The following is a 72089-nucleotide window of genomic DNA, read 5'->3' as shown; positions in this document are numbered from 1 at the left end:
TTTGGTATGTAAGGTTCATTGAAAAGAAAGGGATAAGATTGCTGGAGGTTTCTGTTGCAGGGCCATATTATCTTAGGACCTTCCCTCTTTTACAAACAATAATCTTTGATCAATCCTATATCCTAACACCTTTTAACACACACGACACGAACAAGCTCACACAATACAGATGCCAAATTAGGATAGTTTGCACCAATCTTGGACAGCATAAGTGCCCTCAGACCTTCAAACTAGTTTCTGTGGTACATGGACAAACTTTTGGGCAAGTCATGTCAGATGCCATCTTGGCAAGGGCATTGGGGTGTATACATTGAATGACCACCAAAAGTATGCAGAGCAGGTAGATCATGACGTCAGTCAGCATTCAAATGCTGATTTGACACCAGTGGTGTCATTTTGGAGCTCATTACTCCAGCTATTTAGTCAAAAAGAAAAGGGAAGCATTCGTAAGGGCTAGAAGGCTGGGAACAGATGAAGCCCATGGAGAATATAAAGAAAGTAGGAAGAAACTTAAGGAAGGAGTCAGGAGGGCTAAAAGGGGTCATGAAAAGTCACTGGCAATCAGGATTAAGGAAAATCCCAAGGCCTTTTATACATATGTAAAAAGCAAGAGGGTAGCCAGGGAAAGAGTAGGCCCACTCAGGGACAGAGGTGGGAATCTGTGTGTGGAGCCAGAAGAAATGGGAGAGATATTAAATGAATACTTCTCATCAGTATTCACCAAAGAGAGGGACTTAGCGGTCGATTTGTCTAGGGAAGAGTGTGTAGATAGCCTGGATCATGTTGAGATCAAAAAAAAGGAGGTGTTAGTCGTCGTGAAGAATATTAAGGTGGATAAGTCCCCAGGGCCAGATGGTATCTACCCCAGTATACTGAGGGAGGCAAGGGAGGAGATTGCTGAGGCCTTAACAGAAATCTTTCACTGGCTACGGGTGAGGTTCCAGAGAATGGCCAATGTTGTTCCATTGTTTAAGAAGGGTAGCAGGGATAATCCAGGAAATTACAGGCCGGTAAGCCTTACGTCAGTGGTAGGGAAATTATTGGAGAAGATTCTTCGTGACAGGATTTACTACCATTTGGAAGCAAATGGGCATATTAGTGAGAGGCAGCATGATTTTGTGAAGGGGAGGTCGTGTCTCACTAACTTGATCGAGTTTTTCGAGGAAGTGACTAAGATGATCGACGATGGAAGGGCAGCGGATGTTATATACATGGATTTCATTAAGGCATTTGATAAGGTCCCTCATGGCAGACTGGTACAGAAGGTAAAATCGCATGGGATCATAGGTGAGCTGGCAAGATGGATACAGAATTGGCTTGGTCATAGAAGACAGAGGGTAGCAGTGGAAGGGTGCTTTTCTGAATGGAGAGCTGTGACTAGTGGAGTTCCGCAGGGATCAGTGCTGGGACCTTTGCTGTTTGTAGTATACATAAATGATTTGGAGGAAAATATAACTGGGCTAATTAGTAAGTTTGCAGACGACACTAAGGTTGGAGGAGTTGCAGATAGTGAAGAGGATTGTCAAAGGATACAATGGGATATAGATCGGTTGAAGACTTGGGTGGAGAAATGGCAGATGGAGTTTAATCCGGACAAATGCGAGGTAATGCACTTTGGATGGTCTAATACAGGCAGGAATTATACAGTAAATGGCAGAACCCTTAAGTGCATTGAAGGGCAGAGGGATATGGGTGTACAGGTCCACAGGTCACTGAAAGTGGCAACGCAGGTGGATAAGGTAGTCAGGAATGCATATAGCATGCTTGCTTTCATTGGCAGGCGTATTGAGTATAAAAACTGGGAAGTCATGCTGCAGCTGTATAGAACCTTGGTTAGGCCACACTTGGAATATTGCGTGCACTTCTGGTCGCCGCATTACCAGAAGGATATGGAGGCGTTGGAGAGGGTGCAGAGGAGGTTTACCAGGATGCTGCCTGGTCTGGAGGTTATTAGCTATGAGGAGAGGTTGGAGAAACTCGGATTGTTCTCACTAGAGCGACGGAGATTGAGGGGTGACTTGATAGAAGTTTACAAAATTATGAGTGGCATGGACAGAGTAGATAGTCAGAAGCTTTTTCCCAGGGTGGAAGAGTCAATTACTAGGGGACATAGATTTAAGGTGAAAGGAGAAAACTATAGAGGAGATGTGCGGGGCAAGTTTTTTACGTAGAGCGTAGTGAGTGTCTGGAATTCGCTGCCAGAGGAAGTGGTGGAAGCAGGTACGATAGTGGTGTTTAAGAGGCAGCTTGGCAAGTACATGAATAGGATGGGAAAAGAGGGATACAGACCCCGGAAGTGCAAAATGTTTTAGTTGACGGGCAATATGATCGGCGCAGGCTTGGAGGGCCGAAGGGCCTGTTCCTGTGCTGTATTTTTCTTTGTTCTTTGTTCTATTGGCCTCTCTTAGTCTTGCACAGCAGCAGAAAGGACCACCCATCAGCACTTTTTAAAGGGCTCACCAACTACTTACAGATTAATTGCTGATTGATTTTTTTTCTGGCTGTTGCTATGACTCTATAAGTGTCTCGTATTGTTCTATAGTTGTTTCAAGTCACAAAAGACTATAGGGAATGCTATGATAGGTGCTCAAAGGGTTCTTGCCAGCATTCAGGCTTCTACACGAGCCAGTTGCTCCCAGTCATGGGTGCTCTAGTAACAATTCCTCTGGGAATACAGCATGACTTTGGGAATGAACAGAGATCATACTGAGCAGAACAGGCTACTGGAAGAGGGAGGACAAAGAGATGGATAAGAGCTCTCAACAGAGGACCATATATACCCAGGCCAGGATTTTATGGCCCCGGCACGCCGTGTCTCTCACCGTGGGGGTGAGCCATTTAAACCTCTATTCAGTTTGGCGGGACCGTAATATCCTGTCGGGCAGAAGGGCCTGTAAAGTCCTGGCCCCAGTGTTTTCAGGGAACAATTCGCCTATCTGAACCTCAGTGAGGAACAATGTTTTTGACATCTGTGCTTTAGTTAGGATGTTCGTATTGAAACCTGCCACCTGCTGCAGCCACAACTGCAACCTCAGAGCAGAGCACGAACAGCATTTCCAGTGCCTATGAAGATGACCATGACAATGAACATTTATGAACTCTGGCACCTTCCAGACTGGAGCTGGTGATATGTGCATGATCTCACAGTTTGCCATCCTCTGTTATGTAAGGAAAGTCATTGAGGTTTTATACTCAATGAGAGTGAATTATGTTTCATTCTCTCTTGCAAGGTGGTGCATTTTGGCAGAATGGATAGCAATGGAGAATATAGACATAGTGGTACAGTTCTAAAGTGTGTGCAGGAACAGAGGGGCCTGAGGGTTCATGTGCAGAGATTTTTGAAGATGGCATTATATATTGAGAGAGTAACTAGTGCAGCATATGGGAATTTGGGCTTCATAAATAGAGGTATTGAGTACAAAAGCAGGGAAATTATGCTGAACGTGTATAATGCCCTGGTCAGGCTACAATTAGAGCATTGCATCCAGCTCTGGTCACCACACTATTTGAAGGATGCAGAGAAGACTTACCAGAATGGTTCCAGGGATGAGGGATTTTAGCTACAAAGCTACATTGGAGAAGTTGGAGTTGTTCACCCTGAATCAAAGGAGGTTGAGGGAGGTGTAGAAGATTATGCCTGGTTTGGATAAGATAGACAAAGAAAAGCTGTTCCAAATAGTTGGTCTACAAGGACTATAGAACACAGATTTAAGGCTTTGGGCAAGAGGTGCAGGGGGAATCTGAGGAAGAACTTTTTTTATGCAGTCAGTGGTAATGACCTAGAACTCGCTGCTTACAATGGTGATGGAAATGAAGACAATCAATGATTTCTAAAGGAAACTGGATGGGCACTTGAGGGAAATGAACTTGCAGGGCTATAGAAATATAGCAGGAGAACAGGACTGACTGAATTGCTCTACAGAGAGCTGGCATAGACTTGATGGGCTGAATGATTTCCTTCTATGCCATAACGATGCACAGAGAGGAGCTGGCAAAACGAGGATGCAACTTTGATTGCAGTCTTCCCCATTGCACAGTGTGCCATTGCCAACTCTTTCCTATAGTCGAATCAAAGGGATTCAAAACCTTCAACACTCAATTGATGTGTGACCATTGGCAGAGGGAAAATCAGCCAGGGTTCATGAACCTGATCATTATTGGGTGATCCCTGCTAGAATGTATGTATGTTCAGTGGGAATAGGATCGGATTCAGCTTTAATTACCTCCACAGCTGAATAGCCTGTTAACACTTACAGTTTGAGCTCATCCGTAAAATATAATCACCTAGAAAAGTTACTGGATGGTGGAATGTTAATAGAAACTCTGACAATACACATCTGATCAGTCAGCATCTGTAAAGAGAAAAGACGGGTTAACCAGCTTATATTTCACCCCTTTCCTATTTTTACTTAGTTCTGTTGAAGGGTCATGAGGAATTGAAACGTCAACTGTGCTCTTCTCCACCGATGCCGCCAGACCAGCTGAGTTTTTCCAGGTATTTCTGTTTTTGTTTTTGTTGTAGACAGGTTAACAAATCAGGCATATATCATTCTTCAAAACTGAAAACAAAAAGCCAGAAATACCCAAAGAGGCATTTTGGGGTGAATCTGGGATGAGGCAGAACAACTACTCACTCAATGGATGCGCCCCAACCTGGTGCTAAATCCCAGGGTTAGGGAAAACAGTCATCCTTGGCATCACTGAGATACCTGTGTTATTAGGAGGGAGGCATATTGCTGCAACAGAAGGAGATTTTAAAATAATAATTTAAAAACTCACATTTTAAATTTATCACTTTCTCAGTAGGCACAGGGAAACTAAAGAAAAGAGCTATTGCCTTTCATGACATGAGGTGGTCCCAGAGAACTTGTAGGGACTGAAGTACTTTTGAAATTAGGTCACTCTATGAACATAGGAAGCACAGCAGTCAGTTTTGAGTACAGCAAGGTCCTACAAATAGCAATAGGATACATGTTCAGATAATGTCTTTTTTATATAATGGTAGTGAGGGATAAATATTGGTCAGGACACTGGGAAGAAATCCCCTCCTTCTTCAAAAAGTGCCATAGAATCATTTATGTCCACCTGAGGGAGCAGACAGGGCTTTGGTGATCCTGACAGTACAACTCTCTCTCAGTCCTACTGCACTGAGGTGTCAGCCTAGATTATGTGCTCAAGTTTAAAGTGTAGGAGTTGAACCCACCACATCCTGACTCAGGGAGAGCCAAGGCTTCGTTCAGGACCATAACCTTGCAAGCATGAGCATTTTCTTGATGCAGCTGCACGTTACATTGGAGGAAATAAGGGCAGAACTGGCAGGAATTCCAGTGTATGGCATCATCTTCCAGTCCCAAGTCTATTAATAGAGTCTATTGATATCTGCGTGGAAGGCAGAGAATGCAAAAAGCAATTACCCCCCATTTCTGGCAAAATTTCAAAATTGACAAAAAGAGAGTCCACCATAACCACATTCCACTTCAATTTCCCACTTTAGATGGGAACATATAACTTAGGCGCATGAGTAAGCCATTCGGCCCTTCGAGCCTGCTCTGACATTTGACAAGATTATGGCCGAACCAGTTGTGGTCTCAACTCCACTTTCCTGTCTGCCCCCATAACCCTTGATTCCCTTGTCTAACAAAAGTCTATCTAACTCAGCCTTGAATAAATTCAATGACCCAGCCTCCACTGCTTTCTGGGGAAGAGAATTCCATAGACTAACCACCCCCTGAGAGAAACAATTTCTCTATATCTCTATATCTTAAAAGGGATTTTTGTCTTAAACTGTGCCCCCAAATTCGATTCTCCCCCCCCCCAATAGGAAACCTCCTCTTGGTATCCACTCTATCAAGTCCCCTCAGGATCTTATATGTTTCAATAAGGTCATCTCTCATTCTTCTAAACTCCAATGGGTATATGCCCAACCTGTTCAACCTTTCTTCATAAGATAAGTCTTTCATCCCAGGAATGAGTTCAGTGAACATTCTCTGAACTGCCTCTAACACAATTATATCATTTTTCAAATAAGGAGACCAAAACTGTACACAAAACTCCAGATGTCATCTCACCAAGGCCCTGTACAGCTACAATAAAACTTCCATACTTATATCTTCCATTCTTTTGCAATAAATGCCAACATTTCATTTGCCTTCCTACTCACTTATTGTACCTGCAAACTAACTTTTGTGATTGCAGGACACTATCCCAAATCTTCACCACCCTTTCCTACTCAGATAACAGTGCTATCTGCTCTTCCAGGATTCCGGCACTTGTAGTTTCAGAAATTTCAGATGTTCTTTCAGATTTTCACAATATGTGGTTTTGTTTCTTTTTATATTGCCTGGCAAGACTGGAATTGCACCCCAGAAAGATATCAATATCCAGAGTGAAGAGAACAGAAGAGAAATTGGCATGCAGAAAAACTTCAATAAAAATGAAATAAATCATCTTCAAGATTATCCAGAAGTTCTAGTTCTGTTCACTATCCAGCACGATATCCCTGTTGAAAAGTTCATGAGAAAGACCTGGGCTTCAATGGAAATCGGGAGAGATAGAGAACGGGCTGCTGATTCTCTATCATGTTTTACATTATCACACAAAGTCAAGATCTACCCTTATAAGGGTGTCAGATCCAGACAAGTTTAGGTTATGATATAATGTCTTCTGCAGTTGAATAACTTGCCAACGCCAACTTCCAGGCTAAAAAGAGTGAGGTGATAGGTGTCAGCACCTGTCAAAATTATGTTATAGCTTGTGGTTGATGGCCGCAGGAGAGGACGATGGAAGAAAAGTGGAGGAAAACATCCTTGAAAAAATGGTAAGAAATGTTCCCATCGATTGAAAAAAAGAAACTTTAAGGACAAGAAAGGACTCTGGCAAATGAGTATACTTGTCTAACAGCACTGAGATTAGTGACCTCCTGTAAGATTCAATGGGGTATATAATTTCTTGTGTCATACCACCTGGAATATCCTATATTAATTTCAGTCAAATTGATATCTGCTCCAAGCATAATTATAAGCCAACCATACTATTCTAGGGCAGTAAACCACTTCCCATTCATCCCCAATGTGCAGAAATCCCCATCCAAGTATAATATTTAAGTAATTCCTCATCCAACCACAAAATGTTCCATGGCTTTTAAGGTTTGTATCACTGACTGTAATCGTTCTGCTGCTGTCACCTGGAAAATGTAGCATTTTTAAAGCTGTTTTCTCTGAACACTGTGTCCTGTTATAGTGTGTTCTGTTCTTGTTTAGACTTTTGGAACAAAAATCAGCAAATTATTTATTTCGGGCAGAGTTTACAGAAATCATGATCTGAGAAAAACATTTCTTTACAAACTACTCTTGTGCTTAAAAGGATTAAACTGGAATACCAATGAAAATCCTATCCTACGTAGATTAGAGAGTGAAACTGTGGATGAAGCTTTGACTTAATTATTGGATTTATGTTGGTGTGAGGTAAACTTTTGTCTGTTTCAATTCTTTTGTCATGGATTTGGGAACGTGATGAACTTTGTTCTGAGAAAATGTTAATCTTTCATTCTCATCCAGATGAAGTCGACCAACTGAATGTTTCCAGAATTTTCAAATGTCTGCTATGTTTTGTTATTAATCTTTATCCACAAATAAGCATAATGCTTGATACTTACTTGATTTTCTGCACTGAAATAGATTGGTTTCTATGGCAATCCCATGGAGATGCAGAATCCTCACTAAAATAACAAAGAGACTCATTAATAAAAGGATGGTGTGATAGGTTACACACTGACCCTTTACCTTTTGGAATTGAATTGCCTATTTTAAATAAACTAACAGGTTTCCCTAGTGTCACTAACAAAAAGACAACTGCATAAGAGCCTCCTCAATGGAACTGAGGTGAAATGCCACCCAGACTGGTAAGTAAGATGAAAGTGTCTTCTGTCTGCTAGCTGTAGTCATTCCATATAAAATGAGATTAAAGTCTGACTTGCAGCTATAATTTTGACGCTTTCTTTAATTATAAGCAATCTTCATTCACTGTAAATAAATGTGCATTCAATGGGTTCAAAGGCTTGGTCTGATTACAAAACAATAAATGCACCCCACCACTTTATGTTGTAGATATTACTTTTTTGATGATAACTACATATCATGTATACAGTAACTACAAACTGTATGATGTGCATTATCTATCTCAATGTGTACATATGAACATAACAGTTTGACTGACTAGTGAAACAAGGCTGTCCTACATAATGATGACCAGAACATCATGGTTAAATGCTTCCTTACTTCCACCCCACACCTCATCCCATGCTGCAGCCATATAATGCTCCAGGAGAGGTAATGAAACACTGGAGTAACCGAGGGCTAACAAGGGATAAAATAATTCAGCAAATTTTCCTCTAACCCCTGCAGGTGATCTAAAAGTCCAGGAGATTACATAGACCAAGTATTAGCTCTAAAGATACTTTTGTGATCTCTGATCCACTCAAGTACTGCTTCAGCTCCCTCTCGAAGGGAGCCGGAACCCACAACACCAGCTGGAAATATATTCCGGTGCCTCACTACCCTCAGGGAAAAGACAAACTGTCTAACATCCCTACATACATACTACTTTGGTGGAGTTAGGTGTGAATTCCTCCTGGGTGCATTTCAGGTTGGAGGTACTATCCATTCAAATAGCCTCAAAACCTGATCTGCGTTTATTCGAATCCTTTGAAGAGATTGTGAGGACAACAACAAATTGTATGTATGTCGTGCCTCTACCCTGGGTGCTTCACAGGAGCATTATCAAACAAAATTTGTCTCTGAGCCACGAAGGGGATATTAGGTCAGATGGCCAAAAGGAAGGTTTTAAGGAGCGTTTTAAATGAGGAAAGAGAGATAGAGACGCACAAAGGTATAAGGTGGAAATTTCAGAGCCACAGGGCCTTGGCAGCTGAGAGAACAGACATCAATGCTGGAGCAATTAAAATTAGGGATGTGCAAGAGGCCAGAATTGAAGGAGATTACAGAGGTAGGAAACAGCAAGGCCAGGGAGGAGTTTGAAAACAAAGATGAAAATTTTAAAATCAAGGCATTGCTTAACCACAAGACACTGTAGGTCAGCGAGCACATGGGTGATGGGTTAAGTGGACTTAGTGTCAGTTAGGACACAGGCAGCAGAGCTTTAGATTACCTCAAGTTTACAGACGGTAGAATGTGGGAGGTTGACCAGGACTGCTTCTGAATAGTCAAGTCTAGAAGTAATAAAAATATGGATGAGGGTTTCAGCAGCAGATTAGTTGAGGCAGGGCAAAACTGGTTGATGTTACGGACGTGGAAATAGGTTTATTTAGGGATGGCATGGATATGCTGTCGGAATTTCATCTTGGGGCCAACTATGATACCAAGGTTGCAAACAATATGTTTGAGCTTCAGACAGTTTCCAGGAAGATGGATGGAGTCAGTGATTAGGGAATGCAGTTTGTGGCAGGAAACAAAGATAATGACTTTCCAATATCATTTGGGGGAAGTTACTGCTTATCGGCTACTAGATGTGAGACAAACAACTTGGAGAGGTCGAGAGAGGTAGTGGCGAAGTAGAGCTGGCTATCACCGGGGTACATCTGGAAACCTACACTACATTTTCAGATATTGCTGCCAATGGGCAACATGTAGGTGAGAAATAGAAGGAGAGCAGGGATAGATCCAAGGGGAACAACAGACCATACTGGTGTGGGAGAGCAAAGAGAAGCTATTTGAGTTGTTTCTCTGGCTATGACTGGATGGATAAGCATGGTGAGCATGGCAGCATTAAATCATGATGCACATGCAGCAATTAGTACATTCTGAGGGATTAATTATTTTAATTTTATCTCAGAAGGGACAACAACAGAGTAAAGATTTCAAGGAGCAGTAAAGATTCCCTCCCAGCCCCATTCGACATTGCTCTTTGTGAGCTGTACTGTTGAGGACCATCATTGTAACACAATAATTCCTCAAAATTCCTAGTTGCGTTCTTTAAAATAGCAACTTTGGGAAGAATTTTCCTCCCGTCAGGGGGGCTGCGCAGGGGCAGGCGGGAGTGAGCGCATGCGTGCAAAAGAGCACAGAAATCTCCCTGAGGCACTCTCAGGGAGATTAGTTTAACTTCTTGAAAATTTAATAAAGGCGAAAAAAGTTTTAAGGACATGTCCCATCATGTGAAACTGCCACATGAGCTGGGGCATGTCCATTAATTTTTTCAAAATTTTTATTAAATTAATAAACCCTTCATGAAACCTCATCCCGCCAGTGGATGAGGTTTCATGAAAAATGTGAAGGCCGCCTGGGCTCTTCGCCTGCCCACCAACCTGAAGGTTAGACTGGCAGCATTCTTAACAACTTTAATTACTTTGTTAATGGCCTTAATGGGCCTTTGACAGTTCGGCGGACTGACAATCTAAATGGCGCAGAGTGACGTCAGGACGTATGCCCGACATCACCGCACGTCATTTTACACGTCGGTGAGCGGGCTCTGCCCCCACTCGCTGACGGGAAAATTCTTTCCTTTAAGTAAATCAACTTTAAGTGAATCAGAGGTTCCCATAGCAATCAACATATAAGCTGGACATTTCTCTTGAATGGTGCCTCAATGCTGGGCATGTTGGCTTGGGAGAGGACATTGCTGTTGGACCTCCTTTTTTCCCATTGCATTTGGAGAATCTTGTGAAGGCAAGGCTAGTGGTACTTCTCCAGCACCTTGAGGTTGTCCAAGTCTCAAAAGCATGGTTAGGGGTGCAGGGATCACTGCTGCCTGGTAAACCATGACCTAAGTCTCGGGTTTGAGATCCTAGTACTTAAATGCTCTTATTCACAGTCGGCTGAAGACTGAGCTAGCACATTGGGGGTGATGATTCATTTCATCATCTATGCCTGCCTTTGTCAAGAAGAGGCTTGCAAGCTATGGACGATAGTCCACATTTTCCAGGACCTTGGCATTGATTGTAATCGATGGTTGGAAGAGGACCTTTGTTTTTTGGGTTTTTAGTGAAAGGCCCATTTTGTCATATGCTTTCTGAGTGAGTGGACACACAAGCATCTTCTGCATACAGAAGATCAATGCCTGAAGTTGGGGTGATTTTGCTTTTGGATTGAAGGCATAGGTCTGGTGGAGTTAATGGGATGAAGGGCAGGATCGTCAACTACTCTAAAAAGATTATCCAAAGACTTTTGAACAATTTTTTTTCTTCCATTTATAAATCTCCTTGTAGCAATTAATGTCATCATTCAATGCCCTATTCACTTTGGGGCTGCTTCTCTGGATCGTTCTCGGCGAAGATTTTCATTGCTTCTTCAATGAGTTGGAAAGTTCTTGACAGTTGTCTTGTTAACACTCAAGGGGGTGGTGTTTCAACCATGTGTTTTTCTTCTTCAGCTCTTTGTTTTTCTAGTTTAATTAAATCCTCATTTGACAATTCTTCTCCGCCGGACTCAAGCAATTCCACCACGTCAGCCTCCTCCACCTCTTCAAAGCCAACCTCCTTTGCTAAGGTCGTGATCTCCTGCTGAACTTTAGGGACAAGGCTGTCAAATCTGCTGAGGTTGTTGACATACTTGGGCCATGCTTTTTGCCATATACCATTCCCTACACGATGATGTAACTGCATCCCATGAATCAGAGATATTGTTGATACCCTTGAGGATATTATAGGCATGAAAAAGTCCCTGATTGTTGGCTTATGCTCATAAGCTGTTTCCCTGGTGAGTTGGGAGAAGGTGCGATGTAAATAATAAGCCTTGAACATCACTGTTGCCCCGATCCATGGACTGTAGCAATGAAGTCCTGTCGGGTGGCAGGAAAACTACCCTAACATTTCCTGATACGTCATCAAGGTTGACAGGATGGCCTGCAGCTTTACCTGAGAGGAGTAATATCTTGAAGTCAATATATTGTCTGGCACAACACTCCTTCCAAGCAGAAATGGAAAATAACATTCTTGAAAGAGTACCCCAATCATCCAGGCTTTCTTATCTGAATGCCAAATGACATGCAGGTATTCTTTTGAATAGCCTTCAAACCTCTTGGTGTCTCTGACCAGTACATCAGTAAGGATTTAAACTTGAAATCTCCTTCAGCGTTTCCACCAAGCAGAAGAGTTAAACGATCTTTGCGGTGTTCAAATCATGGCGCAATCTTCTCCTCTTTGGAAATGTGTGTTCATTGTGGCATACTCTTCCAATAAACCTCGTCTCATCAATGTTAAACACTTATTTTATCTTTGACAATTTTCTTCAAATAGACAGGGAATTCATCAGCCGCTTTGGTACTGGCACTAGCCACTTTGATGTTATGCAAAGAGCAACATCCCTTAAAACACTTGAATCAACCACAGCTAGCACTAAAATGTTCCAGTTGTGAACTCTCACCCTGCTTATTCTTTTAAGTCATCAGACAAGCTTTTAGCTTTCACTTGAATGGTCATCATACTAAGAGGCACATTGCATTGATTTTGGTCTTCAATCCATGTTTTCCATGATGCTGCTTCTATACACCTTATCTTGGTAACACTTAAAGCATTTTACGTACAATTTTGTCAGCATTATGACAAATTGTTCTTAACTTTGTTGAAGGTAGCCTAAGGGTTCTTCAGGTAGCAACAGCTCATTCTCCAGCCTCAAAATGCTTTAATACCTCTAATTTAATTTCTAAAGTGTTTGTTTTTCTTTTTCTCCTTGGTCGCACCAGACTCAATGCCATCACTTATTTGACATTTTGATTCAGGTTTAATAGGGATTCTGAGGGATTGAAACAGTACATTACCCATATGTTAAAATCACAAACTTCAAATGATCTCATAATGGCAACTCTGCCTCGACCCAGCAAAGTCTCAGACAGGCCACACCTGGTGCTCCAAAATCAACAGAAGCTTGCAGACTCACTACAACAGTGGCTAGTCAAGGTTGAGTATTACAATTCACCTGCAAGCAATTAGATCCTGTACTATGCAGTATTTTTCTCCCCAACAAGCTGCTGAAGAAACAACAGCAAACGACAGTGATCTTACCTCAAAACTCCTCTCTCAGCCAAAGTGAAATGATGTCACTGAGACCATATGACAGTGGCCCACGCCACATGCAAGTGAAGTTATGACAAAAGTCGCAACATTCAGTGCGTTCATTCGCCCTTGCAGACCCGACATTATATCAGAATGCCATTTAATGAAGCAACAGTAAGCAGGGGTTTATTGTACTGTACCCCCAGATTCACATGTTCAGACCTGAAATCCCCAGATGCTGGCGTTAGACAGTCTGATCTGGAGATCATTTTGATCCACCATTGATTCCTTTACACTCCATCTTTCATGTGGCTGTCAAGTGGAACAGCTCTATGATGGTATGTGAATAAGTTCTTAGCTACAGTATCAGGATACCACCCAAAATATTTTTGAGTATAAAGGGGGACTCATGAGGCCCAGGCAATAACGGGGACACAGAAACCTGCTTAACTGTGCAACTGCCAATCAAAAATGATGACCTGGAAAAAGCTGGTGCTTTTCAGGGTCAGATGTTTGAGAACAAATAAAGCCTTTCAACAATGGATGTATGGTTGGAAGATAAGAAATGAGAAAAACTTTGGTTGTAAAACTTTAGAAGCCAAAGAAGTACTAAATAGAAAAGGACCCAGAATTGCTAGATGAATAAAGGCCAATAACGTCCAGTTAGTCCACTTCCTACCACCCTGGTAAAGAAAGATGGACTTGCACTTACGTCATTCCTCCCGTGACCTCAGGTCATCCCGAAGTGCTTTACAAATGATAAAGTTTTATGAAGTGAAGTCACTGTTGTAATGTAGGCAACATAGCAGCTAGTTTGGCACAGTTGGCAGCTCCCACAAAATGATCAGCTAACCTGTTTGGTGTTGATTGAGGGATAAATATTGACCAGGATCACCAGGGATAACTCCCCAGTTCTTTTTCAATATAACGACTTGGGCCTTGGTTTATGTCTCATTTGAAAGACAGAACCTCTGAAAGTGCAGCCTGATACTATGGCCAGGGTTTTACATTAGTTGGGCGGGCTTGGCAGGAGCAGGCGGGGGCAGTCGCAGAGCCGGTCGTTGCCCGCGATCAGCTCGGCACCGTGATTTTATGCGGGCGGGCCAATTGAGGCCTGCCCAGCATGGATTGTGAGCGGTAGCGTTGACGCTACCTGTGCGGGCGGTTGGAGGAGGGAGAGTCGGGTCCAGCGCTCTTTCGCGCATGCACACAAAAAAGCGCTTCAATCTCCCTGACGCACATAGCTGCCTCCGGGAGACTGAAGCGCTTTTTACGGAAATTATTAAAAGCATTAAAAATTTAATGAAGCATGTCCCCTCATGTGACTGTGTCACATGAGATGGAACAGGCTTTTATTTTCAAAATAATGTTCTTATATCATCAGTATTAGCTTTAGGAAACTCATCCCGCTCGTGGATGAGGTTTCTTAAAAAACGTAAAGGCAGCTCGTTCTTTTCACCTGCCTGCCAACCATTAGGTTCGACTGGCAGCATAAAATTGGAATTAATTAGAACGTTAATGGCCTTAATAGGCCTTTAAATTATCGGCGGGCGTTCAGCCAACTCCGACGCATGCCCGACGTCATCGTGCATCATTTTACGTTCTGGTGTGTCGGACCCATCCCTGCACGCCGAATGTAAAATTCTGCCCCATGATACTGAAGTTGTGGACTAAACATAGTAATCAATTAGTTCACAACAAATGGGGACATGACATGAGGAAAATCCCAGTGGTGTAAAGCTTTGGGAGTCATAGGTCCAAAGTCACCTGTTGTTCCTAAGCATGTTACACTTACCACATGTCCCAAATTACACATATACTGGGCTGGATTTTACCGTTGGCAAGTGGGGGGCGGGGTCCACTCGTCGACGCACAAAATGATGAGCGGTGACGTCGGGCGGAACTCCTGACGTCACCGCACCCCATTTAAATTATCAGGAAGGCGGGGGCGCAGCAAAGTCAGCTGCACGCCCGTCCACCTGTCAATGGCCAATTGAGGCCATTGACAGAGCAATTAAAGTAATTAAGTAGACCTGCCCGTCCAATCTTAAGGTTAGTGGGCAGGCCAGGAGCCCCGGCGCGAACTAGAAAAAGCATGAAACCTCATCCACAGGCGGGATGAAGTTTCATGTAGGGTTTAAAAAATTTTAATAACGTTTTTTTGGAAATTATGAACATGTCCCAGCTCATGTGACATTGTCACATGAGGGAGCATGTTAAGGAAATTTTATTTTTCTATTTTGAGCTTTTTCACATTTAGAGCCGATCTCCCTGAGGCTGCACTTGGCCTCAGGGAGATGAGTGCGCTCTTTCGTGCGCATGCGCGAAAGAGCGCACTCGCGATTTTAGGAATCCCCCCTGCCTGCATAGGGAGCGCATAGTACTTCCCGCCGGACGTCACGCTGGGAGGGCCTTAATTGGCCAGCCCACGTAAAATGGCGCCATGCCTCCAATCGGGGGCGTTGATCAGAAGCACGCCCATACGTGCCCGCCCATCAACTTCCCCCCCCAACGAGGGGAAAATTCAGCCCACTGTTTTTCTTCTGAAAGAAGTCTATCTAATATGCACTTGAATAAATTAATGCAGACTGCTTCTTCTTTGGAGAAACAGGGTGCAAGAATAAGGAGAATCCCAGGAAGCTAAGCCTAATATTTTCCTCAGTGCGTTGTTTCAATTAATCCACAAATAGAGTATTTGTACATGAGTTTGCAGATTAATTGTTTAAACCTAATACGCAGAGGAAAATATCAGTGGTACACTAAAGAGGTGAGGGAACATAGGAATAGGGGTAGGCCATTCAAACCTTTGAGCTTGTGCCACCATTTGAAAAGATCATGGATGGTATGATTGTACCCTCAGATCTACTTTCTTTTCTGCCCTCCCCCCCCAAAACCCCATGACTCTTGAGTCCCTTGCCTATCAAAAATATATCTAACTCAATTTTGAATAAACCCAATGACCCAGCCTCCACTGCTTTCTGAGGAAAAGAATTCCACAGACTAATGACACTCAGTGAAAAAAATTCTCCTCATCTCCATCTTAAAGTACCCATTTATCCCTAATCTCTGCTTCCTGTTAGCTAACCATTCCTTTATCCATGCTAATATGTCACCTCCTACACCATGTCCTCCTATCTTGTGTAGTAACCTTTAGTGTGGCACCTTATCAAATGCCTTTTGGAAATCCAAGTACACCACATCTACATTCACCTTGTTATTTTCGCAAAAGTTTTTAATAAATTGGTTAAACATGATTTCCCTTTCACAAAACCACATAGACTCTGCCTGATTGTTTTATGATTTTCTAAGTTTCCTGCTATAATCTCCGTAATAATGGATTCTGGCAATTTCCCTATGACATGCTAGGCTTACTGGCCTGTAGTTTCCTGCTTTCTATCTACTTCCTTTCTTGAATAAAGGTGTTGCATTTGCTATTTTCCAATCCACTGGGACTCTTCCAAAATCTATTCAGCAGATTATATCTAATGCCTTTCTTCAGCCACTTCTTTTAAGACCCTAGGATGCAGGCCATCTGGCCCTGGGGACTTGTCAGTTTTTACGTTTAATAGTTTCCCCAGGAGCTTTTCCCTGGTAATGGTGATTATTTAAATTTCCTCTCTCCCTTTCACCTCTTGATTTTCAAGTTTTCTAAGTCTTCTACAGTGAAGACAGACACTAATTACCTATTCAATGTCTCCACTATTTCTTTGTTTTCTGTTACTAATTGCCCAGACTCAACTGTCTGGAGGACCAACATTAGCTCTGGTTACTCTGTTCCAATTTAAATACTTGTAGAAATTCTTACTATCTGCTTTTATATTTCTAGCTAGCTTGCTTTCACACTCTACTTTCTCCCTCTATTATATTTTAGTCATTCCTTGCTGGTTCATAAAGTCTGTTTAATCTCCTGACCTGCTACTAATCTTTGCAGATTTGTACAGTGTTTCTTTCAATTTGATACTTTCCATAACTTTCTTATTTAGCCACAGATGATGCAGGGGTGAGCTACAATCATTGTGAGCCTTGACATTAGGCAAAGGAAGACACACAAAATAACCTGAGCTGTTACTGCTGAAGTTTATCCTTTGAATGTGAACTTTTTTTTATCTGGGTGTAAATTAGACTAAGGGGACACAAATACCAATTTGCTTTGAATAGTTCTTAGTTTAGTGGCCCAGTAGGTGCTATATCTAAACTGCCCACAAATTACATTGAGATGGAGAAGAGGAAATATTCATCCTGTCCATAAGACCATAAGACTGAGCTGGGTGAGGTGAGAGTGACTGCCCTTAAGATCAAGGCAGCCGTTGACAGAGTGTGGCATCAAGGAGCCTGAGCAAATGTGGAGTCAATGAGAATCGGGGGGAAAACTCTCCACTGGTTGGAGCCATACCTAGCACAAAGGAAGATGGCTGTGGTTGTTGGAGCTCTGTCATCTCAGCTGCAGGACATAATTGCAGGAGTTCCTCAGGGTAGTGTCCTCGGCTCAACCGTCTTCAGCTGCTTCATCAATGACCTTCCTTCCATCATAACGTCGGAAGTGGGGATGTTCGTTGATGATTGCACAATGTTCAGCAACATTCGCAACTCCTCAGATACTGAAACAGTCTATGTCCAAATGCAGCAAGACCTGGACAACATCCAGGCTTAGGCTGACAAGTGGCAAGTAACATTCGTGCCACACAAGTGCCAGGGAATGACCATCTCCAACAAGAAAGAATCTAACCATTCCCCCATGGCATTCAATGGCATTACCATCACTGAATCCCCCACTATCAACATCCTGGGGGATACCATTGACCAGAAAATGAACTGAGCTAGCCGTACAAATACTGTGGCTACAAGAGCAGGTCGGGGGCTAGGAATCCTGTGATGAGTATCCCACCTATTGACTCCCGAAAGCCTGTTCACCATCTACAAGCACAAATCAGGAGTGATGGAATACTCTCCACTTGCCTGGATGAGTACAGCTCCAACAACACTCAAGAAACTTGACACCATCCAGGACAAAGCAGTCCACTTGATTGTCATCCCTCTCACAAACATTCACTCCCTCCACCACAGATGAACAGTGCAGCAGTATGGACCATCTACAAGACGCACTGTAGAAACTCAACAAGGTTCCTTAGATAGCACCTTCCAAACCCATGACTACTACTATCTAGAAGGACAAGGGCAGCAGACGCATGGGAACACCACCACTTGGATGTTTCCCTCCAAGTCATTCACCATGCTGACTTGGAAATATATTACCGTTCTTTCACAGTCACTGGGTCAAAATCCTGGAACTCCCTTCCTAACAGCACTGTGGATGTACCTACACCACATGGACTGCAGCGGTTCAAGAAGGCAGCTCACCACCACCTCCTCAAGGGCAATTATGGATGGGCAATAAGTGCTGCCCTAGCCAGCAACTCCCACATCCCGTGTATGAATTTTAAAAATCTAATGTCCTAGAAGTCAAAGAATAATATGCAACTATACTGTCATCCAGGCCTTTTGTCTACTCATTATTAATTTGGCATAGTGAGCAGAACATTTGACAATAATTAAAAGAAAAGCTTTAACACTGAGATTTAAGGTAAGAATGAGGGGAAGGAATTTGGGGAAATGGTAAAAATGAGGAAAAGCAGAGAGTAGATTTGTAAGTGGGGTACATGGTAAGTTACCATATGGTAAAATGCTTTTCAGTATAAACTTAAAGACTACTCCTTCTACAGATATCCTACCTTGACCTAACTAGTACATGTTCCAGAGTGTCTACATTGGCTAAACTAAGATGGTATCAAATACGTATGTAGTAATTAAATGTTAAAAGGAAGCATTGTATGAAATTGGTTATATGTGTTGAACACGTTCCAGTTTTACCACCACCACAGTCTCTAAAATAACCTGGAACTAATCTGTAGTTCTGAAATCTGTAGTGTCATAAATTTTATAATTAATAAATGTGCCAACACGCTGTGTGTTTTATGAACTGCTGTTCCTCAGGCATATTAATTGCAGGCATATTTCTACATTTATAATCCAGGTCTGACCTTCACACTCTTCCTCAATGTGATAGACAATTTATACAGCATTGAAGAGGAATTCATTAATGCTGAAAGTCATACTTGCCAAGACAAGCAATGAAGCTATACAGTATTCTAATTCAAGATAAACTAGGTTTTATTAACTTGGGATTCTGTACCAGTGAAGGCTACTGTCATTCCCAACTATGTCTGGCCCTCATTGTGTCAGTGAAGGGATTAACCTGGACAAAGGTATCCTGGAACCCTGTGTCATGGTATGGGATAGGAGCATTGGTGTACCTTTTCCAAGGCTTTTAAAAAAAGGCACTTATATTGTGCCTTTCATGCCCTCAGAATGCCCCAAACCACTCCTCAACCAATCAATTACTTACTTCAATTACTTGTGAAGTATAGTTGCTGTTGTTAAGTAGGCAAATTTATGCATAGTAGGGTCCCACAAACAGCAAATGTAATAAATGACCAAATACTCTGTTTTTGGTAGTGTTGTTTCCAGGCTAGGATACCAGGAGAAATGCCTGCTTTTCTTCGAAGATTGCCATGGGATCTTCCTGAAATGAGCGTCAACATAATATTTTATCCAAAAGACAGCACCTCTGACAATGCAGCATTCCCTCAATAAAGAGAAAGACAGGGAGACTTTCACAACCTCAAAATGTTCCAAAACACTTTTCTGAGGTATTTCTGAAGTGCAGTGTAGGAAAGGTGGGAGCCAAATATGCACAGCAAGGTCCCACGAACAACAATGTGACAATCATCAGGTAATTCTTTTTTAAATAATGTTGGTTAAGCAATAAATATTGGCCAAGCCACCAGAGACAACTCTCCTTCCCCGAATACTGACAGGGGATCTTTTATGTCCACTGGAGTGAGCAGACAGGGCCTCTGTTAGTGCCTCATCCAAAAGATAGCAGCTTTGACAGTGCATCGCTCCCTCAGTACTTCATGTCAGCCTAAGCATTGTGCTCAAGTCTCTGGGGTGGGCTGGGGGCATGCATGAACTCACAATATTTTGATTGAGAGTCCACCAACTATGTCAAACATTATTTTTCAATGAAATAGTCTTACTTATTTTGCAGTGTGGTGCAAGTGAATAACAATTTTGCATTTATTTCACACTCCACATGCGGGAAAGGCTAATGAATTGTATATAGCTTTAGTTATCCTGAGAAAAAACAGAAAATGTGCAAATACTCAGAAAGTCAGGCAGCATCTGTGGACAGAGGAAGAGTTAACATTTCAGGCCTATGACCTTTCATCAGAACAGTGACATATTATTAGCAGTTCAGCTATCCCAGAGTGTAATATTAAGAGATTTGACTTTCAAGATCTCCGTATAAGATTCAACAAGCACTTGCCAAGCTACCATTATTGCTTTAAATGGAAAATTACACCACACTGAACTTGGACAGCACGGATTGCTTTAACCTCAGGCTCCATTGCAGGTGCATCATTTACACCTGCAAAAGATTGCTGGCTTACACAGGAGATCAGCCGGAGGTGGAACCTCTTGTAGAGTCTGTGATGTTAGTGCACTGATAATTATAAACTTTCCCAATGTGTTAAAATTGCTGAGCTTCACCTTCCAATATGAAAAGCCGGATAATAACCATGTTTATTTTCTACTGTCTGGACTCAAGTTGACACACAACAAAGCACCTTCTAAAGACTTATGGAAGGTGTTCTATTCAAAAGGGTTAAAGCCCGGTAAATCACCGTGTGCTGAAGGTCACTCCGCATGTACAATTTCTGCAAGTTCTGATTCTGTGTACAATTCTCGTTAGTGTAGAAGAGTATGTTAGGATCACAAAGGATGCCAGACCCATACAGAATGCCAGGATCATCAAAAATGCCAGAACTGTAAAGACTAATGCAACCATAAAAAGTACAAAGCCAATTCTACAGAATGCATTGTCCCTTTGTTTTAAAGTGAATCAAGAGGCTCAATTATAGATTTGTATTTACTCAAATCTAAACACAGGTTTGGCCCTGTAAGGTGAAATTGTGAAGACAATGACTTCACGAGGGAGTCAAATTAGTGATTGTCTTTGGAGCAAAACTCAGCTTAAACCACAAGGTCTTACTGTAAGATGGGCTGCAAGGCAGGAAGCCAGATCCTAAACTTGACCAAATATGCTTTCTCTGATGGATACTGTTATGACTGCAGCTGATGTTATTCACTGACCAAGCCAAATCCTAGAGAGAAACTTGTCTTACTGATCATAACTTTTTTCTTGGATTTTGAAAATGAGGGGAAACTATTGATCCCAGAAGCATAGAATCTCAGTAACACTTTTCGGATTTTAAAATTAAAAGATTTATTAACAAGAGAAACAAATTAAACACACATGATTAAAATTACACAGTTGAAACAATCTCATAAAACATTCCCCAAAAAGCCCACTTGGTCAGAACATACAAGTAAACTACTTGACAACAACTCCCTTATAGATTTTAACTCATAAAAATCCAGTAGTATTACCCAAGCCAAAACTGCTGTCATTTTAGTAAAAAGTACATCACATGACTTCTCACTCTCTTCCACTGTGCTGTGGAAATCTGAGAAAGAAAGGTTTAGAAACAGACTACTTTCTGAAAATAAAGACTTCTCTGACTTGAAACTGGATGGCTGCTTCAAATTCATAACTTTTCTCAGCGCAGAGCTGGTCTCAGGACATCTCCCCCACACAGCCAACACAACTCAACTAAACATCCTTTTCCCTTTTGATCTTAGATTCCATTGTCTTAAGTACCTCTGAATTCAATTTTTCCAAAATATAAAAATCCTTCTTTCCAGTTTTCGGTAAAATAAAATTTAATAACCTTCCCTTGGTTACCTATTAAATCTTTGTAAGTTGTAAAAGCCCCTTGTCACTTCTAAACTCCCTTTGAAATTTAACAGCTGAAAAGTCAAGTCCTTACCTATCACCTAAAGCAAATTTTAAAACCCAACCTATTTACTCATACATTCAACTTCACCATAGCCTCTCATTACAAATACAAGCATCTAGAATCTTTACCTTCCGTCTCTCTGCTCCCACAGACAAGCTGTCTTTACTAATATTCTTCTAGTTTAATTACACACACACACACACACACACATATGCACTCACAACCTTCTTTACAGAATACCACCATATTGCTAAAAATATTTTAAAAATAACAGCCATCTTCACAAACCAGAAAGAATATTGGTCATACCATCTGATTTCCTTTACTGTGGTACCTGGGAAATCCATCGCACAATGAAAAAGGAGCACCACTAATACCAACCTATGATAGAAGGGCACTGATGGTAAGAATGGGGACATTTATAGCACCGGCTGTTGCACCTTATATAAAAAAGGCAACAAAGGTGAGAATTATAAATATATTGTAATATGTGATGCAATGCTGTAAAATGAAATAGAATAGTGGGTGTTTCATGTTCCATAAATAATAATCAGGCTATATAATCAATGTATTTATAAACATTTGAAAAAGATTAGGAAGGAAGCAATCTTCCACCATGCTTGTTTAAATCTTGTCATTGTATTTTTAAATAGGTCAAACAAGGCAGCACAAAAAGAAAATTACATTATTCACTCGGGAGATGACTATCTTTCAACATCTGAGCACCTAAACCGTCTGATTCAGTTGAAGTTAAGTTTCTTGAAAGCTGTTAACCTCTACTTCTATCATCATTCTTACTGCATTATCTTATTAATATGCATGTGGCTCCTTAGGAGAACCACAGTTCAGAATGGATAACAAATCATTGTTAAGCCATATCCAGAACCAACTAAATGAACCAGTAGTGTTCAACACATGGGGCCAGATTTTCATGTCGGAGGTGGGAATCGGGAGGGGGATTAATCCAGCTGTCGCAATCCCGCCTCTATCTCATGAATGCTGGGATGAGGGATCTGGAATGGGAGCAGAGACAGGATGAGACCAAAGTGGGCAGATTAAAAGGCCCACCTCTCTTCCCATAAAAACTCAGCCCAGTGATTTTGAGGCAATCAGCAACTAACCTATATAAAGTTGAACCTTCTGACCACTTTAAAGCCCCCCTCAGCCTCAGCCCCTCAACGTCCCACCCTCAAGTCTGCATCATCATACCCCTCACCCTCTCACCATCACCCCCTCATCCCCTCATCTCACACTCTCAGCGCTTTACCCTCACCTCCTCAACCTCACTCCTTCACCCCTTCACTCATTATTCACTTTATGAAAATAATTCACAAGCCATAGTATAGCAGTTAGAAGCCATTGAATAGCCCATTAAACTCTCTGGGTGAAAGAACAGAATCTTCAAAGCAGTTGTATAAACAATCTGAAGCACTTGTAAAAGGATTAGAAAGTTGGATTGTGGCCAAGAGCCCATAAAACTCCCTGGGCAGAATTTTGCCCTTGATGGACGGGCGGGCACAACCAACTCAGCGCCACCGAAACGGGCTCCGCTGCCATTTTAAGTGGGAGGGCCAATTAAGGCCTGCCCAGTGGGCCACCCGACGGGAAGCACTATGCGCTTCCTGTGCAGGCAGGGGGGGGGGATTCCCCAACTGCCAGAGTGTGCTCTTTCGCGCACGAAAGAGCGCACATCTACCTGAGGCAAAGTGCTGCCTCAGGGAGATCGCTGAAACTCTGTGAAACTGTAAAAATAGAAAAATTTAAAAATCATTAACATGTCCTCCTCATGTGAAAAAGTCACATGAGATGGGACATGTTAGTGAAGAAACAAACACTTTATTAAAAGTTTTTAAACCTGATATCAAACCTCATCCCGCATCTGGATGAGGTTTGTAAAAAAATCACTTACTCGCCTGCCCGTTGGGCCCGTGCACCGACCCAAAGTTCACACGGGCCCCTCAAATTCCTGGTCGATTGGAGAGTTAATGGCCTTAACAAGGCCCTTAATTAATGGCGGGCGCGCGTCCTGCTGCATAGCGCACCCGCCGACCGAAATATCACGATGCCGTGCGCTGATGTCGGGACGCTCGCGCGACGTCAGCGCACGACATTTTAAGCGCTGATGTGTGGTCTCTGTCACCCGCACAGCAGCCAGAAGATTCTGCCCCCTGAGTAAATGCACAGACTTCAAAGCTGCTATCTTAGCAGGTGTCTAGACTGAATACATAAAAGCAATGGGAAAAGATGAAACATTTACACTCGGTTACCATACTTGCCTACTCTGTCAATAGTGTGAATTGTACTCTACCTTTTTCTCCATTAGATTATTATTTTTAAGCTCATCTGAAAGCTTTTCCACATTTACAATGTTGACCTTTTGCTTGATAGCCTGCCAGTTGGCAGGAGTACAATCTGGCAAACACATTGTTTAATGGATAGCGACATCTTTCAATCACAGCACTGTCATAACTCACCTTACTGAACACAGATAAAACTCATGCTGTAGCATTTCATGATAAACTGTAAAAAAGGCAGAACTATTTTACTTACCTTCCACGCCAAATCCATTGTTCATGCTTTCGTGCAGCTGGTATAAAATCTGACAGCTGCAAAAACCTGGCTGATTTCATGAAAATTAAAAAAACTTACCTGGCACGGGCTCTCAATAAGCCCACAATCTTGTCACTTGTCTCCTTAATAGGAGCAGGCAGTTTCCAGGACCCACTCCCTCCCCTGCCCTTGTGAAAATGGCCATGGATGGGAACAGAGGTGGGACCCCTGGCTGCCTACTTGGCGGCCTGTTTTTGGTCCTGCTTTCATTTGCTCCTGATCAGGACCATGAAAATCTTTATTCTAATAGTTTTTTCCTAACTGGTTCATTCTTTGGATTTTCTCTTCCTTGATGAAAAGGCACTACTGGATAACTGCAGCACATTTACGGTTGTCAGGCAGGCCACAGATGCATATGATATAGGTCATATGTAAAAAGCAAATCAGTAGCCTGATATTCTTTGACTCAAACTCATTTGTACTCAGTAACATTATCACTATGGTTTGTCAAGAAGTACAAATTGCAGTTTCTAATTATCAATTAAAAGAAAGGCTTTGTGCATTTACAGCACTCGCATCCAAACTAGAAGGTTGAGTTCTACATTGAACTGAGGAGGATGTACTTAGCTCTCGTGGATTCCCAGAGGACAATATAATCGAGGCTGTGAGGAATTCCCAATAAAAGGTGGACTTGTTAGTGTTGTCTTGAATTCTTGACAAGGAGAGGGTACACTGTGTTAGTCTTTACTTCCTAGCAAAAGAAGAAGATACTGCAATGATCCTTCACTTCTGATTGTAGGAAGCCATCCATATGGAGACTGAATACGAACATGGATTGATTAATTTTAAGCTGAAGGCAGTGTACCGCTCATTGGAGGATAATGTTTTGAGTTTTGTAAGCTCCAATTTGAAAGGGGCTATGCACTGAAGGACCTGCATTGTCATCTGGCTGAGGGTACTCTGTGGTGACTTTGACCTGAAGGAGATGTGCAGTGATGCTAACAGTGCTGGCAAGAGAAAGATGCAGAGGGCTAGCATAGGGTTAGCAACAAGATCTCAAATAAAGGAACTTCTGAGGAATGGCTCTGAGCTACCAGCCAATGGGATACATTGAGTAATAATTTGTTGGAGTAGTCCTAAGCTTCTGTGTAGTTGGATTTGTGCTGGTGTGGTTCTCAGGCCCATACAGGCATGGTATATATGGAAGTGGTTTTCAGACAGAGGGAACTGTGCTGATGACTATGATCTCCTGAGGGTGAAAATGCATTTGGGTATTCCACAGTCAAGACTGGGGGGAGGTGTGCTAGATGATTCCATCTCTCTACTGAGGAAAGTGCATTAAAGTAAATGATTTGTTGGTGGCATCTTTTCTTTAAAGGTCTCTGTCCTGGAGGCCTAGTTTAATAGATCAGCTGGCTAAGCACTATTGTGATTGGTTTTAAGATTTCTGCAGTTTGGAATTTTCTGTGCAAAATAGGTAAAGTGCCATTTGTGTGTGCACCCCAAAAAAATCCACTAGACAGGGAAAGAACAAAGAAAGTGGAAAGAGAAAGAGATGGATGAAGTAACAGTCAGACACAAAAGAAAAAAAGTACTTTTCAGAAAAACATAAAGTTTGACTTATGTGACTCTTTTAACTGTGAAGGAACCATACAAATGTTTCTCGGTCAGTTATTACAGTTCTTACCTTGTTATGTTGATCCCTCTACATTGTGACCATTAATTATCACACCTGGAGGGCACTCTACCCTATCATTTTCAGAGTAAATTAGAGGATATTACTGACAGGTAGTGGTGAGTCTCGTATTATCCCCAAGGAATGGACACTCATAATATGTTAAAATTAACTGCTTCCTTCAGTAACTTTCATAAATTACTGTATGCTGCATATTTTTAAATAGCTGTCAAATTTGTGAAGACAGCTGTAATGAAGCATTGCAGTTTGAAATGAAACAAAGGCCTGTGTTTCCAAATGAGAATAAAAGTCAATATAAAATTTACTAATGTCAGCAATTCTGTTGCCCTCCCATGGATGCCGGGTCTTAAGGAGTTGAGTTACAGGGAAAGATTAAACAGGTTAGGACTTTATTCCTTGGAGCGTAGAAGAATGAGGGGAGATTTGATAGAAGTTTACAAAATTGTGAGGGGATAGACAGAGTAAATGCGAGTAGGCTCTTTCCACTTAGATTAAGAGAAATAAACACGAGAGGACATGGCTTTAGGGTGAAAGGGGAAAGGTTTAGGGGGAACATTAGGGGGAACTTCTTCACTCAGAGAGTGGTGAGTGTGTGGAACGAGCTACCATCTGATGTGGTAAATGTGGGCTCACTCCTAAGCTTTAAGAATAAATTAGATAGATACATGGATGGGAGAGGTCTGGAGGGTTATGGACGAGGTGCAGGTCAATGGGACTAGCGGAATAATATTTCGGCACAGGCTAGAAGGGCCGAATGGCCTGTTTTCTGTGCTGTAATGTTCTATGGTTCCATGGTTCTATGGATGGACTATACATGTTTCAAGCATTATACCAATTTGCTTTACATTGTGTTCCATGCTGCTGAATGGATTATATGATATATGAAATACCAAATGCTCATTAAAAGTTATTCCATCCATCCCTTGCTCATCTCAATGGCAATGACTTTGTGTTCCCTCAAATTCCTCCTTAAAAGTATTTTCCATCAACCAGCAGAGTGAAGTAAGCAAATGTTCTCCTCACCATTGCTTGATATGTGCTGTTTGATAACAAGATGTGAATCCGTAGACTAGACAGATACCAATGTTCTATTTCACCTGTGCCTTGGCCAAAAATAGGAATCCGCTTGAGCCATAAAATATTAGCAGAGTTGAAAGAACTGAAAGTGAAGGTAATCCTTCACTTAGAAGATCCCCTAAGACTTGACCAGAAATCTTTCACACAGGTTTCAATTTCTCTTTTCCTCTCCCTCTCCTCTCCTGACTCATGTTCGGATACAATCCCACATTCTCATCAGCAGTTTCCAGGCATCATGACCAAACTATCATCCTTCATGTGACATTGAGGGGCATACCCATCAAATGTGATCCTTTTCTCAGCCAATATTATAGATACATTGCAGGAAATGCCACTAGGTACCAGCCTGGAGTGGCAACTTTGGATGACATTTCCTCACTCAGGGAGCTATGAGGCCAATTGCTGGATCCTAACCATTGTCCCAGTGGAGATCAATCATCTCAGCAGAGAATAGGAATTTTTGGTCTATATGCCTTAACATTACACTGTGGGATGCTTTTCCTAATATTGAAGCAGCACAGGCATTCAGTTGCTTGTGTTATCAACACACAAAATGCAGGATTTGCTAGTTACTCTTACCAGTTCATTGAGCTAGGATATGTTTCATCTTAAACCAATGTCTTCCATGAAATAATAAAAAGAGGTTGCTTGTGTGTTCTATAGGATTGTCTCACTCACACAACATGGTGACAACAGTTGTTCAAATATTTACTCAATGAGATACCGACACTAGAATGCTAGTAACCATGCCTTAGCTTTGCTTTCATGAACACGTCTCGTAAACCTGATTGAAACATTTGTCTCAAACCATTACCTCCAATGAGCCATGAAATTTAACTGAGTCAGGCGCTATTTCTTTGTCAGTTTTGAATCTGATACTGCTTACCAGGCATTTCTATTTTTTCTTCGATAAATTTCTCTCAAGTAATCCAGATACATTTATCCTTTCACATTAGGTACATTTATACATTCCAAAGTGCACAGAGGTACAGACAGAAAACACAAAACGGAACATAAGCATATATAGAAAAGAATTCCGACAGCATGCAAAGAATGACAAAGAAAGCAATGAACACATCAACACAGAAAGCTACAAAGAGGTAGTCAGAGATATAAGCAAAGTGCTGTAGGATGACAATATGGAATCGCAGATCTGTTCAATTATGCCTTCTCCCTATCTTAATATAAGGACAGTGCTGTGAAAGACGTTAATGAATAATGCTTGTTGTTATAATATGAGATAGAATTTGTTGTAGCATTGTGAGAGAGGTTATGGCAGTCACTCTTGACAACTAGACATGGACCTCCAAATGAATTTCAAAATTTGGGATAGCAGTGGAGAAGGGCATCTTACACAAATGTATCATCAAATGAATATATTTCATAGGATACAAAGAATTGCAACAACATTTATAAAAAGATATAATGAATCATAGATGTAGTATATGATAGAGATAGAGGTTGTAGGTCAAGGACCAGAGGGCAGTTCATGGGATGTCAGAGCAGAGAGATGATCAAGTTGAATCTGAGGATGGAAAGTAATTTTAGACCTTTGACAAGGTCCCACATGGGAGGTTAGTTCAGAAGGTTCAGACACTTGGTATCCATGGAGAGGTTGTAAACTGGATTCGAAATTGGCTGTGTGGGAGAAGACAGAGAGTGGTAGTGGATGATTGCTTCTCAGACTGGAGGTCTGTGACTAGTGGTGTGCCTCAGGGATCTGTACTGGGACCATTGTTGTTTGTTGTCTATATCAATGATTTGGATGATAATGTGGTGAATTGGATCAGCAAGTTTGCTGATGACACTAAGATTGGAGGCGTTGTGGACAGCGAGGAAGGCTTTCAAAGCTTGCAGAGAGATCTGGACCAACTGGAAAAATGGGCCAGAAAATGGCAGATGGAATTTAATGCGGAAAAGTGTGAGGTGTTACATTTTGGAAGGTCAAACCAAGGTAGGACATACACAGTAAATGGTAGGGCACTGAGGAGTGCGGAGGAACAAAGGGATCTGGGAGTTCAGATACATAATTCCCTGAAAGTGGCGTCACAGGTAGACAAAGTTGTAAAGAATGCTTTTGGCATACTGGCCTTCATAAATCAAAGTATTGAGTATAGGAGTTGGGATGTTATGGTGAGGTTGTATAAGACATTGGTGAGGCCAACTTTGGAGTATTGTGTGCAGTTCTGGTCACCTAACTACAGGAAGGATATCAGTAAGATTGAGAGAGTGCAGAGAAGATTTACTAGGATGTTGCCGGGTCTTAAGGAGTTGAGTTACAGGGAAAGATTAAACAGGTTAGGACTTTATTCCTTGGAGCGTAGAAGAACGAGGGGAGATTTGATAGAAGTTTACAAAATTGTGAGGGGTATAGACAGAGTAAATGCGAGTAGGCTCTTTCCACTTAGATTAGGAGAAATAAACACGAGAGGACATAGCTTTAGGGTGAAAGGGGAAAGGTTTAGGGGGAACATTAGGGGGAACTTCTTCACTCAGAGAGTGGTGAGAGTGTGGAAAGAGTTACCATTTGATGTGGTAAATGCGGGCTCACTCTTAAGTTTTAAGAATAAATTAGATAGATACATGGATGGGAGAGGTCTGGAGGGTTATGGACGAGGTGCAGGTCAATGGGACTAGCGGAATAATATTTCGGCACAGGCTAGAAGGGCCGAATGGCTTGTTTTCTGTGCTGTAGTGTTCTATGGTTCTATGGTTCTAGAGATTGTAAGGGAGCTCTTATATGAGCTCAGAAATGGTGTGGTACATCAGCCAGAACAGTATTGTATTTGGAGCACACAGACGATTCTGGTATGCCACAGGGAGTGAGAGTGATTATGGCATATTAAAGTACTGGAAGGCGTGCAATATAAAGAGAAGATTCAGTGAATGTACTGTACTTTTAGCAATGAAAGCAAGAAACACTTCTTCACATAAATGGTAGTGAAAATCTGGATGTGGGTGCTGCATCAATCGAAAATTTCAAACTATCGATAAGGTTTTGTTAGGTATGCATATCCAGGGTTATGGAGCAAAGCAAATTAACCAATTTAAGGTACATATCAGCCATGATAAAATTGAATGGTGGAACTGACTCAAACAGCTGAATGTCCTACTTACTGTTCCTTTGGATAGGATAGCAATGAGCAATTATTGCATTTTTGCAAAGGTATAAACTTGAAAATGAACATGTATAGAAATATCTCAATGGATATAAGTAGGCGTTGAATGGGAACAGGCTCAGAGCATTGGACATAAGCAGCCAGCGGGAACTGAATATAAGCAAACTTCTAACGTTGGACATGAAGTGACACTGGCCACCACATCGGTCCTGAATGAATGAAATGGGAGATGTAAAGAAAAGTTTACATTTATATAGCACCTTATCTTTTAAAGCCAATTAAATATTTTTTTTAAGTATAGTCACTGTTTCAATGTAGGAAACATTGGAAGCTGGTGGTGGTTGTTGATGGGCAATCATCTCAGCAGATCAGTGCAGGAGTTCCTGAGGGTAGTGTCCTAGGCCCAATCCTTTTCAGCCGATTCATTAATAACCTCCCTAAATCATAAGGTCAGAAGTGGGGATGTTCACTGATGATTGGACAATATTCATCATCATTTGCGACTCAGGTACTGAAGCAGCCTGTGTTCATATGCAGCAAGGCCCAGACAACATTGAGGCTTGGGCTGTTAAGTGAAAAGTAACATTCACACCACACAAGTGCCAGGGAACAACTACCCCTGACAAGAGAGAATCTTACCATCTGCCCTTGATAGTCAATGGCATTACCATCACTGAATCCCCACTACCAACATCCTGGAGGTTACCTTTAATCAGAAACTGAACTGGGCCAGCCATATAAATACTGTAGCTACAAGAGCAAGTCAGAGGCTAGGAATTCTCTGGTGAGCAGCCCACTTGATTGGCACCCCATCCACCATCTTAAACATTCACCCCCTCCACCAATGACACACAGTGGCAGCAGTGCATACCATCTGCAAGATGCACTGCAGCAACTCACCAAAGTATTTTCCAAACCCACGACCTCTACCATCTAAATGTACAAGTACAGCAGATGCATGGGAACATCACCACCTGCAAATTCCCCTCAAAGCCATACAGCATCCTGACTTGGAACTATATATTTGTTCCTTCACTGTCACTGGGTCAAAACCTGGAACTCCCTTCCTAACTGTGGGTGTACCTTCGCGACATGTGAAGAGGACACAAGTATGCTACAAATGGATATAGATAGATTAAGTGAGTGGTCAAAGACCTGGCAAATGGAGTATAATGAGGGAAAGTGTGAAATTGTCCCTTTTGGCAGGAAAAATAAAAAAGAAGCATATTATCTAAATGGTGAAAGGTTGCAGAGCTCTGAGATGCAGAGGTGTCCAGGTGTCCTAATGTATGAATCACAAAAGGCTAGTATGCAGGTACAGCAAGTAATTAGGAAAGCTAATAGAATGTTAACATTTATTGTAAGGGGAATTGAATACAAAAGTATGGAGGTTATGCTTCAGTTATGCGGGGCATTGGTGAGACCACTTCTGGAGTACTTTGTGCAGTGTTGATCTTATTTAAGGAAGGATGTAAGTGCATTGGAAGCAGTTCAGAGAAGGTTTACTAAACTAATACCTGGAATGGAAAGGTTGTCTTATGAGGAATGGTTGGAAGGCTAGGCTTGTATCTGCTGGAGTTTGGAAGAGTAAGAGGCGACTTGACTGAAACATATAAGATCTGGAGGAGTCTTCACTGGGCCATAGTGGAGAGGATGTTTCCTCATGTGGGAGAATCTAGTACTGGGGCCACTATTTAAAATGAACAGAGATGAGAATTTTTTTCTCTCAGAGCATTGTGAGTCTTTGGAACTCTCTTCCTCAAAAGGCGGTGGAAGCAGAGTCTATGAATGTTTTTAAGGCAGAGGTAGATAGATTCTTGATAAGCATGGGGGTGGAAGGTTATCGGAGGTAGGCGGAAATGTGGAGTTGAGGTTGCAATCAGATCAGTCATGATTTTGTAGGATGGCGGAGCAGACTTGAAGGGTCAAGTGGCTTACTCCTGCTTCTAATTTGGATGTTCATATGTAGATGGACTGCAGCGGTTCAAGAACACGGCTCACCACCACCTTCTCAAGGGCAATTAGGGATGGGCAATAAATGTTGGCCTAGCCAGTGTTGCCCACATCCTGAGAATGAATTAAAAAAACACACAGCACACAAAATTGTGCACAGCAAGCACCCACAAACAATAATGGGACGTTCAGATAATTTGATTTTTTATGTTGGTCGAGGGATAAGTATTGGCCGGGACACAGAGGAGAGAGCTCCCTTAACCTTTTAGTTTTAACATGATGTGGATAATAAGTATACTCTATTGATGTAGTTAGAATTACTGACACGGTCTCAGCAAATGCAAAGGAAGAAGTACACAGCAAGGATCCTGGAAAGATTCAGGTTACAGTTTGAACAATTAGATTTGGTACATCTTCCAAAATTAGATTTTCAAACTAAAAGCCATATTTTTGTAAAGAAAATCCTATATCTTTATTTCAGAAATGCACAAAACAAATGGCACTGCAGTACATTCTTGAGGAGCTAATCTGTGAATTCCATTGCCAGAGCTATGCTGGAGCATGTTTATGGAGGGTGCAGCTGTGAGCCACGTCTACTAAGATGGGCTATGGTAATTATGTGCACTTCTTTCATCATTGGGTTTCTTTAAATTTAAAATTTGGACCACGTAGATATGCAGTTGCCACGTTGACAGTTTTTTTTTCCCCATATAAAACAAATCCAGATGTTTTTTTTTGTTCTTCAGATACTGCCAGATAATCAGCTGAGACACAAAACACCGATTACTGAAGCAACGGATGAGTTGTTAATAAATCCATAGACGCTGATATAATTCACAAACACAAGCCCGAGTGGGAATAATTAAACACAACCGTGTTGTTTCATTTTAACATGCAGAGTTTGGGAACTGGAGAGATAAATCTGCCCAAAGGACGTTGTGGATAGATTGTTCTGGTCTGCGGCAAAGGGTGCATTCCAATAGCAAACTATGCATTTGATTTTCTACCCAGAACAATTTGAAGGGGGAGGGAGGGACTGAGAGAGAGCCAGCCCACCAGGGATATCATTGCTTCATTTCCTGCGAGCTTGCTCTAAAGAGTGAGTTTCTTCCATTGCCTCAGTTAGCCTGGTGCTCTCTCACTGCCGTTCAGTCTTCTTTCTGAGGTACGACTACACATTTTGTTTTCTATCCAAAGCTATTCCATTTAGCATTTCTGCCAATATGTTTGATCCGTGATAAATTACTAAAAGCAAATTGCCTATTTTGAGATTGTATTCTTTTATCCATTGCTTAGCTTTTCCTGGCAATCTGTTCTTTTGTTGGTGCTTAACTATATCTTACTGTCACTTCTGTACACTTCCATTGACTTACGAAGCAATGCTGTTTAGTAATGTCGGCACGTTTCTAACTGTTAAGAGATTTTATTACTGTTATTGGTCCATGAGTTATTTCTGAAGGATTTCCTTTGTTGTTTGTAGGGAGAGTGCAAAATTCTTTATCGTTTAGCGTGTCCTTGGCTTCAGTGTATTCTTAGTGAACTAGATCTGGAGGCTGAGAAGTTGAAAGATCTTTTTCCTGAATACATTTCTAAACGTGTTTCACGCTTAGTGAATCCCGTTACAAAACAGGTGGTTTGATCCATTTTGATCCTATTTGGCGATCTTTTGTTTCAGGAAAGAGAACTTAACTCCCAGAACCGGGTTCTCTTGCATTTTGTTACGGTTCAGGCATAGACAACCCCCGGAGCAAGGAAAGTGATCCTTTATATTTCAGGGCGGGGTCCAAGTGATAAAGGTCTGGTACAGGAACTGAGATGAAGTTTCGTATGTGACTGATTGGACAAAGGATCAGATGTAAACTGTTGCCACATAGGCAAACAAAAGAGGAGGCGGAGGAGCTGAACCCTCATTCCCTCTCCCCGACAACAAAGAGACCACTCCCTTGGTCCTTTTTAATGGAAACTGTCTATTGTAATTAAAACTTCTTTTGAAGTGTTGAGAGTCGTTCAATCCACAGTAGCAACCGTGATCCAGTAACCGTCCATGACCGGTTAGTCTCGCTCTTAACACAAATGTCTGTGTTAAAAAAAAAATCCAATGTTAACTAGCCTCTTTTTGTTTGTAAGTTTAACATTCAGATTTCTGTAAATGAGTGAGTTTTATTTAATTCGATGAATGTATTTAAAAACCCTCACTTCTATCATCTTCACCAAACGGAGAAACATCTCATCTGCAGTTTTGCCCGTTTTCAATGTGGAATAATTATTTTATGTAAATCTGGAACTTTTCAAGATAAAGATTTTTCAACCGGAGATAACCACTGAAGTGTATTTTTCCATAAACCAGCAGTTTTATCTACACTTTTTACGAAGAACACGAACAGGGGCGATTTCAAATAAATTGATACCGTTTTCAATTTTCACTTCGGGTGGAATCGTTGTGTTGCCACCCCCAACCCCCCCCCCCCACTCTCCCCCACCCAACCCCCCCTCTCTCCCCCCCTCACTCACCCCCCTCTCTCCCCCCCGCCCCCACCAACCCCCACCCTCCCCCCAACCCCCCCCCTCTCCCCCTCCCCCAACCCCCCCCTCTCTCCCCCTCCCCCAACCCCCCCCTCTCTCCCCCACCCAACCCCCCCTCTCTCCCCCCCTCACTCACCCCCCTCTCTCCCCCCACCCCCACCAACCCCCACCCTCCCCCCAACCCCCCCTCTCTCCCCCTCCCCCAACCCCCCCTCTCTCCCCCACCCAACCCCCCCTCTCTCCCCCCTCACTCACCCCCCACCAACCCCCCCTCCCCCCAACCCCCCTCTCTCCCCCCCAACACCCCCTCTCTCCCCCACCCAACCCCCCCTTTCTCCCCCCCTCACTCACCCCCCTCTCTCCCCCCCACCAACCCCCCCTCTCCCCCCCAACCCCCCCTCTCCCCCCCAACCCCCCCTCTCCCCCCCAACTCCCCCTCTCTCCCCCACCCAACCCCCCCTTTCTACCCCCCACCCAACCCCCCCTTTCTCCCCCACCTCACTCACCCCCCTCTCTCCACCCCCCACCAACCTCCCCCCCTCTCTCCCCCGCCCCCCCAACACACACACACATTTTGACAAACTTGGGTTGAGGAGGGGGTGGGGGATGGGTAGCGGGGTTGGGGGGAGGGGGTGCGGTGTGGGCGCTGGTGATTGTAGAGATTGTCCGGATGGACCATTGAGTGGATCCTCTGCATTGGTTGTGGGGTTATAGTTACAGCTGGGCAATTTCAGCAGGTGCAAACGGCTGGGTGCCAGGGGGGGGGGGGGGAAGGGATGGGGGGTAGGGGGAGGGGGGTGCTTTTCAAAATCTACCGAGAATAATTATCTTCCCATTTGGAGGGGGCGGAGGGACTGTGATACATTGTCGTGACAAAATAACAGGAAGGGAGGAGAGACGGATGGAGGAGATGGGAGGGGTGAAAAAGATGGGGCAAGAGAGGGACAATTATACAGGGCAGGAAGTTATTCGGTATATCGTTCCCGTGCCAGCTCTTTAGTTCAACTTCTCTGCTCTTTCCCTGTGGCCCTCCCGTCCCGCATCCCTGGCTTTTTTTTTCTTAAGTATGCATCCCATTTCTTTTTGACAATTACTATTGAATCTGCTTTTACCGCCCTTCCTGACAGTTTAATCCTGACTATAACAAGAGGGAGAGTATGAGGAGGAAAATGGCCATGATCTATCAGGTTAAAATTAAAACACAACAGCTCTTATTGGGCTGAAGTAGGCGGACCATAACGATACATCATTCAGTACAGATTAATGTATTTTGGCAAGTATCCATGTGTGCCCCATGTATATACTAACACTATATATGGACATGCGGAGTTCGATAGGAAAAAGGAGCTGTAAAACACGATTCTAGAACTTTTAAAAAGTTTCCTAACTTAACGCACGACGTATTTTGTGTAGTACGGAAATGATTTACCGGGGAAATCGCCGTTTTAATAAACTAAACTCGACCTTGACTCGCTGCTTTAAATGTCTCAAATTTCGACGAGATCGATTAGTCAATCCGATTTGTTCGATTTGTATGTTCAATATGTTTATAAAAGGTTAGCAGAAATAAATAATATACACGGGCTAACTCGGTCGAAAGAGGGATTCGGAGCTGGGGGAGTCAGAACTACACAAGACGACCAGGTCAGAAGTATAAAAAGTGGCTTTAATAACTGCATTCCTTCCAAATTACCTCCTCTCTTCTGTGGCTTCACTGTTGCAAATGGGAGACCTAAGTTTCACAGAAAAATAGAATATAGCATGTCCTGTGGAGGAATCCGCCAATACCCTTGAAGGTTTGCAGAGAGAAATCCCCAAGCGGTGAATGTTAATCTAGACTGTCATTTAGCTCTGCAGGACAGAGCAGAACCAGGCACCCTTGCAGGGCAAGAAATTGGAAGTTTGTTTCTGAATTCCATCGGGCCAATGGTTGCGGATGTTGGGTTTCTATGATTTAGGTTGCCGTTATTTGCAGCAAGGAGTTAGAGTATCCCCGCTGAATTTAACTATTAATCATTTAACCATGACTTTTCCACTCCCACTTACTTCCCAAACGAGTCCAGGTTCATATTGGCTTTGGGAGGGGCGGGGGTGGGGTTGGGGCGGGGGTGTGGGTGGCCGAGGCCAGAGCATCAGACGGGAATGCAAGGAACTCCACCACATGAAGCCCGTTCACAGGTCAGTACTTGGTGTTTATTTAGACTTTGAATTCAGATATTTCCGCATTCTTGACTCCCAAAGAAAACAAGTGCAGAACAGATACATTTCTGTCAGAGCTGATACTGACACCACTCCGCACATCCGTCTCTTTTGAATCATCGGAAGAATTCCAAATGAAAGAGACTGGACAAGATGACCTCTGTGTGTGTGTGTGTTTTTTTTGCGCCTTTCCCTGTAATTGTATTATGCACGATTCCAGAGATATCACACGTGTTAGTCATGGACAATGTGCACAGACCGCTCCTTGTTCAAAGGCTTTCAGTTTAAATAAAGGACGATGCTAAAACGTAGAGTTCTCTGTGTCCTCCACTGTAACGTGGACAGGAGTATTTTTTTAACCTTCACATCAGAATCTGACACTGTCCACTTGCCTTAGCGTTCTGCTTCTAAACTTAGTGCCCTGGGAACAGACAAGGAGGAATCTCCTTTCTGTCCTGCTAAATCACAGCTGACTTGGAAATGTCCAGTTTATCTTCAAATTGTTTTGTGTATCCCCACACACACCTAATCAGTGACAAACACCTACATACAATGTTCAGGTCTGAGAAAGTGCTGGTGGAGTCGTGTTTTGCTGTTGGTGGAATTCTTCCAAGAATTCTTCATGAAGCCATGTTAGGAGATGGAGGGGGGAAAAAAGTCTGTGACCAGAACCAATCGGCCATCTTCAGGGAAGATGGACAGACCTGACGTGTGACGGCAAACCATTCGTTCACGAGTGGGGAAATCACATCAACTTATGGGCACCCAACAGCGGAACGTCAAACCCAAGTCCAATTAGCAGACTCCAAGATCTTGAAGAATATTTTCTGGTTTCATCACTGACGCAGGTTCACATCATCTTCCAAACAATTGGAAACTTATTTTTCATTTTTGGTATATACATTCCCCAGGCTATTTATTGACTAAAATTCCAATTGAATCTTTTTTGTATTTTAAAGTTATAAAAGACAGTATATTTTCATTAATTGCCTGTATCATGCTTTCGTGAAGAAATGCCCATAAAGCAGTAATCTAACCCATCAAAAAAGTGGTGTGTTACAGATAAGACGTTACAGAGAAGGTGCTTGGTAAGGCCTGAGGGAAAACATACCCTTTCCTACCCCGTATGCTTGGTTCAACAATAAAGAATATTTTCAAGCTCAACAGGGATTACACTGTTGATAATTACACCTACTTTTAACACAAATAACAGTGATAATTTTCAAAGCATGGTAGTACAGTCTTACAACTGAGAGGGATGTATATAATTACACTGCACACACCTCATTATGACAACATTAAAAACACAAACATGCCTTCAGAGAGGATAGACAGATCATTAAAATTCCCAGTAGGAAATTGCACTCATTGGTTTAATAGCTAACAGTAATATAAAAGGATAAAATACTAATGGTCAGAATTATAACAGCAATAATAAATACCAACCAGAATCACAGAATGTTTACAGAACAGAAGGCCATTCAGCCTATCTTGTCTGTGTCAGCTCTCTATAAGAGCAATTCAGCTAGCCCTATGTCCCCACCATCACCACCGCTGCCACCTCCCACACCACGCCCCCCCCCCCACATGACCTTTTCTCTATGGCTCTTCAAATTCTTCTTCAGGTAATATCCAATTCCCTTTTGAAAGCCATGATTGAACCTTCCATCACTGCACTCTCAGCAATGCATTCCAAATGCTAAACACTCACTATGTAAGCAAAGCTTTCCTCATGTTGCCTTTGCTTCTCTTGCCAATCATTTAAATCTGCGTCTTCTGGTTCATGACCCATTTGCAACAAGAACAGTTTCTCCCTATTTACTCTGTTCAGACCTGTCATAATTTTGAACACCTCTATCAAATATCTTTTCAACCTCTTCTGAGGAGAACAGACCCCAGCTTCGCCAATCGATCCAGATAACTGAAATCTATCATCGCTGGAGCCATTCTCATAGATCTTTTCTGCATCCTCTCCAATGCCTTCAAATCTTTTCAAAAGTGTGGTGCCCAGAATTGGACTGAATCCACCAGTTCAAGCTAAACTGAAGTTTTATAAAGGTCCACCACAACTTTCTTGCTTCTGTACTCAATGCCTCTATTTATAAAGAGCAGAATCTTGTACGCCCTTTTAACTACTTTCTCAGCCTGCCTTGCCACCTTCATTGACTTATACCCCAGGCCCGCCTGCTCCTACACCCTCTTTATTAGTGTTTCCTTGATTTGATATTGCCTATCCCCAATCTTGCTACCAAAATGAATCACTTCACACTTCTCTGCATTAAATTTCATCTGCCACTTGTCCATTCATTCCACTAGCCTGCCCATGGCCTTTTGAAGTCTATCACTATCCTCCTCACAGTTCACAATACTTCTAAGTTTTATGTCATCTGCAAACAAATTTTGAAATTGTGACCTGCAAATCCTGGCTTTCCTTAATTAATCCATATTTGTCCAAGTAACAGGTAATTTTGTGCTGGATTAGCATTTCTAAAGGTCTTCCCTCCACTGAAATTAAACTGACTGGCTGGGTTTATCCTTTACATCCTTTTTTGAATAAAGGTATACCATTTTCAATTCACCAGTCCTCCGGAACCATCCCTGTATGTAAGGAGTGGTGTTAGTATGGATGATGCCTCTGCAATTTCTACCCTTACTTCCCTCAGTACCTGATCTGACCTTGGTGACTTATCAACTGTCACACAGCCAGTATTTCTAATAGCTCCTCTTTATCAACTGTTAGCCCATCCAGTGCCTCAACCATCTCTTCTTTCACCATGACCTTGGCAGCACTTTTTCCCTTGGAGCAAAATACTTGATTAACACCACAGTCATGCCCTCTGCCTCCATGTGTAAACCCTCGTTTTGCTCCTTAATTGACCTTTCTCATCCTTTTACCATCCTTTTGCTATTTATATGTCTAAAGAAGGCTTTTGGATTCCCTTTTATGTTGGCTGCTGGGCTCTTCTCATAATCTCTCTTTGCAGCTTTTATTTTCTTTTTCACTTCTCCCCTGAACTTTCTACATTTAACCTGGTTTCCACTTATTATTAACCTGACATCTGCCATACGCACATTTTTTTACTTCATCTTATTTCTATCTCTTTCATTATCTGGGGAATTTTAGCTTTCTCCTACATTTCCCACTTATGGGCATGTATCTTGATTGTACCTAAACTATCTCCTCTTAAAGGCAGCCCATTGTTCAATTACAGTTTTGCCAATCTTTGATTCCAATTTGTCTGAGAAAGATCTGTTCTCACTCTATTGCAATTGGCCCCCTCCCAATTAATTATTTTTCCTCAGGATTGCTTCTTGTCCTTTTCCACTTGCTAAGCTAAATCTAAGCTAAATCTTATGATCACTGTCCTCTAAATTTTACCCAAATGACACCTCATCTACTTGTAACTAAATAAATATTGTTCCTGTTAAAAGTAAATTGGTTGTGCAGATACTGTACTAGTAAATATTTAAGCAAAGAATTACAGTTCGCGTGCTAAGTCAAAAGTTAGACATGTTGATGCATCTGATTTCATTCAGCAAGTTAAGGCCAGTACTGTGTGGTACTGTTGCAAGCATGCGTTGCAAGCTCACATGATTTATCAAATGCTACCTTTTGATTTTGGACTGTTTTCATTTTCATTCCTTTGTTTATCACCCAACACATAGCTCAAATCTAAATGTATGCAGTTACCCGTGTATTTCCATGTTGACACACATTTCCATCAAGGAACACACGAGCAGAAGTAGCTAGAAGGTCAACACTTTCAACAAACGGAGAATGAAATGTATTCTTTTATTGTGTGTGTTTTGTGAGTTTTAAGCTTATTTATGCTAAGCAGACTTCTCTTGTTTTTAGTGATACAATTGAATGAGAATAGGATCCTTTATGACTGGGAGGGTAAGTTGAAAGATGGGAGAAGACAAATGGCAGTAACTACTGGACCCCAAAACATTAAACAAAATTGACCGGATCTGGAAAGCAAGGTTTCCTGAAGTAAAGGCAGGAATTCTTAGTTTGGGGCAATATCTAGTCCTATACCTTTTGATTTTGAAATTGGTGTTGGCTTTAATCTAGATGTCAATAGTACAGTTACAGGGAATCTTGTGAATGGATTACTGAGGCATTGTGGATTCCTGATTTGCATGGATCCTGAGTACTATAAACAAGCCTCAGTATGTGACCAATATCAGGCCACATTCTGGGGTGCTTACCAAAGCATCAATCAAACAACTGTGGTTCAATTGGTAGGATTCTCAATTCTACCTTAGGAAGTTCTGGGTTCAAGTCCCACTCCAGGGGTGGGATTTTCTGCACCCGCCTGCCACCAGGATCGCCCAGTCCTGCTGCAAGTCAATGGACTTCTGGCTGGGGTGCTGCCTCGCCTGTGGCAGGTCCTGCCCTTGATGGGGCTGGAAAATCCTGGCTCATGTCTTGAGTGCACAAAGCAAGGCTGACACTCTATTGCAATACTGAAGAAGTGTTGCACTGTTGGAAGTACTGTCTTTTGGATGGGGCATTAAACCAAGGCCTTGACTGTTCTCTCAGGTGGACATAAAAGATACTATGACACTCTTTCAAATAGTAAGGGTGTGATCCCTGGTATCCTAGTCAATATTTATCCCTCAATTAACATCAGAAAAACAGAATATCTGGTGTTTTGTTGTTTGTTGGAGCTTGCTGTATGCAAATTGGCTGCTCTGTTTTCTACATTTCCTACATTACAACAGTGACTACATTTCATAAGTGCTTAATTGGGTGCACTATGCTTTGAGATGGGGGTGGTCATGTAAGCTGCTATATAAATGCAACCCTTTTTTCCATTAATGACTGATCTATATTATATTTCCCAACAGTTCTCTTGTTTCGAATACCAGTATTTGCAGCTTTTTTTCTTCCCCGGGAGTATTTTCAAGTTGTATTCGTGTAGCAAATAAGAAAGTACGTGCATCCACGTAACATCTTTTCATGTCCTCGGGAATTACCGAAGTGCTTCGGAGACAATGAATCATCTCCTTGCAGTATAATCACTTGTAGAAAAACACAACAGCCAATTCTCTCCCTGCAAGGTGGCACAATCAGTAAAACAAATGACAGGCGAAAGGGCCTGAGCGGTATTGATTGAGGGTTGAATGTTGCCAGGAGAAAGATACATCTTTGAATAGTGCCATGCCCACCAGAAAAAGTAAATGAAGCCTTCGTTTAACCTCATTTCTGTGCAGTTAACACTGAAGTATCAGCCTAGATTATGCGGTTAAACTTTGGGGTATGTCTTGAACCTACTGTTCAATTGATTCTGAGGCAAGAATGCTACCTCATTTTAGATTTCAGTTTGGATTAGTTAATTGTTCATTTTTTATCAAATGCGTGCTAACGGTTGCCTGTCTAATTGGGGGGCGGGGGGTATTTGCATGACATGCTGAAACATTTTTTTTTACAAAATACTGTGACATAATCTTACAACTTTTGCCTAAATACATACTGCACGTGCAAACTCCACTGCATTGCTTGCAAGTGATGTTGCCAGGATGAAATTGAGGCACAGCTTTTACCATCTGTTCTACCTCCCTGCTGACTGAGACCCTCGCAGCTGATCCGAAATATCAATATACAGCCACCGTGTTTGTCTGTTATTTGAGTTGGTAGTTGGGGAGTGTTTTACGTGATTTTTCTCAAAACAAAAACTGTTGGCAGCAGGGGAAATGCGCCTTTAAATAAATCTAAGATGTAAAATTCATAATATGAATCTTACCGATTCCATCGTCACTGAAGCTCTGATTAACACGGGAGAGTTACATAGAATGACTTGTACAAATAGGGTTCATCAACGAGGTTGGACGGGGTTCAATAGGTTTTTTTTGAAAATAATTGACTTGAAAGGATTTCCTGTAGCCAGTGAATCTGTAGACGTGGCAGCGAGTATTACCCTACACATGAACAGCTGGCAGGGATTGCACTTGATGTTCTGGTCTCCAAACTCAGTTTGACGTTTTGCTATTCCAAGGTAAACAGACCCAGAGCCTGTTTCCGTGCGTGCGGTAATCCTGTCAGCGCAACCAATTCTCGCACACAAAGTGTTGAAATAACACACTATTGGACGGCAGGAGAGGTTACATAACCGAAAATAAATATGTCTGGTCTAGTCCACTTAAGCGATTAAGTAAGTGCATGAGTCTCGCCAGTCCCTACCACCCAGTCAAAAACTGTACCCATTCCCGATCCGAGAAGTTAACCTTATAACTGAGAAAATCAGATGGATCTTGTGGAAGTGCAAGTAGGAATCAAGTACTAAGCCTTGATTATCCTGGTGTCTAAGAAAACGTAAGGAAACACGGACATGATAAATTTCTAGTTCGTAAGCTGTACATCTTAAGGACTACTTGCACGGTGCCATCGATATTGAGTTTTACGATTGTTTTCAAATCCTATTGTATCTCTTGGTTCCTTCCCCTGATAAACAAACAGAAAAAAATCTCGTGAATGTAAAACAAATCTTTCCTAAATACAACGGACCATGACCCTGGAGTCATTTTGGAGACATACCCCGTCCAGATCCAGTCGTTATCCAAGAGTCCAAACTAAAAGCTCTGACCGGGCAGTGGCCCTCCCACAGGGCGATGTCTTTTAAATCACAGACTGGACTCAAAAACATTGTCTTTTTCAAATTACCCAGCAAGCCAATTAAACATATAGTATGATAAAAGCAAAAAACTGCGGATGCTGGAAATCCAAAACAAAAAGAAACATATAGTATGTTCGGATGAGGGCGCTTCACATTCTTCACAGCCCTTGGTTATCGGCTTGCTCTGTCGAGCCGAATGTTAATTTCGAAAGGAATACTTCACGTGCCTCTTATTTTTACCGTCCTCCTAAACCGACTGTCTCCTCGGGGATCGGCTATTTTGTGTGTTTTTATGTGTGTTTTCATTTTAGCTTGCTAGATCATAGACTAAATTTTTCACCTGGATTCGCCAAAAAGCCATTTCATCCTAAACAGAGATTATTTGTGACTTGAGCGCTTCCTGGTTGGCATGAGGCTAATTCACAAAAATAAAGTATTCCAGGAATAACATAATGAGGTCACAAGAGCTTGCATTTGTATAACGACTTTCATTAGCTCATGATTTCCAAAAGCATTTCACAGCCTTTGAAGGCTGTCGGGAGCATGGCGGCCAATTTGCACGCAGCATAAAGATTAATGAGTTAAATGACTTGAAACACTGTTTTACTGATGTTGGTTGAAGGGTACATGTTGGCCAGGACATTGGGAGAATTCCTGTCTCCCGTCAATTTGTGTCATGGGGCTCTCAGTTTAATGTTTTATCCCAGCGAGCATCTCTCCAACAATGCAGCGCTCCCCCAGTACTGCACTGATGTGTCAATATGGATTATGTCCACCGGTCTCTGGAATGGGGAGTTGAAGCCACAACCTTCTGACTCAGGGGCAAAATTGCTAATACTGAGTTATCTGTAAAAGGACAGAAGGGAGGGATAAAGATTCAATGACTTTAGGACATTAAAAAGGAATTGTAGTGAACGAATGAGAGGTGTGCAGCCTCTGTATTTGGAAAATAAGAATTGGCTTAACACCTTGGAAAAAATATTTGGACCAGCCAACCCAAATCATTTGTAGCAAGAAATTATAGGCAGTGATTTGAATTAACAAGGCTTGGTTGCATCAGTGAAACACAAGGCACAGTGCACAGAGAATTAGGAAACTCAATCTTCTCCTGATAAGTACCCCACTACCATTCTCTGGTCACAGAACCATTTTCTTATTGGCATTTTCTTATCCACCCACATTCTTCCCAGCACCATCCCATTAATTTTTCTCATTCCTTTCATCATCATCCTGACCACTCCATGTCCACCCCATGTTCCATGTCCCATGGGTCCATACCAACATCCCCTTCCAAATTCCCATTCTATTCCTCCAGGAAAGAAGATATCAGTGTTTATATGCTTAGAATCAAATTTCATATTTAAACATGTAAAATATTAAGTGACCTGAAGAATAATGTTTGCAGATTGCCTCCATGTTGCGCTGTTTTATGAAATTCCTTAACCAAATGTTTTTGCTCCTTCTCAGATCTCAAAATACCAAAATGAGGGCCTGGATCATTCTTCTCCTATGCCTTGCAGGCAAGGCACTGGCTGCTCCTGTAAGTATTTTCTGCATTCATGTGTGATCTTAGGCAAGTTGGGAACTGTTACTCTCTGGTGTGTGACATATAGGATAAAAGATTGCGCAGTCCGAACAAAATATATGTATCATGCTGTGCTATCACTTGCCCGAGCCAGGTCACAATTACTATACAGACTTAGGTCATATACTGGCTTCTCTCTAAAGGTAAACACAATAGAAATCAAAGTGGTAATGAGCCCTTTGTGTGGCACAAGCAGGCATTCTGAACAAAAATCTTTTATTTTGCCGCACTACTAATCACAGGATATTTTAAATGATGCACTTAGTACGTTCCACATTCCTTCATATTTTCAATGAAAGGAGCTTCCATAATGATTTGCTTTTTCCCCGATTCACTGCAATGCAGTGGTACTCCTGGCAAGGCACATTGACTTACACTTTCAATGTGAGCATTGGAGACAGAAGTTTTGAAAGTGATGCTTTACTGTTCTGAAGAATGATTGTTGCTTTGTTGAATCTTTCTATCTTCCTTCCAAATTTTGCAGGAGGGTCTTGTGGCTGAAGTAGAAGTTGTTGAGGAAACAGAACAAGAGGTAAAAACACATCTTGATGTCATGATGAGTTTCATGCAGAGAAATTTTCCAAAGGGAAGCAAAATAAGTCCTGTGAATAATGAATTGCAGAAGTAACTGGGTAACAAATGATGTGTCTTTAACCTATTAGATTACTGTGCATTACTGATCTGTAACAGCTGTCACAGAGTTGGAAGGTAATATGCAGCACAGTAGTTCCTTCCTCTCTTAAAATGTATCCTCACCTCAATTTATAAATTTCCATATTATCTAAGTCGTTTGTTCCCTGTTTAAGGAGAGTTGCATTTTATTCAAATGTATCTGTCTCAAAATCCCGCATAATAATCTCTTGCTGTGCTTCATTTATCTCAAGATTATGTGAGGTATTAATTTCATAGTTAAATATGAGAGCAAATTAATTTCAAACCTCGAATAGCTAATCAGCATTATGAATGTCTTGTTGGGTTCTGGATGAATGCCTTTTTAAGAACTTCGCCAGAATTTAAAAATCTCTCACCATGAAAGTGGATCAAATTACAATCAATAGCACAACACTTCAAGTCTTACACGTGGCACTATCCATTACCCATCATGGAATCTCCTTAACTTAACCTGCGGGAAGTGAATACTAATGACTAAAAACTCCAAGAAGAAATATTAAAATTATTAATTAAAGAAAACTTTCATTACTAAGTTCTATTAATCAATTCCACCATCAAATCTAGTTGAGAATAGCAGTGTCCTAAAAATATCAATCCAATCTTTACTCCATTTTCTTGGAAAAATGATAATGGTCATTGAATGCAACCTGGTGGAGTTGATTAATAAAGCTTGGAAATGCTATCTTCTTGGAGTTTTCACTTCCCTCAGGTTAAGCTAAGGAGATTTCATGATGATACAATTTTATCCAGTCTTTTGGAAGGAGTTAGCTTTCTTTATTGGGCTGATAATGCCCTGAGGGTGAAGGAGTTTATCTTCTAGGCAACAAGTTGCATTTATACAGTGCCTTTGATATATTAAAACATCCAAAAGTGTTTCATGGGGCATAATAAACCAAAATATGACAGTGAACCATATAAGGGGAAATAGGACAGATAGCCAAATATTAACTCAAAGACATAGGGTAGAATTTTAATGTCCTCCACTGGCGGACTTGCAGATGGGAAGCCCTTCCGGTCACCTTCTGCCCACCCCGATCTGTCCACATTTTTATTGAGGTTGGATGGGGTCTAAGGTTGCCTATCTGCCCTTGATCCAACTGAGACTCTTATTGGACACTTAAGGGCCAGTTGCTGCCTGGCATCAATTTTGAGGCTGGTGGGAAGTGTTCAGGGATGGGGGGGAATGCCTGGCAGGTCACTCAGTTCTTGGGTGAGGAGGATGGGGAGGGTGGTCTGGCGCCTCCTTCAAAGGCCCACTTTCCACATTGGGCGCCCCACATAAGATCTGTCCCTCCCAGGAGTACGCCCTTTCTCCTCGCCCCGCACACCCCGCCATGCCCGGCCTCTCCATTCAAGACTCCACCCCACTTAAACCTCACCTCCCCTCCGAGCCATGAGACTCCCGCTCCATTTTCTTGGTCCTATATTTAGAATTTGGGGACTGCGGTAATCCCAGTCTGGCCACTGCTGCCACTGACACTGCTGAGACTATAGAGCTGTGGGCCAATCAGATTGGCTGGCAGCTCTCTGAAGTGGCACTTCTGTCCAAATGAAGGGCGGAAATCCCTTCTCCAGCCAATTAACACTGCTTGGAGCCTTAAACGGCTGTGGGGCAGCTGTGACTGGCAGGGTTTCATTCCTCACTGACTCTTCAGGTGGCATGGTGGGAAATCCCACCATTCTAAAAATCCTGCCCATAGGTTTTAAGGAATGTCTTAAAGGAGGAAGGAGAAATGGAGGGCAGAGAGGGTTAGGGAGGGAATTCCAGAGCTTAGGGCCCCAGCAACTGAAGGCACAGCCACCAATGGTGGAGTGATTAAAATTGGGGCTGTTCAAGAGGGCAAAATTAGAGGAACGCAGGTATCTCATTGGGTTGTGGGCTGCGAGAGGTTACGGCAATAGGGATGTGTAAGGTCATGGAGGGATTTGAAAACAAAGATGAGAATTTTCAAAATCAAGGTGTGGCTTAACTGGGAACCAGTGTAGGCCAGTTGAGTGCAGGGTGGTGGATGAATGGAACAAGCTGGATCGCTAACAATAAGAGTTGTGGATTACCTCAAGTTTAGGCATGGTTGAGGATTTCAGCAGCAGATTAACATTCATTAACAGGTAACATTTATGCCACACAAGTGCCTGGCAGTGACCATCTCCAACAAGAGAGAATCTAACATCTCCCTTTGATTTTCAATGGCTTGCCATCACTGAATACCCCTCTATCAACATCCTGGGGGGGTTACCATTGACCAGAAACTGAACTACACCAGCCATATAGATACTGTGGTTACAAGAGCAGGCCAGAGGCTGGGAAATCTGCAAAGTGTAGCTCACCTCTTGTCTCCCCAAAGCCTATCCACCATCTACGAGGCATAACGACTGAAAAAATAGTAGTACTGAAGAGTTGTGCTCCAGAACTTGCCGTGCCCCTAGCCAAGCTGCTCCAGTACATCTACAACACTGGCATCCACCTGGCAATGTGGAAAATTGCCCAGGTATTATGTCCTGTTCACAAAAAGCAGGACAAATACAACCTGGCCAATTGCCAGCCCATCAGTCTACTCTCAGTCATCAGCAAAGTGATAGAAGATGTGGTCAACAGTGCTATCAAGCGGCACTTGTTCAGCAATAACCTGCTCACTGATGCTCAGTTTGGACTCCAACAGAACCACTGAGCCCTTGATTTCTATACAGCCTTGGTCCAAACATGGACAAAAGAGCTGAACTCCAGAGGTGAGGTGAGAGTGACTACCCTTGACATCAAGTGAGCATTTGACAGAGTGTGGCATCAAGGAGCCCTAGCAAAACTGGAGTCAATGGGAATCAGGGGGAATACTCTCCACTTGTTGGAATCATACCTAGCACAAAGGAAGATGGCTGTGGTCATCTCAGTCGCAGGACATTGCTGCAGGAGTTCTTCAGTGTTGTGTCCTAGTCCCAGCCATCTTCATTTGTTTCACCAATGACCTTCCTTCCATCATAAAGTCAGAAGTGGGATGTTCGCTGATGATTGCACAATGTTCAGCACCATTTGCAACTCCTCAGATACTGAAGCACTTTGTGTCCACCTGCAGCAAGACCTTGATGACATCCAGGCTTGGACTGCTAAGTGTCAAGTAACATTCACGCCACATAAGTGCCAGGCTATGACCATCTCTAATAAGGCAGAATCTAACCATCTCCCCTTGACACTCTATAGCATTACCATCTCTGAATCCCCCACTATCTACATTTTGGGGGTTACCATTGAGCTGAAACTGAACTAGACCAGCCATATAAATTCTGTAGCTACAAGAGCAGGTCAGAAGCTGGGAAGTCTGCTGTAAATAAATCACTTCTTAACTCCCCAAAGCCTGTCCACCATCTGCAAGTCAGGAGTGTGATGGAATAATCTTCACTTGTCTGAATGAGTGCAGCTCCAACAACACTCAAGTAGCTTGACACCATCCAGTATAAAGCAGCCCGCTTGATAGGCGCTCCATCCACCACTGCGGCCAGTGGCAGCAGCCTGCACCATGTACAAAATGCACTGCAGCAACTCACAAAGGCTCATTTGGCAGCACATTCCAAAGCCTTGACCTCTACCTCTGAGGAGGACAAGGACAGCAGATGCATGGGAATACCAATACCTGCAAGTTCCCCTCCAGTTTGCTAAACATGAATACTTGTGAACTTATGCTGGTAACACTGGTTGTTGGATGTGCTTTTAAGGGTCAAAGGCACTTGGCAGAAACTCTTAATGTTGCAAACACTTTGTTCAGCATTCAACTTAGATTATATGAAAACTTTAATATGTTTAGGGCCAAATCAGATGCACATGGCTTCCATTTATGTCGATATGTAAATATTCCTCATTCCTCACATCTGATGATTAACAATTAATCATCAATATTTGCAAATATGGTGAAGCTACACATTACTACCCATTGTGACTATTTTAAAATTTAATTTATAGACAGCAAAATTATCCACTGGTTCATCAAGCTTGTCCACACAATGATGGCTGGAGCATCGTGATTAAACACTTTGAAACCATCATTTGTGTCCCCTAGATGGAAAAATAGCATGGGGTTGGACATGATGTAACTACATATCCTCATTTTGCTCCCACAGCCCCATCGCTTCAACACTGCTATAATTCTGTTCTTCCATCTTTCCTGCCTCCTTATCTCTCAGTCCAAATCTTAGCTCATAGGTGCAACCCATGTGTGAAACATATGTTGGACATCCATATCCAGCATCCAAGGCCTTTAGGTCAGATGCTGTACACCAAGTTTGTTTTGCCTCGTGGTTATGAACTTTTAGAAATAACTTTTTTCTGTTTAAAGTGGGATAAGTATCAAGTTCATTAACAATTTATATTCAAATAGGCATTGCCAGTTGGAGCAAACCCAGTCCAGATTGATACAGGAGATTTTGAAGATACTGAAGATGATACCAAGAAAGACTTTGAACTTGAGAGTAAGTCAAATGGCATCAGAATAAATAAATCACACCTTGGTTCTGTAGGCTAATCTTTGTGAAATCCAAACTCTAAATTTAACTTAAGACTTGAATGGCTTTGGAATCATGGACAGCAAATGGGCACTAAGAGCCTTGGCATCACGACGTGTGACTGCTGATGCCTTCCCATTTCCAACTCTTCCACACATCTACCTTAGCTCGACATTTGAATTGTGCATGACTCTGTACAATGTGTTTCTTTTGTTTTAACTTGAAATTTTGCTTTGGTATCTCTTTATGTATTTGAATACATGAACAAGAGAAGTAAGGAACAAATCCATGACATAATTCCATTATCATAATTAAAAATAAGGCTGTCACTGCTGTAGTTAGGGATTTTATTTTAAGGTGCGCTTATTTTCTGGAGTGATATTTCAGTTGGAATAAAGGAGGTAATTCAGCTGATCGTAGTTTATCCATCAAAAGTTAAAGTAACCTCCATGTTGGCATTCAACTGCCTCTTAAATAACTTCAACATTTTTGACTGCACTGGCCTAGTCAGAAATCTATTCCAGGTGGTGACCACTCTTGTCATAAAAACAATTTTCTGACATCAGTTCTGAATTTGCCTTTCACTAGCCTGAATCTATTCACTAAATCTAAAGTGAGAGAACAGCTGGGTCATTTGTAAATATTAAAGGGACGCAGTGTTGAATTTCAAAGTTGCTTCAAACAGTTTCTTCGGTTCTACCAAGAACTTCCTGCAATTGTGGTGCTTTTGAACCACTCCCTGAAATCCCAAATATAAATAGCAGGGACGGAAATCAGCCTGAGTGCCATGGGCTTGATCACGTATTAAGATGTTTACATAATGTAACTTTGATATTTGACCATATCTTCCTAGACCCTTGTGAAAACTTCCACTGCAAACGAGGAAAGGTCTGTGAGGCTGACGAGAACAATGAACCTATGTGCGTCTGCCAGAATCCAACAACTTGCCCACCCAGCTCGGTCGAATTTGAGAAGGTCAGGATCAAACTGTTCCTAATAGGAAAGCATTGCTTTCACTGAAAAATCTCACAATAGGATGATGGTGGTGTAGAACAGAATTAACAAGGAACAATCACAACCACTTATAAAAGAAGATTTAAAGGAGGACTATTGAGGACTTATGCAGTAACAAAGTGGGGGCTGTAGAGGGCCATGGTGACAATTCATATAGTAACACCCAGCTGACTGTGGACACTCCTATATCCCACATAGTAACAAATGAGATCCTAAAAGGGGGGCCTTGGCAGCCTTTCAGGATCAATAAAGAGACTGATGGCTGATCATTTTGCTAGTGACTTCTAGGTTGGGGGAGTTGAATTGTCACCTTTCATATTAAAAATCTCAGATTAAAATCAAACCTGTTTCTATGATTAAATCTATTTACCTGCTAGGTCTGCACATGTTGATGTTTGAGAATAGTGCAGGAAGATAAATGTTGTTTACACTGCCCTGTGGTCAAAGTCCAATTCCATGTGTCCATTTATTGGGATAATATGAAATTACATGATTAAATTGCTAGCAATGGTGTGTGCCTGCCTTGTGGGGCCAGGTCATCTGCAGATTGTCGTGTTCAATGGTCCTATGTTCTCTGTTTGATTATGTGAGTCTAGTTACTATTGATGCTCTCTGCTTGATGAGTTAAGCTTGGGTGTAGACTTAGAGAAAAGTAAGCAAAGTTGTAGAAAGACTTGGAAGCTAGAGCTAGAAACATGGAGTAGAACACTGTGAACAAAATAAGTTACACACATAGAAGCTAGTGTGATCTCTACATAGTTCTGAGATATAAAATATACAACACAAATGACACCTCAGAATATAATAAAGGCCACATGAAATAACTCAAAACCTGAAGTTCACTATCATCGCAGTACTCTGACATTTGCACCTTACCACAAACTGTGTCTCACATGGGGGGTGGGGGAGTAATTTTAATTTGACCCATTAGAGGGAATGAGGCATGCAGGTTCAGGTTGGACACCTGTTTTACATCCTGTCCAATTTTACATTCCAGGTTGGTTATTGTTGCTTAAAACTGCATGAAAAGCATTGCATCAAGAGCAAGTGTTTTAGTGATGATGGTGCTGAGCAGGTTGATTTTATATTGCTGTTTAAAAACAAATAGTAACATTGCCTTATTCCATAACCTTCCCCAGGTCTGTGGCACTGACAACAAGACCTACGACAGTGCCTGCCAGCTCTTTGCCACTAAGTGTGCATTGGAGGGCACCAAAAAGGGCCACAAGCTTCACTTGGACTACATTGGACCATGCAAATGTATGTGAAATATGCTCTTTTAGTAAGCAATATATGCAGGAGAGGATGATAAAATCTCACAGAAAGTAAAATTATTTTCTACTAATGCTGTTCATTGATTGTACCATATTGTCTGTATGAACTCTGTCAATGCACTTACCCTCATGAATTGTTTAGCTCATGCGTGGTCCCACAGTTTATCAGCAGAACAGCCCCAGATTTGATCTCTTTCTGTTCGTGCTGGAGGTGGAGAAAAAACCATGAAAGAGAGTGGAAGCAGCAGTTAAAGGAGAGCTGCTTAGCTCAGGAGTTGCTTTCCCCTCATTATTTGCAGTCAGTACGAATAAAACTTTTAAACATAGGCCCCACGATATCCAAATTGTTATGTGAAACATTTGGGGTGGAACTGGGCTGACAAACCAGGAAGGTCCTGGGATAAATCTAATTACAGCTGGATTAGCGGAGAAGTCATGACAGCTGGTCCTCGTGTTCCTGGACTGGGTGGGGAGAAAAAAAATTATTAAGTGACCCTTGCTAGGAAGAGTGTTGTTTGGATATCAGATGAGGACAGATTTGGCCCAGTTATGATGCTCTCATAGGTGAATATCCTGCCCAACATTCATTGTTTAGAGTCACACACATTCAATTGAGCAAGGTATTGGAGGACCACCTGAGTCACCATATACAGAAGGTAGCAGAAGGTCTGAGTCATACAGGCATTACATATATTCAACTTGGATTAAAAAATTGGCTTAAGGGCTGAAAACAGTGAGACTGGAGGCACTTGAGGGAAATAAAATTGCAGGGTTATGGGGATAAAATGGGTAAAGGGGACTGATTGGATTGCTTTACCGAAAGCCAACCTAGACTCGTTGTACCGAATAGGTGCCTTTTGTATGTCTTCTGCCAAAATGCACCACCTCACACTTCCTTGCATTAAACTCCATCTGCTACTTGTCTGCCCATTCTGCTAGCCTATCGATGTCCTGTTGAGTTGATTGGTATCATCCTCACTGTTTGCCACACCTCCAATATGAGTTTGGTATCATAGATGCATTTTGAAAATTTACTCTGTATTCCAATATGCATTTATTTATATCCAAAAAAGCAGTGGTCCTAGCCCACACTGACCTTGGTGAACACCACTGTCCACCATTCTCCAGTTTGAAAAACCACCACATACCATGTCTCACTGTTTTCTGTCCTGAAGCCAATTTTTTATCCAAGTTGACACTGACCCTCCTATTCCATGAGCATAATTTTGTTAAACAGCCATTTCTGTGGTGCTTTGTCAAACGCTTTCTTAAAATCCACAGAAAACATCCATTGTATTTCCTTCATTACCCTCTGATGTAACATCCCACAGAGATCGGTGTTACAGCCTCAACTATTCACTGTAATATCCAATTTTGTCAATGACATACAGGTAGCATTGTAAGCAGTTTAGAGGATGCATGAAATTAAAAAGAGCTATTAATAGATTAAATAAATAAGGAAACCTGTGGCAAATGGATTTCAATATTGAGGTAATCCATTTTAGACCTGAAAAGGATATGTCAACATACTTTATAACTGGTGAAAAGCTAGAAATGGTGGAGGTCCAAAGAGACTTAGGGGTCCATGTACATAAATCATCAAAATATCTTGACAAGTACAGAAAAAAAAATCAAAAGCTAATGGAATGTTGGCTTTTATATCTAGAAGACTAAAACATAAGGGGTTAGAAATTTTGCTAGTGCCATACATAGCCCTGGTTAGACCCTACCTAGAGTACTAGGAAGAATTCTGGGTAGTGGAGGGACAGCAGGGTAGATTTACTTGACTCCAAATGTTAAATTATGAGGAGCGATTATCCAATCTAGGATTGTATTCCCTGGAAGGTAAAAAGGAGATTTCATTGAAGTTTTCAAGATATTACAGAGAAATAATAGGGTAGGTAGACAGAAAATATTTCCGCTGTTTGGGGAATCTAGGACTAGAGGACATGGTCTAAAAATTAGTACCAGACATTTCAAGAGTGAATTTAGAAAACACTTCTACATGGCAGAAGTTTAGAACTCCCTTCTGAAAGTCAGTTGTTAATTTTAAGTCTGAGACTGACATATTTTTTTCCCCCCAAGATCTTAAGGGATTTGGGGCATATGGCATTAGGACATAGATTAGCTATGGCCTTACTGAATGTTGAAGTAGGATTGAGGAGCTAAACGTTTCTATGAGGACTACAGGAATCATCATATGAAGAAGAAGGGAATTTTAAAAAATTCATAGTGCACTCCCTCAAATAAGGATTAGGTACCAGAAAAAATAAATAGGAGTAGAGAATGAAATAGCAAAATAAACAGACAGGTAAAATGAATCGCAGGGAGTAGAAAGAGACAAGGATGAAAACAAGAGAGATGTCTGCCTTAGATGCTTCTGGCAAGCTCAATAAAAGTTGTAAACAGTGTATTATAACGCACAACATCAATTTATTCCCTGTGTTCATAGTCTTAGCACATTACAAACATCTTCTGACCATTGGAGCTGGAATGGAGATTCACTGTTAGATATTACAAAGGCTTTCACATAGTCAGCTTTGTCATCAAGGTGGTAGCTGTCATGATACCAGGACAATGAATGAGTGGGTGTGAGTTGCAGGGAAGGGGAGCATTCATTTCTTTGAACACTTGGCACTGTAACAGTACCAGTCTTTCACTCTGTGCCGTACTCTATTTCAGTAAGGGATACTTCAATGGAGTATAGGGAGGGTTTATAATAGGAACATACAAAGAGAAGTATTATTAAAACAGTAGCCTTTAATCTGTTCTGCAAAGCTCATTAAATGTTTGACTAGACAAATGCATTCCCCCTAAGAAGACTGAAACTTCCTGCACCAGATCCAGAAATACAAACTAACTTACTCCATGATCTCTGTGGCTCAGGGAATACTTTGGTTTTGCTAGTATGTTTCATTTCTCTTTACATTATGTATGTCTTTATATCTGTGAACACATGAAAGATTCTTTAGAGTTCAAAGAGTTTATTGCAGAAAATTATTTTATAATTGAAGTCATTCCAAGTTGATTCGTTCCTGCCTCATAACAGTACATTTTTCATATTTCTCCCCCGCCACCCTCCACTGCCCTCCAGCCATCAGCTGATGACATGAAGTGCACTCTGAGTGAGACATCTTTTCCATTGCGTAACTCTTCCTCAAATTGCCACCTGTCCCTGCACACAGCGTGCATCTCTTTGTTGTTTGCGGAATCTTGCTGTGTGCAAAATGGCTGCTGTGTTTGCCTGCATAACAATCACTGCATTTCGAAGTAATTTATTACGTGAAGCATTTTGAGATTTTTGATAGATGTGATAAGCTGTTGTCCATATGTTAGTCTTTTGTTGTTTGGATGTAATATGTCGTCTTGGAATATGCAATATCTGTGGGAAAGTGCATGTTGTTGGATGAATTTCTGTAGGCAGTAATAACTTGACTATATGACATCTGTTTTGATTGCTTACCACACTGGGATAACTGCTGATTTCTACTTAAGAGGAGATTAGATATCTGTGGAGTAATGCCTCTTAAACCACAGGTGTTCACTGGAGAATCACACACCCACTGTCTGTGATTTTCTGCTGCATGCTTTCAACGTGTGCGGTGCCTACTGCAGTCAAGGACTTGGAAGATCTACCCTGGACATTTTTGAATGACATATCTTTTTAAAATGATATAGCGCTGAAGGTGGCCCTTTTATTCATTGTATCTATGCCAGCTCTTTGAAAGTGCTATTCAATTAGTCCCATTCCGCAGCCCTTTCCCCATAGCCCTGCAAATTGACCCTCCTGGGATGTTTATCAATTTTCTTTTGAAAGCTATTATTGAATCTGCTTTCACCTGCCTTTCAGGCAGTGCATTTTAGATCATAACAACTCGCTGTGTAAAAATAAATTCTCCTTATCCCGCCTGTGATTCATTACTTAAATCTGAGTCTTCCGATAACTGACTGTTCTGCCACTGGAAACAATTTCTTCTTTAATCTATCAAAGCCGGTCATGATTTTGAACACCTCCATTAACTCTCCCCTTAACCTCTTCTGTTATAAAGAGAACAATCCCAGCTTCATTAATCTTTCCATGACAGTGAAATCCCGCACCATTCTGGGCACCTGAAATTCCTGGCACTGTTCTGTCAGCTTATTTGGCTGTATCCTGTCTTATTCCCATGCTAGTCTGTGTTCATCATCTGTTAATGTTGATTTTCCATCTGTTGGCTCTTCAAGGTTTGGACAGAATGGAAATTAATTACTCCAAGATAGAATGAAATAAAGTAACTATGTTGTGCAGGGCTTTTAATATCTTTATATCACTTTGGGATTCCTCTGCAGTCATCCAAGAGTGCGTTGATAGTGAGCTGGCTGAGTTCCCTCTGCGCATGCGTGACTGGCTGAAGAATGTTCTGGTGACCCTTTATGAGCGTGATAATGAGGAAACCAACCTCCTCACTGAGAAACAGAAGATGAAGGCAAGAAAACTCACCCGATTTGCTTTTAATGATTTAAAGAAATGTAAAAAGTCAGCCTCACTGTTTAAAAAAAACAATTATTTCCTCTTGGTATTTAGTTACTTGTAGGAAGTGTATAAGAATAGCTCAGATTGCTCATTCTCTGGTGTTAATCCCTATCCCTTTGAGAAAGTATTTGGTTTCTGTTTGACAATCCTCCATGATGAAATGCCAGAGATTAGAAATTCATCAGTTAAGATGACAAGAATCAGAATCTTACAGCATCGAAGGAGCTTGTTTGGTCCGTCATGCCTCTGCAAAGGCACAGTCTACCTGTGTGGTACAGCTCCAACCATGGTGCATATCCATGCTTATGCATTCCTAATGTGGTTATGGCCACATGCTGCAGTCTGCATGGCAGTGGTTTTCAAATGTTTACACTTTGAAGCACCCCTGAGAATATTGATGCGTTCCTGGGAACAGCCTAAAAATAGACATTCCCAGGATGAACATGAGAACACTCAAACATAAACATTTACAGAGAATACAGACATTTGATAATTTCAGTGACCACTGATATCTCCTTCCAGACTTCCTAGGTCCAGACACTCCAGTTTGAAAGCCTGTGCTGCATAGAAATGGATGTGGTGGATATTTCAAAAATCTATTAATGCTATTATAAATTAATAATCATGCTAATTTCTCAAACACATTGACTTCAATATAACATCCCCACCCTCAGCCCCCTGCCAACTCTCAGGAAGCAATCAAGGGAGATAAAACCTAAAAAAACAGGGAACCAATGGCCATGCCCTTTACTCTTTTAATGGTGGCATGTTTCGACCTGTGCAAGTATCCCATCTTGGAGAGGTGTCAAATTTCAGTATGAGATTAAAATCAAGCTTCCACAGTACAATTGGGAGACTGATTCAAATTTAACAATTACTGGTCATGTTTCCTGGGACTCAGGAAACCAGGCAGTGAAAGAGAGACAGAATCTGTCAGCTTCAGACGGTGAGACTCTTCAAGGAAAACCTTGAACTCGCCACCCCCGCCACCCTCCCCGATTGTGATCTCTTTCTCTAGCTCCTTCTGTGATTGGCTGAAACAGCTCCAACTCACAATATACAGCATGCTCCACCAGCCCAAATGACCCTGGCTGTGACCTCCTATATCCTGATATTGGATGCCCTGCCCATCAATTTTACCAGTTGCTGGGCAGGAAAGAAATTATGATGAGGTTCCTTTGTTAAATGTGGCAGGGCCCCTATTTCCCTGGCCTTCACAGATTTTCCCTGGCTCTGGTGCTCCCCCACGCCCTCTCTGTAAATATCATAGTCATGAGGGCACAGCAGGAGGCTAATCAGCCCATCAGGTCCATCTGATCTCTCTTTAGAGCAATCCAGTAAGTCTCATGCGACCCCCCCCCCCCCCCCCCCCCCCCCGCCAGCCCCCTCTATCCCTGTAGCCCTGCAAGTGCCCATGCAATTACCTTTTCAAATCATTGAACATCTCTCCTCCCAATACCCTCCTAGACAGTGAGTTCCAGGTCATTACCACTCGCTGAGTAAAAAGGTTCTTCCTCACATCTCCCCTGTATCTCTTCTACAAAATCTTAAATATCCTGGTTGTTGTTTGTAAATGCTCAGTTCTTTTGTTAAAGATCTTTTCAAAACTGGAGTCCCATAAGTCATTTAATTTGGTCCATCCAGCCTGTGATATCTTGGCTACTATTTCCATTCGAGCTTATATTTCTTATAATATTTAATGTTTGAATTTAGTGGGCTCAGAGTTTTGCAATAGCCACTTCCAAATTGATAGATTAGTCATAAATCTCAGCAACATAAACCATTAGCTGAAGAATTATGCAATTTAATGGAAACACCCTTGTTTGTTTCTATGCATTCAGTAACCTAAATAATCATGTGCTGATATCCTGCTTCTGTCTAGTCTTTTTTCTGCTGTAGCAATGGAATATAATATTGGAAGAAGCACTATTGTCACCACTGCAACATGTCTGATGATTGTTGTCCTTCTGTCCAACAGGTGAGGAAGATGTATGAAAATGAAAAGCGTCTGCAGGCTGGAGAACACTCCTTGGATCTTCTGGCTCATGACTTTGAGAAGAACTACAACATGTTCGTCTTCCCTGTTCACTGGCAATTTGGACAACTTGATCAACACCCAGCTGACAAGTAAGCTTCTTTAGAGACACGGGGTATGTCTAGATCAGGGACCTTGTTGACAAGAATCTTCTATTTTACTGGTACCTAGCTATTAAGTTAACCCTGTCTTGGAAAATATATCCGCTTTTGGGGTTTCTCTTCACAACAAAAACTATCCAAGTATTAAGGATGGTTGAAACATATTAATTCCCTCATACCTGGTATTGTCCAGTGCAGGTTTTGTTCGGCCTCGTCTTTCACTTTTTCATTTTGTAATTCTAGGCGCTGATCTCTAACTATAGTCACAGGCCTCACCTGTAGATCGGAATTTGGGGTGCAAATAAGTGTTGCAGACTTTTTCTCTGTGTCTTAGAGAATTTCATTGACTGTTCTATATGTTTCTTTTGAGATTGGTAGCCACAAGAACACAAGGGATAGGAACAGGAGTAGACCATACAGCCTGCTGGATCTTCTGCACCATTCAATATGATCATGGTTGATGTTGGGCTTCAAATTCACTTTTCTGCCCACTCCCTACATCCCTTGATTTCCTGAGAGGCCATAGGTCTGCCTATCCCAGCCTTAAATATAGTCAACATCCTCCGGGGTATAGAATTCCAAAGATTCACAACCCTTTGAGTGAAGAAATTTCTCCTCATCTCAGCCTTAAATGATTGGGAGACTGTGCCTTCATGTTCTAGATTTGTACCATGCGTGAATCATACAGGCCATGCAGCTTATCATGCATCTGCCAGTACTTTGAAAGAATTATCCATTAGTCCACTTCCATGCTCTTTCCGCATAGTCCTGTGGATATATTTTTCTTTTCAAGTGTATATCCAACCATGTGAAGTATCTAAAACCGACATTCAACTAATTCAGTATATTTAGTCACCTGACAGTTGTTTGCTGCAACAACATTGGGCCACAACTTCCGAGCTCCAGGGTATTGTATTGGGGGGATACCCAAAAGATGCACTGGGGAACACCACCCTCCCTGCCCCGCCCCCCAGATGTTCACAGGGAAGGCTGGCACGGCAATTACCTAGAAGCGCAAACTTCCCCTGGGTAATTGCTCTGCACTGGGAACCATCCAATAAAGCAATTTAAATCGCAAACCTCAGATGGTTCCGACTGTGTTACATCAATAGTTGCCCAGAAAATGTTAGAAGAATTAAAACTGCTTCTAACTCTGGATAACTATTGCACAGACTCTCATCGACCCCTCATAGGACTCCCCCAACACCTCCGAGCCACCAGGGCACACCCAACCCTCCCCCGATTGCCACACCAAGCGACTACACCCCCTAGACAGGAACTCCCCAACACACAGTATTACCCCCTAGCCCCATGGGGACTCTTTCCCCAACCACCCCGCTAGAGAGGCCTGACCCAACACCCCTCCGAGGCACAACCTGACCCAACCTGCACCCCCCACCCCCACCAACCCGAGGCCTCACCCAACCACTCCCCACCCCGAGGCCTGACACCAACCTCCCACCCCACCGTGGCCTGCCCCTCCCCCACAACCGAGCTTGACATCCCCTACCGAGACCCAACCCGGACTTGACCCCCGCCCCTGAGGCCCGACCACCTCCAGCCCCGAGGCATGACCTGACCGCTCCCACCTTCCCCCCAAATCCTACCCTCTTACCTTATATGCTTACCTTCTCCCTGGCTGGACCTTTAACTTACCTGGTTTACGGCAGCTAGTGCCGTAAAAAGTGGGGCATGGCCTCCTTGCATTCGATAGAGTTGCATTCGATGCTAGACTCTGGGGGCGCTGCACTGCCATGATCTTGCCCGGCCTGAGTCGGAAGGTCGGGCGAGACAAGTACAAAAACCAGAAGTGGAGTGGTAATCCAATTCTGATTGCCACTCTGAGGAAGTTCAGGCCTTATTAAGTTATGTCTTTAAATGAATCCTAAGACCTGCAAACACACCTTTGTTTTAAATACAGGTACCTTTCTCACTCTGAGCTGGCTCCTCTGCGTGCTCCCCTCGTCCCAATGGAGCACTGCACCACTCGCTTCTTCCAGAAATGCGATGCAGACAATGACAAATTCATTGCCCTTGAGGAGTGGGCCACATGCTTTGGCATCAAAGAGGGTGAGTATCTCAGACAGCAAGAACAAAATTGCCCCTACTCACTTGCTGAAGTTTAAACTAACTTTCCAAGAGCAATGGTTAAATTGAGTGGGGAATGATGAAAAGTGATCAGTACAACTCCTTCACCCTGGAAAAACTGGGGTTTTCCCCAGGTTTTGTAAAAATCATTTACAAAAGTAAATGTATTGAATAATAAAATATTTCAGGCCAAACTACTTCGTATAACAGTTAATGTAAATATGAAATAACTGGTTTATTGAAGCAGGTAGTATTAGTAGGTTCAAGAGGATGCGAGTTGTTTTCATGAGGAAGAGGAGATTGAGGGAAATACTGAAGTCAAAACATTTAATTGAGACCAACCAAAAATGGGCAGGCATTGGAAGGTATGCTTGTGATAAACAGAAGGACAAACTTCTAAACATATGAGAATTCTTGGAATAGATTTCTGTTGATTTTGATGGGAATTAAAATTGGGCAGTTTCTATAAAAGGCAACTGAACTACAATACCAGTTTTACACTTTGGCAAATTTTCAGTTTACTGCTCTCATGAATTCATCGCATAAAAATGAGTTGTTTAGGCATCTGTTTAAACTGGTGACAGCTTGACTTATCCTTGAGTTACTTGTGCAGATTTGTGTCCCATGATAGGATATTTAAATATATAGTCCCAAGATAACACTCCAGTGCAGCATTGTTAGAGACGTTGATCTTTGGATAAGATATTAAACCAAGGTGCTGCCTACCTGTTCTAGCAGTTCAGGTGGAGGTTAAAAATAACCACTAGAAAAAGGACAATGAGTTCTCCCAATTTCCTGGCTAATAAATTCCTTCCTTGTGCAATCACAGCAAAAAAAATAAACACCAGACTGAGTAGTCATTCATTTCAATGTTGTGGGATGTTGCTGATGCATCATGATTGTCTCATTTGCCTACAGAACGAGTAACTGCCTTCAAAAAATAATTGATTACATGAAGTTTGTGGGGGTCATTTTCAACTTCTCCCCTGCTCATAAATCTGATGTTGTAGATCAGACTCCCATCATAGAAGCCACTCAGTCTTTTGCAAGCATTATGTTTACAATAAGCTGCTACATGTAAATATAAAATTATGTCTCCTGTACTTTGATGCAAATGCTAAGTATCTAGTCTGATAAACTATGAACTAATTTTATTTTATTTTTTCTCTTTTTTTTCTTACAGAGGATATTGATGGCAATCTTCTGATATAAACTCTTGTGTTTCTATGCCTATTGCTGCCCATTGCTACCTTCGGGTAGTGGTGCTATGTAGAGTCTGACTACATTAATGGTGCTACTCTCATTTATTATCTATACCACTGTAACACAGTGCATGTGCTTCCAGTAACATCTTGTCAACAAAAAAGACGTACATCTTCCTTCAATTGTTGAAATGCGAACATATTTTGTTTTTTTTTAAGTGTCCTTGTTGGTTTAGACAGGAACTTTGCATGTGTTAACATAACAGTGCTATCTAGATTGTTGCCCATGGAAGAAAATAATGCATATTAAATTAGCCCTTTAATGTCCAGAAGCCAGGAGGTTCATAGCTTTTCTCCTTTGTACAGGTAGACAGTGATTGGTGTAGTTCGATGGCTGGGTGTTAGAGAATTAATTTCATTATGCTGTTAAAAGTTGTTTTGGATTTGCATTTAAGGCTGGGGTGCTAATGTAATTTGTCTGGCACCTGATATAGATTGTAAAGCAAGAAAAATGGACACGCCAATGTTAATAAGCATGTAAATGAATCTGGAAAATGAGAATGTGATCGTACAGGTTGGAGAAAGTCTACCTCGAACGTACCCTTTTGCTATTCGCTAACACATGAGAAGCACACTTTCAATATTTCTTCTTTCTAATAAAAATAATTAAAACAAGATCTTTCTTGCATGCAGTTGCGATGTTGGAAGTGTTTTATTTCACTGCAGAGACCATACTTATTCCAACTTTTGTATCTTTGGTACTTTGTACCTGGTCAGGGAGCTAAGATATTTTCTGTTACGTGCTTCTCAACTGTTCACTGTACAATGCAATAAAACAACACCACAGTGCTACAATAAATTGCATACCCGTGCTTCTTAACTCCATGTTGCACAGTGCAATACAATCACAAATTACACTGCAGTATTACTTTTTGTTTTATAATGGTACACAGTACAATGCAACTGACGCCACTGTAAATTATAATATTTTTTATTCATTCACGGGATCTGGGCTTTGCTGGCTGGGCCAGTATTTATTGCCCATCCCTAGTTGCCCTTGAGAAGGCGGTGGTGAGCTGCCATCTTGAACTGCTGCAGTCCATGTGGTGTAGGTACACCCACAGTGCTGTTCGGAAGGGAGTTCCAGGATTTTGAACCAGCGACAGTGAAGGAACGGCAATACATTATCAAGTCAAGATGGTGACTGACATTGAGGGGAACTTCAAGGTGGTGGTGTTCCCATCTATCTGCTGCCCTTGTCCTTCTAGAGGGTAGTGGTCCTGGGTTTGGAAGGTGCTGCCTAAGGAGCCTTGGTGAATTACTGCAGTGCATCTGCTGCTACTGTGCATCAGTGGTGGAGGGAGTATTTGTGGATGTAGTACAACTCAAGTGGACTGCTTTGTCCTGGATGGTGTCAAGCTTCTTGAGTGTTGTGAGTGCTGCACCCATCCAGACAAATGGGGAGTATTCCATCAGACTCCTGACTTGTGCCTTGTAGATGGTGGGCACGCTTTGAGGAATCAGGAGGCGAGTTACTTGTCGCATGACTCCTAGCATCCGACCTGCTCTTGTAGCCACAGTATTTATGTGGCTAGTCCAGTTCAGTTTCTGGTCAATGGTAATCCCTAGGATGTTGATAGTGGGGGATTCAGTGATGGTAATGCAATTGAACGTCAAGGTTCGATGGTTGGATTCTCTCTTGTTGGAGATGGTCATTGCCTGATACTTGTGTAGTGCAAATGTTACATGCCACTTGTTGGCCCAAGCCTGGATATTGTCCAGGTCTTGCTGCATTTGGACATGGGCTACTTCAGCATCTGAGGAGCTGTGAATGGTGCTGAACATTGTGCAATCATCAGTGAACATCCCCACTTCTGACCTTATGATGGAAGGAGTGTCATTGATGAAGCAGCTGAAGATGGCTGGGCTGAGGACACTGCCCTGAGAAACTCCTGCAGTGATGTCCTGGAGCGGAGATGACTGACTTCCAACAACCACAACCATCTTCCTTTGTGCTAGGTATAACTTCAGCCAGTAGAGAGTTTTCCCTTGATTCCCATTGACTCTACTTTTGCTAGGGCTCCTTGATGCCACACTCGGTCAAATGCAGTTTTGATGTCAAGGGCAGTAAATCTCACCTCACCTCGGGAGTTCAGCTCTTTTGTCCATTTTTGAACCAAGGCTGTAATGAGATCAGGAGCGGAGTGGCCCTGGCGGAACCCAAACTGAGCGCCAGTGAGCAGATTACTGCTAAACGAGTGCCGCTTGATAGCACTGTTGATGGCCCCTTCCATTACTTTACTGATGATTGAGAATAGGCTGATGGAACGGTAATTGGCCGAGTTTGATTTGTCCTGCTTTTTATGTACAGGACACACCTAATTTTCCACATAGCCAGGTAGATGCCAGTGTTGTAGCTGTACTGGAACAGTTTGGCTAAGGGCGCAGCAAGTTCTGGAGCACATGTCTTCAGTATTATTGCCGGAATATTGTCAGGCCCTATAGCCTTTGCAGTATCCAGTGCCTTCAGCTGTTTCTTAATGTCACGTTGAGTGAATCGAATCGGCTGAAGACTGGCATCTGTGACGCCGGGACCTCCGGAGGAGGCCGAGATGGATCATCCACTCGGCACTTCTGATGAAGATTGTAGCAAATGCTTCAGCCTTATCTTTTGCACTGATGTGCTGAGCTCCCTCATTATTGAGGATGGGAATATTTGTGGAGCCTCCTCCTCTAGTGAGTTATTTAATTGTCCACCACCATTCACGACTGGATGTGGCAGGACTGCAGAGCTTAGATCTGATTCATTGGTTGTGGGATTGCTTAGCTCTCTCTCTCACTTGCTGATCATGCTGGTTGGCACGCAAGTAGTCCTGTGTTGTAGCTTCACCAGGTTGACGCCTCATTTTTAGGTCTGGTCCTGCTCCTGGCATGCCCTCCTTCACTCTTCATTGAACCAGGGTTGAACCCCTGGCTTGATGGTAATGGTAGAGTCGGGGATAAGCTGGGCCATGAGGTTTCAGATTGTGTTCGAGTACAATTCTGCTGCTGCTGATGGCCCAAAGCGCCTCATGGATGCCTAGACTTGAGTTGCTAGATCTGTTTGAAATCTATCCATTTAGCATGATGGTAGTGCCACACAACACGATGGAGGGTATCCTCAATTTGAAGGCGGGACTTTGTCTCCACAACGCCAGTGCGGTGGTCACTCCTACCGATATTGTCATGAACAGATGCATCTGCAGCAGGCAAATTGATAAGGATGAGGTCAAGTATGTTTTTCCCTCTTGTTGGTTCCCTCACCACCTGCCGCAGACCCAGTCTAGCAGCTATGTCCTTTAGGACTTGGCCAGTTTGGTCAGTAGTGGTGCTACTGAGCCATGCTTAGTGATACCCAGAGTACATTCTGTGCCCTTGCCACCCTCGTACTTCCTCCAAGTGATGTTCAACATGGAGGAGCACTGATTCATCAGCAGGAGGTTTCCTTGTCCCTGTTTGACCTGATGCCATGAGACTTCATGGGGTCCAGATTCAATGTTGAGGACTCCCAGGGCAACTCCCTCCCGACTGTATACCACTGTGCTGCCACCTCTGCTGGTGATGGTGTTGTCTAGAACATTATCTGGCAGGTATGATTCCGTGAGGATGACTATGTCAGGCTGTTGCTTGACTAGTCTGTGAGACAACTCTCCCAATTTTGGCACTGGCCCCCAGATGTTAGTAAGGAGGACTTTGCAGGGTTGACATGGCTGCGATTGTCATTGTCGCTTCCAGTGCCTAGATCAATGTTGGGTGGTCCGTCCGGTTTCATTCCTTTTTTGAGTCTTTGTAGCAGTTTGATACAACCGAAAGGCTTGCTGGGCAATTTCATAGGGCATTTCTGAGTCAACCACATTGCTGTGTGTCTGGAGTCCCATGTAGACCAGGTAAGGATGGCAGATTTCCTTCCCTATAGGGCATCAGTGAACCAGATGGGTTTTTACAACAATCGACAATGGTTTCATGGTCAGATTTTTATTGAATTCAAATTCCACCGTCTGCCATGGCGGGATACAAACCTGGATTCCCGGAGCATTACTCTGGGTCTCTGGATTACTAGTCCGGAGACAATACAACTACACCATCGCCTCTCCAATATAAACTCTTAAGTACCGTGATAGGAGCAAAAGTTAGCCATTTAGCCTTCCAAGTTTGTTCTGCCATCAATGAGATCATGGCTGATCTGCAACCTAACTTCATATACTCTTTTGATAGAACAGTAAAATAAAGTGGACTAATTAATCCAATTAACAAATAACCAGCTAATTAAAGTCTTAGCCCCTTAAAGGGACTCTATGTCAAAAGACAAAATCTTAAAGGGAACTATCTAATCAAATTAAAATGTTGTTCGTAGGACTGATGATGAACTCCATCCCCCGTAGTGCCCACTGGCCACAGAAGGCCTCAAGCGCGCCAGTGGACACCGCATGCTCCCTCTCCAGCAACACCCTGGAGCGGATGTAGCCATGGAAGAGGGATTGACAGTCGGGTCTGACAATCCCTTCAACTGCCCGCTGCCTAAACCTATTAATGGCCACCTTGGCCAGGCCAAGGAGCATCCTTACAAGGAGATCTTACTTCCTCCTTGCTCCCCTCTGCCTCGGGTGGCCAAAGATCAGGAGCATGGGGCTGAAGTGCAATCAAAAGTTGAGGAACAGCTCCTTCAAATAATGGAAGAGGGGTTGCAGCCTTATGCAATCTACATAAGCATGGAACATGGGTTCCTCAAGGCCACAGAAAACCTAACCATACCTATCTTTGCCCCATATCCCTTAATAGCTTTGGTTAATAAAACAATCAACCTCAGATCTAAAATTAACAGTTATATAGCTTCAACTGCTATTTGCAAAGTTTCAAAATCTACCACCCTTTGTGTGAAGAAGCGTTTTACTAATTTTACTCCTGAATGATCTGGCTCTAATTTTTAGACTATGCTCCCTTGTCCTAGACTCCCCAACCAGGGTAAATGATTGCACATCAGACAGTAAAATTCAAACTGTGCCCTAGGGATCATAAACTATCAGTCAATACAAAAACAAATGTAGCTTATAGAGTATGTAAACTGCATGCCCTACTATCCTTACCACTGTTTTTCAGCAATGTAATACATTATAGACTTGGTCTGATACAGCCTGAGCATTATATAACGCAAATTAAATTTACTATGGAAAATAGCCCAAATTGTATCCCACACAATATAAGCTCTACAATACCATACAGGATTGGTTCAATGCAATATAATAATGCATCATATGATATAAATAAATTGTGAACAATAAACTGCAATACCAATTTTGTCATATACAGAGAATACAAATAAAGGTGCTGTCCAGTATAAGGCAAACTGTAAAATTCACAGTTCAGTACTGTATACATTGTTGTAAGCTGCAGTACACAGGACAATAGCAATTTCTACATGGTGGTAAGGTACAAACTATGTATGCATTCTAAATGACACAGAACATAATTTATATCATGCAGTAACACAAGCTACACATTGTCCTCTAAAAGTGACTACACCTATACACCTACATAAATAGGGCTGTAAATCTTCTTGTGTCAATGGAATTGCAAACAAATTAATAAATCACTTGTTGCATCACAACATGGGTGTAACAAGAGACGAGGGCCAGGATTTTCCATGCCTGCCGGCTTCAGGCGTGTTTGGTGGCCTGAGCGGACAATATGGCAAGAAGGCCAAAAATCAGTTTCACGACGTCATGAAACCAACTTGCGACCATCTGCTCCACCCGGCGATGGGGAGCTGCGTTCCCTGCCATCGGACATCTGGAACCTCATTGTACTATGTCAGCATATCGTTATAAGGCCAGCCCGCCAGACTCATCCCCCCCACTGGATCGTCCGCCCGGCGACATGTTTCACAACAGGATATATAAGTGCACTTGGCGGGCTGCACTTCGCTTGTGACTTGAAGGTTTGTTTCCCTACCTTGCTTTGGTCGGCACTCACAGTCATCAGTGCCAGGCTTCACAGACAGCACCACATCACTTTTAGGGAGGCTCACGGGTAGGTCTCTACCTACCAGATCAGCTATATGTGGGTGGCTTTTCAATGGCTGCAGGGCAAGGTCTTACTTGGGGAAAGGGGAGGTGGCCTCAGGCAAGGGAAGAGGCTGCAGGACGAAAGATGTACTGGGGAAGGAGGGTATCACAGGGTGTGTGTGGGGGCACATGTTGATCTGTGCAAGTGGCCTCAAGATGGTGAGGGCTGGCAATTTCCAGAGGAGATGAGTCCAAATGGACATGTGAGGGTATGCAAGTGAGAATGGGTGGTGATGTTCCTTGAGCTGGAAGTGAGTGAGATGCCAGTGAATATGTGATGGGCTTGAGTATGTGAGTTTAGAGTGATGAGATGATTGCCATATCCTGGCTGCACAGATGAGATCATTCATCCTTTATCTGCATTGGATGGCCAACCTCTTCTGTGTAACATTGGCATTGATCACCACTGCTATCAGCTACCAAGCCAGAGTGGCAATGTAGCTGCCCCTCCTCTGGCCAGAGTGGGAGTAGAGAACATCTCAGCGAGCTTTCACAGCATAAAAAAGGCGCTCTGCAGTGTTCTTACTTTTTGGGGCCATGTCTTCTTTGCTGCAGTCCATAGAACCATAGAACACTTCAGCACAGAAAACAGGCCATTTGGCCCTTCTAGTCTGTGCTGAAATATTATTCCGCTAGTCCCATTGACCTGCACCTAGTCCATAACCCTCCAGATCTCTCCCATCCATGTATCTATCTAATTTATTCTTAAAACTTAAGAGTGAGCCCACATTTACCACGTCAGATGGTAGCTCGCTCCACACTCTCACCACTCTCTGAGTGAAGAAGTTCCCCCTAATGTTCCCCCTAAACCTTTCCCCTTTCACCCTAAAGCCATGTCCTCTCATGTTTATTTCTCCTAATCTAAGTGGAAAGAGCCTACTCGCATTTACTCTGTCTATACCCCTCACAATTTTGTAAACTTCTATCAAATTTCCCCTCATTCTTCTACGCTCCAAGGAATAAAGTCCTAACCTGTTTAATCTTTCCCTGTAACTCAACTCCTTAAGACCCGGCAACATCCTAGTAAATCTTCTCTGCACTCTCTCAATCTTACTGATATCCTTCCTGTAGTTAGGTGACCAGAACTGCACACAATACTCCAAAGTTGGCCTCACCAATGTCTTATACAACCCCACCATAACATCCCAACTCCTATACTCAATACTTTGATTTATGAAGGCCAGTATGCCAAAAGCTTTCTTTACAACCTTGTCTACCTGTGACGCCACTTTCAGGGAATTATGTATCTGAACTCCCAGATCCCTTTGTTCCTCCGCACTCCTCAGTGCCCTACCATTTACTGTGTATGTCCTACCTTGGTTTGACCTTCCAAAATGTAACACCTCACACTTTTCCGCATTAAATTCCATCTGCCATTTTCTGGCCCATTTTTCCAGTTGGTCCAGATCTCTCTGCAAGTTTTGAAAGCCTTCCTCCAATCTTAGTGTCATCAGCAAACTTGCTGATCCAATTCACCACATTATCATCCAAATCATTGATATAGACAACAAACAACAATGGTCCCAGTACAGATCCCTGAGGCACACCACTAGTCACAGACCTCCAGTCTGAGAAGCAATCATCCACTACCACTCTCTGTCTTCTCCCACACAGCCAATTTCGAATCCAGTTTACAACCTCTCCATGGATACCAAGTGTCTGAACCTTCTGAACTAACCTCCCATGTGGGACCTTGTCAAAGGCCTTACTAAAGTCCATGTAGACAACATCCACAGCCTTTCCTTCATCTACTTTCTTGGTAACCTCCTCGAAAAACTCTACAAGGTTCGTTAAACACAACGTACCACACACAAAGCCATGCTGACTATCCTTAATCAGCCCTTGGCTGCCCAAATAATTATATATCCGATCTCTCAGAACACCTTCCAATAATTTACCTACTACTGACGTCAGGCTCACTGGCCTGTAATTACCTGGTTTACTTTTGGAGCCTTTTTTAAACAACAGAACAACATGAGCTACCCTCCAATCCTGCGGCACCTCACCCGTGGCTAAGGACATTTTAAATATTTCTGCCAGGGCCCCTGCAATTTCTACACTAGTCTCCCTCAAGGTCTGAGGGAATATCATGTCAGGCCCAGAGGATTTATCTACCTTTATTCGCTGTAAGGCAGCAAGCACCTCCTCCTCTTTAATCTCTATATGTTCCATGAAACTACTGCTTGTTTCCCTTCCTTCCTTATACACTATGCCAGTTTCCTGAGTAAATACTGATGCAAAAAAACTGTTTAAGATCTCCCCCATCTCGTGAGGCTCCACACATAGATGACCACTCTGATCTTCAAGGGAACCAATTGTGTCCGTTACTATCCTTTTACTCTTAATATACTTGTAGAAACCCTTCGGGTTTACCTTCACATTATCTGCCAAAGCAACCTCATGCCTTCTTTTTGCCTTCCTGATTTCCTTTTTTCTTACATTTTCTATACTCTACAAGTACCTCATTTGCTTCTTGTTGCCTATACCTGCTATACACCTCTCTCTTCTTCTTAACCATATCGCCATTATCCCATGAAAACCAAGGTTCCCTATGCCTGTTAACTTTGCCTTTAATCCTGACAGGAACATGCAAACTCTGCACTCTCAAAATTTCGCCTTTGAATACCTTCCACTTACTGAACTCATCCTTGCCAGAAAACAACTTATGCCAATCCACTCTTCCTAGATCCTTTCTCATTTCCACAAAATTGGCCTTTCTCCAACTTAGAATCTCAACTCGAGGACCAGACCTATCCTTATCCATAATTAGCTTAAAACTAATGACATTGTGGTCACTGGATCCAAAATGTTCGCCTACACATACTTCTGTCACCTGACCTGTCTGGTTCCCTAATAGGAGATCAAGTACTGCATCCTCTCTCGTTGGTACCTCTATATATTGATTTAGAAAACTTTCCTGAACACATTTGACAAACTCCAAGCCATCCAGCCCTTTTACAGTATGGGAGTCCCAGTCAATATGTGGAAAGTTAAAATCTCCTACTATCACAGCTTTCTGTTTCTTACATCGGTCTGCTATCTCTCTACAGATTTGCTCCTCCAATTCTCTCTGACTATTGGGCGGTCTATAATACAACCCTATTAGTGTGGTCACACCTTTCCCATTCCTCAGCTCCACCCATATGGCCTCTGTAGACGAGCCCTCCGGGCTGTCCTGCTTATGCACAGCTGTGATATTTTCCCTGACTAGTAATGCCACTCCTCCCCCTTTCATCTCTCCCCCTCTATCACGTCTGAAACAACGGAACCCCGGAACATTGAGCTGCCAGTCCTGCCCCCTCCTGCAACCAAGTCTCACTAATAGCAATAATGTCGTAATCCCACGTGCCAA

At 42.4% G+C, this 72089-nt stretch overlaps 1 protein-coding gene across 1 annotated transcript; it reads left to right on the top strand.

Annotated features, from left to right (window-relative positions):
* The first annotated feature begins 36944 nt into the window (after window positions 1-36944).
* Window positions 36945-63328, top strand: sparc (secreted protein, acidic, cysteine-rich (osteonectin)). The gene is made up of 10 exons (XM_078551081.1): window positions 36945-37023; window positions 45132-45204; window positions 45734-45781; window positions 50286-50376; window positions 51263-51384; window positions 52563-52683; window positions 57027-57163; window positions 59189-59337; window positions 61268-61416; window positions 62618-63328. Exons 1-10 carry the CDS (start codon window positions 37007-37009, stop codon window positions 62644-62646), a joined length of 936 nt encoding a protein of 311 aa, XP_078407207.1. The 5' UTR covers window positions 36945-37006; the 3' UTR covers window positions 62647-63328.
* The last annotated feature ends 8761 nt before the right edge of the window (window positions 63329-72089 follow it).

Source organism: Cetorhinus maximus, chromosome 10, assembly GCF_964194155.1.
Source record: "Cetorhinus maximus chromosome 10, sCetMax3.hap1.1, whole genome shotgun sequence".
Classification (NCBI taxonomy): domain Eukaryota; kingdom Metazoa; phylum Chordata; class Chondrichthyes; order Lamniformes; family Cetorhinidae; genus Cetorhinus; species Cetorhinus maximus.
This window is presented reverse-complemented; position numbering and strand designations above follow the sequence as displayed.

Bases quoted from the DNA above. Each gene is read 5' to 3' on its own strand.
- sparc (XM_078551081.1), top strand. The intron at 50,377-51,262 runs GTAAGTCAAATG...ATATCTTCCTAG, and splicing joins GAAAGACTTTGAACTTGAGA to ACCCTTGTGAAAACTTCCAC. The intron at 51,385-52,562 runs GTCAGGATCAAA...AACCTTCCCCAG, and splicing joins GCTCGGTCGAATTTGAGAAG to GTCTGTGGCACTGACAACAA.